The sequence below is a fragment of the Humulus lupulus genome, chromosome 1 (genome assembly GCF_963169125.1).
Source record: "Humulus lupulus chromosome 1, drHumLupu1.1, whole genome shotgun sequence".
Taxonomy (NCBI): domain Eukaryota; kingdom Viridiplantae; phylum Streptophyta; class Magnoliopsida; order Rosales; family Cannabaceae; genus Humulus; species Humulus lupulus.
This window is the reverse complement of record NC_084793.1, coordinates 77,016,856-77,088,944: the sequence shown is the minus strand read 5'-3', so window position 1 is coordinate 77,088,944 and position 72,089 is coordinate 77,016,856.

Sequence of the window (72,089 nt, the reverse complement as noted above, 5' to 3'; positions counted from 1 at the left end):
GATCTGTACAAATGAATGGTTGGCACTAATTAAACTTCAAAGGATTCCTGATGATCACCATTCATGAAGTATGCATTTCCCTATCTCATAAATAAAGAAGCGCACTTATACATTGCATGCCATAAAGATTTCACAAAAAGAGTCTACAAGAATGCCTAAAGGCCACTTTATGGACTAAGGGGCAAGTGTGGATGCCAAAAATCAGTCAAGGAAAAAAGGTATGATCCCTTATTGAAATAAATTGCTAAGCATCACTAAGCAACTTCATTGGGCTCACGCCTAGAGGTCTCACGAGACCATAATCTAGGTAGCAGTCCCAAGTGCCTTGTGAGGTCCCTGCCTCAGTGAAGACCCAAGTGCCTCGTGTCTAAGAGAGGCATGTCTCGTGTGCTTGGTGTCTCGCATGTCTGGAGCCTCATGTGCCCAACACCTCACAAGCCTCGTGCTTCGTGCTCCCATGTCTCGTGTACCAAGAGCCTCACGTGCCTCACGGACCCAGCGTCTTGCCACCTCGCATCGTGTCATCACGAGGCCCTCTGTAGAGTCCAAGAACCTTACTTAGCTAGTTATATAGTAGTATAATAGTAATAGTAGTAGTATTTTTATGACTGTGGACTTTGGTTCAGACCGGGATTTATTTGGACACTCATAGTAACACTTGCAGATTTCCTAAGTTTAACCTATAGTTTAAGAATATTAATTTTAACCTAAGGTCTGATTAATATGACTGATATTGGTGATGAAAAATATTATATTATAAGGTTTAGATAGACCCAATAAGAAAGTAACACTTGTCATGTGTATGTTTAACGATAATTAAGTATTTTTGAGGAATAAGTTTATTAAGAGTACTATTTGAATATCCTAGGGTCTATCAGCAGCTTTGAAAACGTTAGGGGAATTAGTCAAGGTTGTTTACTCAATTAAAATTAAGCTAAAATTGTGTAATTTCGTGTTTAAATATTCAGCGTATGCCGATATATAGCAGCTATAGGGGGCGATATATCGCAGTACGGGGATACGAAAATCACGAAACTTCGCACAATTGCCTCGGGCATGCTAGCCCAGGCGATATATCATCTACAGGGGGCGATATATCGCCTCCTTCAGTGCATTTTGAAAGTTTTTGAAATGTTCTCAATTCAAATCTTTAACCTCTTGATAAGTCCAGCATCTTTCAGAACGAGTCTTCAGCCTCTACTGAACGATAATTCAAATATTTTTCACTTAAAAAGCCATTATTTTTATTCAAGTTAAATGAAGATCTTTTCATTCATAAAATCTATAAATAGGACCTAGTACCCAGCCATTTATTCATTCATCAAACTAAGTTCAGAGGCTGCAAGTTGCTAGGTTATTGTGAGAGTGTAAACACTTGGGTTGGGGATTATAAGCTTGATCATTATAAGCTTACCAAACACTTAGGAAGTAAGGATTATAGCACATTTCAGTTCAAGGTTTAGATTGGTCATAGAAGCATTCAAGGTATTCCAAACTCTAGCTCGTTTGGTATTATTTCTCTTTAAGTTCTTGTAGTTTTCTATTCAGCACGCTAACTTTATTCTTTATTCTTGGATAGGAAATCTAAAATCTTGAAAATAAGGTTTTTGGTAAGTATATTCTTAATGGTATAGTTCTTCCATTCTTTTCATCTCATTCTCTTTAGTATACTCACCCTTCCATTTATGGTTTTTAGGAGTGTTCCAAAGTCCCAAAACTGTTCTCATATCCCGGTATTTTTGGTAAGGAAAATAGGATAGGATTTATGTGTTATATGATTTATATGTTATGATAAATTTTATCTTATGAATATGTGTTATGTAATATGCTATAATATGTATAATTGTAGACTTGGGCATATGACCCGTACAACTAACAAGCCCCAATAAATGATGGGCATATGACTTGCTTAGCTAGCAAGCCCCACTAATCTAATGGGCATATGACTTGTTTAGTTTATGGGACCCCAAGTAATAATGGCCATTATAGTATGTATGTGACATATGTGTTATGATATGTTTTATGTTACATTATGAAATTTATGTATATGGTTTATGTGTTAAATTTTCCTTGCTGGGCATTAGGCTCACTCCTTTTATGTTTATATGTGTAGGAAATAGCTTTGATGGCGGGAAAGGTTCTTGGTAGTTTGGGCATGTGTATTGAAGCGGAATGGAATCGAAGGGCCGAGAGTTCGATTCGAGGATGAAGTTTCTTTACTTATGGTTTTATGTGTATTTTTCCGCACTTTATTATGTAATCCCTTTTAATTACAATTATGTTATGTTTTGATTTTAAAACAATGGGATCCCATATCCTATTTTAAATTTTATGTAAGTTTAACATTTATTTTTACAAGTTTTTAATAAAGTTATGATCATTTCACTTGTAAGTTTTATTAAGGATTAGTGTCTATGGATAGTTTTCGTTAATGGTCCAAAGTCTAGAGTAGTTGGGTCATTACACCCTCTCACCTTGCATCACTCATGGCACTTGCAAGGCCATCACATGACTATGACAAGCGTCTCATTGATGAGGCACTGAATTATCCTTCGAGGTAGGTGCCACCAACGAAACACATCAAAATACTTCATTTAATCATATGTGAGCACAACGTGGTAACTTATCGTGAAGTTTACTAGAAAGCCTGAAGACCCTCTCATAGACTGGCAGGCAAGTGTGAAAGCCAGAAACTTCCTACTCTTAAATGACCTTAATTATGTTTCCCCTAAGGCATCAGATAAGCGTAGGGAGTAGAAGAATACCACCTGCCACCAAGCGTACCTCACCCGTCGCCATGCCATGCGCCCCGTACCTCTGCGAGACCATTCATCCATGAGGCCCTCCTACCTCTACAAGACCATTCCTCAGTGAGACCGAACCTCCGCTAGACCATGCCTCTACAAGGCCCTCCTGCCTTCGTGAGACCACGCCTCCGAGAAGCCCACCTACCTCCACGAGACCATGCCTTTGTGAGACCACACATCTATGTGACCATGGCTCTGCGACACCATGCCTCAGTGCCACTGCAAGACCGTCTTGCCTCCGCAATACAATGCCTCTGCGAGACCACGCCTCCATGAGACCTCGCTACCGTGAGCCCTCTCGCCTCATGAGGTCGTCTCGTCTCGCACGTAGCCACATGCTTCACACACCACCTCCGCACCTAGCACCTCGCTCAGGGATAATCTTTACAAAAGGCACTCATGCCTAGACGTGAGCCTCGCATGCATCAATAACTTCTCACATGAAAGTTTCATAGGAACATCCTACCAGGCCCCCTAAAGCCTCTTGGAAGCAAGTATCTTGTTGAGGAGGCACTATACCATTTTGAGGTAGGTGTCGCCAGCAAAATGCACCCCATGTATATGTCACAATGGAAACCCCAAGTACGCATACTTAGCTAAATATTGAGAAGCTCGTGACATAGATGCGTCCAAGAAGAGTGATAGCGTAAATGGAATTCATGTACAAGTACGGAAGGTACAAACAAGACAAATAGAACCAAGGTATGCGTATGACACCCTTACCCAACAAGTAGTGGAAATAATGGAATGGTATTTAGCAAGGACTCCCCCAGCATGCCTCTGATGTCCATACGAGACAAGTGGCGGAGTCAGGCATGATACAAGACCATTAGTGATTTTCCAGGCCTTTTACCATGTACCAGAGCCAACCTCACGACCTTCTACACAACTACTACTTGTGCCACCACACTAACGATGTACCCATGTACTATACGTCCCCTGGGACCATAATGTATCAGGAGCCATTAGAGCTCCACTATAAATAGATAGTCAGCCCTAAAACAAAGGGGTTGGAAAATTTATTGTATACTCAGGCTATTAAGCAATATACTCAGGAAAATTCATTGTATGGGTTAGTTAATATCTCAAGAAAATTGGGGTGTTACACGAAGCATTGCTGGTGTAGATTTTTCAGAGATTGGCGACGCTTCGCCTCCTAGAGGGGACACAACGCAAGTCTCTCTGACTTGGCAGCCCAAAACTTGTCTCAAAACATCCCCAAATGCCTCCAAACGTTTTGGGCACTCTTATATATTACAAAGAAACGATGTGGACCAAAAAAATATTATTTATTGATGCCTATACAAAAAGTGAACTCACACATATTGACTTTAGTGGAACCGTTATGGTTTTTGTACCTCTTCGTGCCTAACAAATTTCACTATGTATTTAACCAATCATAACAATCCCCCACTTGGTTAAATACATCCTCTTCCTCTATCCTGAACGATATTAGTGCATAAAATAAAGTACATTTTGGGTTTGAACTTTATCTTAGTGAATACACTGCAAAGCTTCTATCAAAATACTAAGGTATTCTTAAAAGATTGAACCCAACATTCCTAGTGATAAAAATCGTTAATGTCTCACACTCCGCTACCTGATTACTCATGTATTTCCCACTTTTTGTGCTTAGAACTTTTATGGTCATGTGCTTATCCATTCATGAAGCATCTAGAGAGAAAACTCCTACTTTCTTGAGAGGTAACGTTGTAACGCCCTGGTTAGCCAATATCGTCACACTGTGTACTTTAAATAGTGCTTAACTCACTAAACGAGTCATTAGGTCATAAACGTGCATCTAATTGTTATTAATGGACCAGGCTGAAAATCTCAGTCAAAAGGAATGGATATATTTTATTTAAAACATTAAATTGTACATGGGATCCCATAAAAGTATTTACAATCCAAAAAGGTCATTATAGTTCAAAATTTACAATCCGTCGACAAGTGGAAAAAATAGGATTAAACCCTATTTCCCCTGAGAAACACCTTGGCCGTGGCGGTCAAGCGACCGCATATGTGCTCAGCTATGAGCAGCTGAGTATAGACCCTCAACTTTGTTGTGAAGAGAAGACGGTAACGATTCTAGACTGGAAATACGAGACAGTTAGGAATAAGACAATTCCTTTAGTAAATGTGTGGTGTTGTAATCATGGTGTCGAAGAAGAAACTTGGGAGACAGAGGCTAAGATGAAGTAGTTGTACCCTCATCTGTTTTAAGTTTCAGGACAAAACTTTTATAAATTGTAGGTATTGTAATGTACCAAATTTTTGGGAAATTATAATTGTTACTAATGAAGTATGCATGACCAAAATATTGTATGTTTTAGGTATGTCGAATCAAAATGAGAAAACTGAGTCATCTTAGCCAAAATTGAGAAAAACTTGGTTTGGAACCGAGCAAAAATCCTTTATTGGGGAAAATCTCAGAGATATAAAATTATAGATGATAATTAATCTCATGAAAAATAAGTATTTTGGGCATAGGAGTATTAATAAAAGTATGAGAGGATTTTTATTTTAATGGAATTCTTGGGAAAGGAATTGAAATCGCTAATTTGAAGGGAAATGTCTAATAAGCATAATTGTAGAATTTAACTAGTTAATAATTCCACAATTAAAGTGTGGTAACTAAATAAATGTGAAACATTTAAATAAGATTGACACACTTGGTTTTAGATTTAATTTTACCCTAAATTATCAGTTTAATTAGAGGAGGAAGTGTTTTTGAGAATTTTTACACTTAATATGCATAATGTGACATTCCACTATTCTACTAAATGCTACAAATATTTAGTTAGAAACTTAAATGTACTAAGTTACATTTAATTTATATATCATGTCACATATACATTGACCAATTGATAAAGGTTATTGGTAGTGGTAGGAACTTAGTGGAGAAAGTTATTGGTTTTGATTGTTTAAAGAATAATTTTTTACTAGAATCAAATAAATGAGGGTGTTGGGAGTTCCCTCACCATACCTTGAATGAAATTAAAGAGGAATTATGGGGGTAATTGAGTGTTAAACAACTCAGAAAAGTTAGGTGTGGGTCATTATGGTGGTGTTCTTCCCAAGCAACTCAATTTCCCACCAACTCTCCCTTCTTCCTTTCTCTCTTGTTGACTGAGCCCACTACCACTCTTCCACTTCCATTTCTCTTTTCATTTACTCAACAGAAAAGAAAAGGTTAGATGCTCTCTCTCTCCCGTCCCTAACAATTTCAAGTCTCTTTATCAAGAAAAGCTCCATTGAAGCCCCATCCAAGCTAGGGTTGTGAACAACAAAAACTAAGGTAAGCAAGCTTGTGTTCTAGAGTTCCTTTCTCATTTTCTTCTTAAGGTCAAACCCCTCTCTCTCTTCATTGTTCTAAGTTTCACACTCATCCTACTCATTTTCTTGCAAGGTTGAGTTGATAAAGAGGTTCTTAGAAGCTTAGAGAAAAGGAAGAAGTCGTGCATGCAATAGTTTGAGGAACATGAGGTAATCATAAATGGGTTATATATTTTAGTTTTTGGTTATTTTTTCTTATTAAAAACTAAGTTTTGATCTGGTTTCTGAAATATTTTGAGGTTTTCGAAGTGGTATAAGGGTGCTAGAGGGTTCGAGATTAGAACAACACAACCCAAAACTTGAACTAGAATGGTAAGGATCTGAGGATAAAGTTAGAACTTTTTAAGTTCTGTGTTAAATATGAGTTCTTGTAAGTTTTAAATCACAATTGGTTGTTTTAATATGTATTGATGGAGGATAGTGGATAATATGAAGCATGCATGAGATTAGAGCCCTTTGAGGGTAGGCAAAATCAAATTCCAAAGGGTTAGGGAAAAGTTAGAATCTGGAAGTTTTTGCTTAGTTTCCAACGGGTTAAGGAGAACCTAAAAAACATGTTAATTACCAATATGTTAATTAAGAAGCGTAGATAATTTTAGGCCTTGCAAACGTTCTAAAAGGTTAAGTTTTCATTATGTTATGGCTCTTACAAGTCTACGGGGTAAAGAGTGTTAATAACATGGTAAACTTAAAATCTAGATGGTTTCATAGTGAAATTATTTATATATTGATAATTATGATTTTTAGAATATGGGTGTAAAACTTAAGAGGGTGTTTGACTCCTTAACTAAAAAAAGTTAGTTATTTTTTTTAAAACCTAAATACTGTTTTCTGAAAACAAGTAGGAGTGTTTTGCATTGTTTTCAAAAAATAATTTTTAAAAACAAAGTTACAAAAAACTGAAAATTTTGAGAACAACCAAAAGTTGTTTTCAGTTGTTCTCAAAAATTTTTCTCATATAATATTTTAAATTATTATTATTCTACATGACTTTTACTCTCATTAATCTATCTCACTTTCTCTCTCATCACTTTTCATCTCCTTATTTTCTCTCTCATAACTTATTATCTTATTATTTTATCTCTCATCACTTCTTATATCATCATTTTTTATGTCCTCATTTTTTATATCTCACAATTTTCTCTCTTTTTTTTTTCTTGCATCAATTTATCTCTTCTCAAATTTTCTTCCTCAAAATTTTTCTCCTTACTTTCTCTCTACTTATTTTTCACCACTTTTTCATTCACATTACTTTATCTAATTTTTTATTACAAACTTTTAAATAATTTTTTTTTTGTAAATATATTTATTAATTTTTTTTAAGATTATTTTTTAAAAAAATAAAACTAAAAAATTATTTTTAGAAAACATTAACCAAACACTTGTTGTTTTTTGAAAACTACAAAAATTGTTTTCTGTTCTCATTTCTGAAAACACAATTTTGAAAACAAAAAATAGAAAACAATGCCAAACATGCTCTGTAGAGTCCAAGAACTTTACATAGCTAGTTAGATAGAAGTATTATAGTATTTATAGTATTATCTTTGTAACTGTGGATTTTTGGTTCAGACCGGGAATTATTTGGACACTCATAGTAGTACTTATAGATTTTCTGATTTAACCTATAGTTTAAGAATATTGATGTTAACCTAAGGTTTGATTAATATGATTGATATTAAGGATAATATTTATTATACTATAAGGTTTAGATAAGAACCAATAGGATTTTCAGCACATGTTATGTATGGATGATTAAGGAATAAGTATTTTGAGGAATAAATTTAATAAGGGGTAAAGTTTGAATGCTATAAGGTCAGTCAGCAGCTTTGAATACGTTGAGGGCTTAGTGAAGGCTGTTTACTCCATTCAAACTTAGCTAAAAATGTGTAATTTCGTATTTAAATAATCAGCGTGTGCCGATATATCGCAGCTATACGGGGCGATATATCGCAGCACGTAGATACGGAAAACACGAGACGATGCACGACAGCCTCGGGCATACTGGCCCAGGCGATATATCGCCTCCTTCAGTATATTTCAAAAGTTTTTGAATTCTTTTTCCTTTCAGCCATTCAACCTCTTGATAAGTCCAGCATCTTTTTGAACGAGTCTTCAGCCTCTGCTGAACGATAATTCAAATTATTTTCACCTAAAAAACTATTATTTTTATTCAAGTATAATTTAGATCCTTTCATTCCTAAACTCTATAAATAGGACCTAGTACCCAACCATTATTCATCTTTTGCTCTAAGTTCAGAGGTTGCAAGTGCTAAGTGAGTGTGAGAGTGTAAACACCCGGGTTGGGGAATCATAAGCTTGATCATTATAAGCTTATCAAACACTTGGGGAAGTAAGGTTTCATAGTATTTCGGTTCGAGGTTTAGATTGGCCTACAAGTCTTCAAGGTATTTCTATACCCTAGTTCATTGGTATTATGTTATTTTCTTTCTCATAGTCTTCTACTCAGTCTTCTAACCTTATTCTTATTTTGGTTAGGAAATCTAAGAACTTACACATAAGTTTTTGGTAAGTATGTTTCTCAAAGGTTTAGTCATTCCATTCCTTCCATTCTTTTCATTACATTTTCTTCAATCTACTCACCCTGTTATATATGGTTTTATGAGTGTTCCAAAAGTCCCAACGCTGTCCTCTTATCTCGGTAACTTTGGTAAGGAAAATAGGATAGAAATGCATATGTTATATGTCTTATATGTTATCTTATGTCTCTTATGTTATGATATGTATGTTTGTAGGCTTAGGCATATGACCCATATGACTAACAAGACCCCAAATAGATTATGGGCATAAGACCTACTTAGCTAGTAGGACCCCACTAATCTCATTGGCATAGGACTTGTTTAGTCTATGGGACCCCAAGTAATAATGGCCATTATAGTATGTGTATGTAATAAGTGTTATGTTATGTCTTTATGTTTATTATGAAATTTATGTATATGAAGTATGTGTTAGATTTTCCTTGCTGGGCATTAGGCTCATTCCTTTTTGTTTAAATGTGCAGGAAAATAGCTATTAGTGGCGGTAAGGTTCGTGGATGCTTGGAGATTGTGTATCGGTGGTGAATGGAGTCAAGGAGTCGAGAGTTCGATTTCGAGGATGTAGTCTTTTATTTATGGGTTTATGTGTAATTTTTCCGCACTTTCTATGTTACTCCTTTATTTTAAATTATGTTTTGTTTTTAAGACAATGGGATCCCATATCCTTCTTGATATTTTTGTAAGAAACTCTTATTTTTACAAGTTACCTAATAAAATTATGGTATTTTTGCAATGTAAGCTTTATTAAGGATTTGTATGCATAGTTTCATTAATGGTCCAAAAGTCTAGAGTAGTTGGGTCATTACAGTTGGTATCAAAGCCACGATTCCTTTGCATGAAGTTCTCCTCGATACACACACTCAAAAGCTCCGAATCTGACCGCCATGTAAGTATTTAAGTTATAAGTTATTTTGCTTATGTGTATAGCTAACAACTTTAGTGTTTATGTTTTTAGTTAAGAATGAACGGAGCATTAAGCAATGAGGATATCCGAGCCATTAAGGCTTTAAAAATAATAAGGGAACCAAGGAACACCGTAGGAACACTAGAGAAAATCACTCTGAGATTGATCTTGTTCCACAAAGAGATAGGTCACCTTCAAGAGTCTAAGCAAATCATGATGAGAGCTGCAGAACAATATGTCCTAGTAATTAGGCTTTTAAAAGATTTTCCTTCAGTAATTTCAACTTTAGAAGAAATATGGGAGACTATAAATAATGATGATGACTTACAAGTAGCCCTAAGATATTATTCTCTTGTACTTAAGTTCACCTATGATTTAGAGTTTCAATTCACTAATGAACAACAACATAGGATCTTCTTGAATCTTCCCCGAGGAAATTTTGAGGCTCAAGACAATGATGATTATGAGGAGATAGATGAAGATATGCTAGATGAAGGATCGGATGTAGAAGATCCCGAATTTTAGAATAGTAGTTTTCATTTGTTTGTTTGTTTGTTTTATTTATTTCCTTATTTTATGATTGTAATAAGTGAAAATCTTTTTCCAAATGAATAACATGCTATTTTATTATCATGTATGAGTTTGATTTTTATTTTCGCAATCATAATAAGTAATAAATAAAATGAATAATGACTAAGTTCGGTGAGGGTGGATACAAATCAATGAACCAAGTTTCCTTATTGAGAGTTAGGGGGCCATAGTAGTGGGAACGATTTTACTGATCCCAGCCCTCCCTCAATATGGTTAACTTTGGAACAAAGATAAGTTTCGAGCCTGAGAATTAAGTCATATAGGATGATTAGAAACACACTTAGAAAATAAAGATGGCTTGTTTTTCTAAGTATAGAAACCCACTCTAAATAATAAATAAAGACTTATATTTCTTTTCATAAAAATTCATAAATAAATAGGTCCGAGATATGTTTGTTTTAGAATAAGCTTTTGCCTTAGAGCCTATTAGGGTAAGTTCTAACATGTTCTCGACTGTTAGAACTTTGTTAAAGATGTCGCTCCGAATATTTGCACGCACCAACGGAAACGCCTCCAACGCTGTTCCAGCGACCAATGAAGTCCCTCCAGTTCGCCGAAGAGGAGTGCGTGCTACTACTAGCCGCAACGCGCCGGCACCACAAGCTGACAACACTGCGGAGATTGCCAGACTACGACAACAAGTCGAGGAAATTTTGCAGCAACAACGTCAACAGGCGCAGACTCAGCCTCCGCCGCAGCCGCAGACGCAGCCACAGCAAATGGCCCGATCACTCCAACAAGTTGGTCCATATGGGGGATGGCCAGTGATGAACTACGTGCCACATTCAGTACCGAATATGGAGTCAGTGTATGAAAGGTTCCGCAAACAGCACGCTCCAAACATCGAAGGGACTACAGACCCCTTTGAGGCAGAAGAGTGGCTAAGGAACGTGGAGCCGATTCTGACGCACATGATTCTCAGTAATGCGGACCGCATATCCTGCGTCTCGTCATTACTCAGGAAGGATGCCAGCATATGGTGGGACTTAGTTCAGCAGACTAACGATGTCGCCACCATGATATGGACAAGATTTGTGGAGCTATTCCACAAGAAGTATTACACCTCGGGAGTCATCGCTGATGGTAGAAAAATATGCTCGTCAGTTCGACAGCGATAAGAAGGCACATACGAATAATGGAGGAAATAGGCCGGGCTACGTAGAATACTCGCCATGTGCTAAGTGTCTGAAGAAACATCCTGGAGAATGCCGCGCAAACACCAAGGAGTGTTTTAACTGTGGTCAAGAAGGGCATCGTAAAAGAGACTGTCCTCAGCAAAAGCCAGAAGGGAAGAAGGATGAAAAGATGGTTCTTGCTAGGGTTTTTGCTTTAACCCAAGGAGAGGCTGATGCTAGCAACAAGGTGGTCACAGGTCAGGTTTCTATCCTCAATAACTTATGTCATGTATTATTTGATTCAGGAGCCACTCATTCGTATATCTCGTTAGGAATGATAGAAAAACAAGACAAACCTAGTGAAAGATTTAGAACTAGGTTTGTAACCGAGTTGCCTTCGGGCAAAGTAGTTCTATCATCACGAATAGTACGAGGCGTACCAATCAAGATTGAGGACATAGAACTAGAAGGAGACCTGATAGAGCTAGTGATCATGGACTTCGACGTAATACTAGGCATGGATTGGCTAGCACAGCATGGCGCAACGATCGATTGCAAACGCAAGAAGGTGATGTTCGAGACTCCTGACGGCCAGAATCTATGCTTCATGGGACAAGCTTCAGGATTGCGCACCCCATTAGTGTCATCTCTCAAAGCTTAGAGAATGATGGAGAAAGGATGTCAAGCATTCTTAGCCAGCATCACGAACGTGGAAAGGCAGACGCCGCTTAAGGTTGGAGATGTCCGAGTTATACAAGAATTTCCAGAGGTATTTCCCGATGACTTGCCAGGATTGCCACCAACTCAAGAAATAGACTTCACGATAGAATTAGTACCAGGCACCGAGCCTATCTCTAAGGCACCATATCGGATGGCACCTACGGAACTCAAGGAGTTAAAGACGCAGCTACAAGAACTCCTAGACTTGGGTTTTATTAGGCCAAGCCATTCACCATGGGGAGCTCCGGTACTATTCGTGAAGAAGAAGGACAGAAGTATGCGGATGTGCATAGACTATCGTGAGCTGAACAAAGAACAAGTACCCGCTACCTCGGATCGACGATTTGTTTGATCAACTCCAAGGCGCGACGGTATTTTCAAAGATCGATTTACGGTCAAGATATCATCAGCTCAAGGTAAAGGGAGAAGATATTCCTAAGACAGCCTTTAGGACTCGTTATGGACATTACGAGTTCTTGGTGATGTCTTTTGGTCTTACTAACGCACCAGCCGCGTTTATGGACTTAATGAATAGGGTCTTCAAAGACTACTTGGATAAATTCGTCGTTGTGTTTATCGACGACATTTTAATATACTCCAAGGATGAAGTAGAGCACGAGGAACATTTGAGGATAATTTTGACGCGATTGAAGGAGCATCAACTCTACGCAAAGTTCAAGAAATGCGAGTTTTGGCTTTCCCAAGTGGCGTTCCTCGAGCACATTATATCGAAAGATGGAGTTGCAGTAGATCTATCAAAGGTAGAGGCCGTGAAGGATTGGCCCACACCAAAGAACGCATCAGAAGTAAGAAGCTTCTTAGGGCTAGCAGGTTATTATAGGAAGTTTGTAGAGGGCTTTTCAAAGATAGCCACTCCGCTCACCAACCTGACCCGGAAGCAACAAAAGTTTAACTAGAACGATAAGTGTGAAGAAAGCTTCCAGTTGCTTAAGGATAAGCTTTTCTCAACACCAGTACTCAGCGTACCGACACCCAACGATAAGTTCGTTGTCTACTGCGATGCATCGAAGCAAGGATTGGGTTGCGTACTGATGCAAAATGACAAGGTGATAGCCTATGCCTCACGACAGTTAAAGGAATACGAACAGCGCTATCCAACTCACGATATGGAGTTGGCAGTGGTGGTCTTTGCGTTAAAAATCTGGCGCCATTATCTTTACGGAGAACGGTGCGAGATTTATACGGACCACAAAATTTTAAAGTACTTCTTTACTCAGAAGGAGCTTAACATGAGGCAGCGCCAGTGGTTGGAGTTAGTAAAGGATTGCGACTGCGAAATCCTATACCACCCGGGGAAGGCGAACGTAGTTGCCGATGCACTTAGTAGGAAAAGTTATGGAAATTTAGCAGCTTTAGCCGGAATAGAAAAGTCGCTACAACAGGAGCTTATCAGTGCCGGAATAGAAGTGGTTGTAGGCAAGCTGGCTAACTTGTCTATCCAATCGAATCTGCTAGAGGACATACGGATTGGTCAGAGACATGACGACATGCTAGCAGCACATATGGATGAAGTCAGAGAAGGCAAGACTACAGATTTCTCAATATCTAGCCAAGGCTTATTGAGATATAAGGATCGGGTATGCGTGCCAAATGATCAAAGTATTAAGAAGACGATCCTAGAAGATGCGCACAGTACCCCGTACTCAGTTCACCCAGGGTCTACCAAGATGACTCACGACATCAAGGAAATCTATTGGTGGCCAGGGATGAAGAAGGACATAGCAGAGTTTGTGTCTAAGTATCTTGTATGCCAACAAGTAAAAGCAGAGCACCAGGGGCCTGCAGGTCTATTGCAACCACTTAGCGTGCCAGAATGGAAGTGGGACGATATAGCCATGGACTTCGTGATGGGTCTGCCAAAGACGAATAAGCAGCGTGATTCCGCTTGGATAGTGATAGATAGACTAACCAAGTCGGCTCATTTTCTGCCTGTTAGAACTTCATACACGACAGACCAATATGCAGACATCTACATCCAAGAGATTGTACGGTTGCATGGAGTCCCCAAGACGATAGTGTCAGATAGAGGATCGGTGTTTACATCGAGATTTTGGGGAAGTTTACAGCAGGCTAAGGGTATTAAGTTAAGTCTTAGTACAGCTTTCCATCCTCAAACAGATGGGCAGTCCAAGCGTACGATTCAGATTTTAGAGGATATGCTACGCGCGTGTGTACTTGATTAAAGAGGATCATGGCATAAGTACCTGCCGCTGATCGAATTCTCGTACAACAACAGCTACCAGTCGACGATCGGGATGGCACCTTATGAGTTGCTGTATGGAAGAAGGTGCCGATCACCGTTGCACTGGGACGAGGTAGGAGAAAGGCAGCTTCTAGGGCCCGAAGCTGTTAGATAAGCTCAAGAAGCAATAGCGCTTATTAGACAGCGTATGCTTGCTGCTCAAAGCCGTCAAAAAATCTATGCGGATATCAAGCGACACGATGTGGAGTTCCAAGTTGGCGATCAAGTCTTCCTAAAGATATCTCCTATGAAAGGTGTCAAGCGGTTCGGGAAGAAAGGCAAGCTTAGTTGAAGAACTTTACTTAGCTAGTTAGATAGTAGAATTATAGTATTTATAGTATTATCTTTGTAACTGTGGATTTTTGGTTCAGACCGGGAATTATTTGGACACTCATAGTAGTACTTATAGATTTTCTGATTTAACCTATAGTTTAAGAATATTGATGTTAACCTAAGGTTTGATTAATATGATTGATATTAAGGATAATATTTATTATACTATAAGGTTTAGATAAGAACCAATAGAATTTTAAGCACATGTTATGTATGGATGATTAAGGATTAAGTATTTTGAGGAATAAATTTAATAAGGGGTAAAGTTTGAATGCTATAAGGTCAGTCAGCAGCTTTGAATACGTTGAGGGCTTAGTCAAGGCTGTTTAGTCCATTCAAACGTAGATAAAAATGTGTAATTTTGTGTTTAAATAATCAGTGTGTGCCTATATATCGCAGCTATAGGGGGCGATATATCGCAGCACGTAGATACGGAAAACACGAGACGATGCACGACAGCCTCGGGCATACTGGCCCAGGCGATATATCGCCTACAGGGGGCGATATATCGCCTCCTTCAGTATATTTCAAAAGTTTTTGAATTCTTTTTCCTTTCAGCCATTCAACCTCTTGATAAGTCCAGCATCTTTTTGAACGAGTCTTCAGCCTCTGCTGAACGATAATTCAAATTATTTTCACCTAAAAAGCTATTATTTTTATTCAAGTATAATTTAGATCCTTTCATTCCTAAACTCTATAAATAGGACCTAGTACCCAACCATTATTCATCTTTTGCTCTAAGTTCAGAGGCTGCAAGTGCTAAGTGAGTGTGAGAGTGTAAACACCCGGGTTGGGGAATCATAAGCTTGATCATTATAAGCTTATCAAACACTTGGGGAAGTAAGGTTTCATAGTATTTCAGTTCGAGGTTTAGATTGGTCTACAAGTCTTCAAGGTATTTCTATACCCTAGTTCATTGGTATTATGTTATTTTCTTTCTCATAGTCTTCTACTCAGTCTTCTAACCTTATTCTTATTTTGGTTAGGAAATCTAAGTACTTACACATAATTTTTTGGTAAGTATGTTTCTCAAAGGTTTAGTCATTCCATTCCTTCCATTATTTTCATTACTTTTTCTTCAATCTACTCACCCTGTTATATATGGTTTTAGGAGTGTTCCAAAAGTCCCAATGCTGTCCTCTTATCCCGGTAACTTTGGTAAGGAAAATAGGATAGAAATGCATATGTTATATGTCTTATATGTTATCTTATGTTTCTTATGTTATGATATGTATGTTTGTAGGCTTGGGCATATGACCCATATGACTAACAAGACCCCAAATAGATTATGGGCATATGACCTACTTAGCTAGTAGGACCCCACTAATCTCATGGGCATATGACTTGTTTAGTCTATGGGACCCCAAGTAATAATGGCCATTATAGTATGTGTATGTAATAAGTGTTATGTTATGTCTTTATGTTTATTATGAAATTTATGTATATGAAGTATGTGTTAGATTTTCCTTGCTGGGCATTAGGCTCATTCCTTTTTGTTTAAATGTGCAGGAAAATAGCTATTAGTGACGGTAAGGTTCGTGGATGCTTGGAGATTGTGTATCGGTGGTGAATGGAGTCAAGGAGTCGAGAGTTCGATTTCGAGGATGTAGTCTTTTATTTATGGGTTTATGTGTAATTTTTCCGCACTTTCTATGTAACTCCTTTATTTTAAATTATGTTTTGTTTTTAAGACAATGGGATCCCATATCCTTCTTGATATTTTTGTAAGAAACTCTTATTTTTACAAGTTACCTAATAAAATTATGGTATTTTCGCAATGTAAGCTTTATTAAGGATTTGTATGCATCGTTTCATTAATGGTCCAAAAGTCTAGAGTAGTTGGGTCATTACATGCCCACTTTTTTGGCAGTTTTGAACCATGTCCTTAACAAGTCTAACTTTCCAAAACTACCATATTTTATATATTTTATTTCACCAAACTATTATTTAGGATCCTTATATATTTATAATAGGTTTAAGTATTAAAAAATGTTTAGAATTATACAAGTTATGTTTGTTTAAAAGTTGTGTATAAAAACTGGCTGTTCATTGGCAGATTGGAGCAATGTTTTAAGAAACATTATTTCCATAGTTAAAATTTATTATTTTGACTTGAAATTTTATAGAGATATTCTTATGACAAAAAATAAAATTTTTTAATGAGCTGGAATGTTAGAGGGTTAAATAAGAGGAATAATCAGTTATCCATTTTAGATATCTGCAAGTTGAATAAAATTGGTATTGGGGCTCTTCTAGAAACTAAAATTAAAGGAGAGAGGATTAAGGAGGTTATGAGTACTAGTTTTATGGCTTGGGTCTTCTATAGTAGTTCGAGTTTGGAGGGTAGAATTCTTTTGATTTGGAAGGCCTGTTGGGTTAACATAGAAGTAATAAAGGATCATGTTCAATTTCTCCACTGTAAGGTTCGGCTATATGCTACAGTCCAAACTTTTTGCCTTACAGTTGTTTATGGCTCTAACCAGCTGGAGGTCAGGAGATTTCTTTGGTCTGAGCTATCCAATTTAACTTTCCCAGTTAAACCTTGGCTAGTTGTAGGTGATTTCAATGTTGTCTTTGATTCAGCAGATCGAATGGGAGGTAAGGCTATATCAATAAAAGAGCTAGAAGATGCAAGACAATGGCTTAATCTTGGCATAGTGGAAGAAATGAAGATTATGGGTTCGTTTTATAAATGGTCGAACAATCAAGAAGGGAGAAACCGTATATTTTCCAAGTTAGACAGAGTGTTCTTCAATGAGGATTGGCTAGATTCATTTCCTAACGTCAGTGCAACAGCGAATTGGGAGGTAGTTTCAGATCACTGTGCTATAATTTTGAAGCATCTTTCAGTCTAGAAAGAGGGTATGCGACCATTTCAATTCTAAAATATGTGGATTGGCCATCCTAATTTCAAGCCAACAGTATTGGCTATCTGGTATAAGCTTTTAAAGGCTGAGGGCCGAGGATTGGAGCAGATAACTTGGACGCTTTCTCGGCTTAAGTATGAGCTGAAGAGGTTTAATTCGAGGGTTATAGGAGATATTGTCAAGAAGTATGAGGAAAGGAAAAGAGTTTATCAACAAGCTAAATCTACTTTTTTCTCTGACCTGAATAATCAAAGCTTGAGTTCAGCTGAAAGATCCTCTTTTCTGGAATTTAAGAAGCAGGAGAAAGCCTATGCTAGTTTTGTTCATCGGAAGAGTAAGATAGATTGGCTCCGGTTTGGTGATGAAAACTCCTCCATGTTTTATGCTAGTATGAAGAAAAGGAAAGCCAGTAACAGGATAGTGCCTTTTGTAACTAAAGAAGGCAGAGTAGAAGATAATTACCCAAAGGTGATTAACCTCTTTGTTCAACATTTTCAATCTTTCTTGGGTTGCTCAAGTAAAGCTTCAGGTCATATAGATTCTTCAATAATAGACTTGGGTCCGATTATGAACCTTGAAGACCAAGTAGAGCTGATTCAACCTTTCTCTTATCAAGATGTCAAAACTGCCATGTTTAGTATAAATGCTATTAAAAGTCCTAGTCCAGATGGGTTTGGAGCTGGTTTCATCAAAAGTTTATGGACAGACATAGGGAAAGAGGTGTCTAAGGCAGTACTTGAGTTCTTTAACACAGGATATATTCCTAAGTCTTTGAATAGTACTATTTTAACTCTCATTCCCAAGGTTAGTCATCCCACAAATGCCACAGAGTATAGACCAATCGCTTGCTGTACTACTATGTACAAGTGCATCTCAAAAATGCTTTGTAACAGATTGGCTAGTATTCTTCCTAAGCTGGTCAATCAAAATCAAGGGGCTTTTGTTAAGAATAGATCTCTTGCCCATAATGTCCTTATTCTTCAAGATCTAATTAAGGGTTATAATCGAAGACAAAGTTCTCCTCGTTTTTTGATGAAGATAGATATCAGTAAAGCCTATGATTCCATTGACTGGGATTTTTTAGAGAACTTGTTGAAAACATTCAGATTCCCTGGCAGGTTCATTTGGTGGGTTATGATCTTTCTTAGAGGCTCTTCCTATTGCTTACTCATGAATGGTCGGATCCAAGATAGTTTTAAAGGAGGTAAAGGGCTTCAACAAGGTAATCCTATCTCTCCATTACTCTTTGTTTTAGTGATGGAACATCTTACTCAAGTCCTTCATGAGGCTTCTAAGGATAAAAAATTCAGATTCCACCCTTTATGCAAATCTTTGAATATTATTAACCTTTGCTTTGCTGATGACTTACTTTCTTGTTTGGAAAGAAAATGCTAATTCTATTCAGATTATTCAAAAGTCTTTTGAAGCCTTCTCTGCTGCATCTGGTCAGTTCATTAATAATCTCAAGTCCCGAATATATTTTTGAGGCATTTCATAAAGCTTCTCTGCTGAATCTATCTAAAATGACAGAAGGGTCTTTTCCATTGGTTTATCTTGGCATGCCGTTGAGACCTACCAAATGGAAGGCTATGGACTGTGATATCATACTTACAGAAATAAGTCAAAGATTACATGGTTGGGCCAGTAGAAATTTGTCCTATGCTAGTCGCGTGCAGCTTATTCATTCTGTCTTGTTGGGGATAAGGAATTACTGGATGAGCATTTTTCTTTTGCCTCAAAGTGTCATTAAGGAGATAGATTGTCTCTGGAGGAACTTTTTGTGGGGAGTTAAAGGCACCAGAAGCAAGTTTCATTTAACCTCCTGGGATTAAGTTTGCCGGCCTAAACGTCATGGTGGTTTAGGCTTTAAAGAGGGGCCTCTCTGGAACAAAATCAATCTTGCAAGATACATTTGGGTTATCTCTTCTAAGCAGGACCTCTTATGGGTTAAATGGGTGAATTGTATCTATTTGAAAGGGGACCAGATTTGGGATTATGTTCTGCATCAAGATTCTAACTGGTACTGGAAAAAGTTGATCAAGATGAGTAAAGCTCTTTCTAGCTCGACCTTGAATGCAACTGTCATACAGGGGAAAATCCAACTGAATAAATTGTATTTGTTATCTATTCCTGGTACTCCCATTAACAGTATGAAGGCTGTTTGGTGCAAGCTTTCAATGCCCAAACATAGGTTCATTTTATGGCAAGTGATCAACCAGAAATTACTCACTAGGGACTTGCTGCATTACTGTCACATACCAGTTTCTTGTCTAACTTGTCCGGTTTGTGAGTCTAAATTGGAAAGCCACTCTCACCTCTTTTTTGCTTGTATATTGTCCAAGAGAGTGCTTCAAGCTATTACTGGCTGGCTGGGAGATTTAAACTAGCCTGAGAAGTTTAAAGATTGGTGCATCTGGCTGAATGATACCAGGAAAGGCTGCATGGCTCAGGTAGTTTCAGCTACTTTGGTTGTTTCTGTTTACTACCTCTGGCTTAATAGAAATAAGTGTTGTTTTGAAAGTAGTTGTTATTCTGCTTATCACTTAGACTCCCTGATTAAAGAATTAGTAAAAGCTAGAGTTTCTAACCTTAGTATTAGAACTAAAAAGCTGACTTTCAGAGAGAAATTGATGATCCATTTTATCTCTAGTTTGTAATTGAGGGGGAGTTTTTTGCTCCAGCCTTTAGGTTGTTTTAGTTTGTTTGATCAATAAAATATCCTTTCTTGATAAAAAAAAAATTCAAAATTCTTAAAAGTTTTATCTAAATCTAACATATACAATGGAGGTTATGAAATTTGTTTATATAGGCAATAAAACTGAAATTTTGGACAATGGGATTTAAATTATGAATTTGTAGTTTTTAGACACACTAAAAGTTTCATAAATTAAGTAGGCAACCCATTATATTAATAGACCTAAAATGAAACTATTTTATGGTGGTTAGACTTTCAAAGTTTGAATTTGGTCTATCATGAAAAGTATTGGACTAAAGGAAGAGAGTAAGGGTCCAAAGTCCTATGTTTTAAATAAAAGTTAATGAATGCAATTTTCGCTAAATAATAATTGAATTATTTATTCTTATTATGGTCATAATAGACATACTTTTACTATTTTTTGGAAATATTCAAGTAAATGGTATTTATGCTCATTTTATGATGATTACCTTATGGAAAATATAGTTCCAAGGCTATTCTTACAAACTCATATTTTACGATAAGCGATTATAATTTTCATTTATTTTCACAACTAATCACAAACTTAGAGAATAAAGATTTGAAAGAAGTAGTCTTATTTCTTTACATGGGATTGTTAATTATGTGCCAACCACTCTACCCACTAGCATAGTTTTTGAAGAAAGGAAAGTCAAGGATTTTACTAGTGCCAAACGAGTGATGATCTCTTGCAATATTTGAAACCAATGTTGCCACACCCTTGACAGTAGTTGATAATTGATATAAATACTGCTTAATTGAATATTGATATCATGCATTCTCTCTCTAATTGATGTTAGGATTGGTTAATCCGATTAAATATAAAATGAAATAAAGAGATTATTGATGTGATGCATGTACTCTATAAACTATATTAGGATGTGATGATCTGAATTGCATAGGAATATAAGTTGTAGAGAGCTTATTTGGGGTCAAAAGTATAAGTTGCCTCTAGAATGGTATTTGTTGGTGCTATTTCTAATAAGATTTCTCAGTTATTTTATTACTACTCTAGCATTACAGAGATTGTTCTATATATTTGTTTTGCTCTTGGATATTCTGCGTGGAAGTTTGATTTTGAATTTCGGTTATTAGGAAAGACCACAAGTTTGCCAGGACGCTTATGCGTTCTTGAATTTTATGTTTAGGGCCTGGTCATACCGGAACCTTAATTTTGGTTAGATTTATGAATGTTGTTGTAAAAAAACATGGTTTTCTTTATTGATGTTATTTGTGTTGGGTTGATCTTACTAAACATTGTCGCTTACCTAGTTGTTTTATGTTGTAGGTAAGTTGAAAGGCAAGGCAAAGTAGTGAGCGCTGGAGTCTGCATTGTGGAAATGTACATTTTTTGGGCTATGTATTTTGAATGTTTAGAAATTTATAATGTTGTAATAAATTTTAAGTATGCACATATTTCCAAACTAAAGCTTTATCCCTTTCTGAAAGTTTTTTATGTGGATTTTACCGTCCCTTTAAGGTTAAAACTATTATTAATCTGCATTATTAGTCTTGTAAATTATTTGGGTCGTTACAATTTCAGTCATTTTTCACTTAAAACTCTAATCATACTACTAACCCCCGATTTATAAACTAATACTCATCAATCATAATTATTCCACTAATTAATTTTATTTTATCACTTATCCCAAATTACTGAAATTCTCAGAATACCCCTAGGCTTAGGCATTTTTCCCTTTATGACTTTTCCTCCAAAATTGTTCGAAAGGATCCACTCATGTCGAAAATCACATATATCCAAATAATAATGTGGTCTCAAGCACATAACATATAAAAATTATAAATATACCCTGAACGGATCAATAATTATGAAAATGCTCAATTTTAACAAAAGTGTGTCTTTAAATACATTTAATACACATAATATTTCTTACTCAATTATATAATAATAATATAATTCACATATTTATCCCATGTGTCCTCTCGGCACACTAATCAGGGTACTAAACCTTATTAGGAGTTTTGGGATGCTACAACTATCCCCTCCTAATAGAAATTTCATCCTCAAAATTTACCTGAACATCTCGGGATACTGGTCCCGCATATGCAATTCTAACTCCCAAGTCGCGTCATCTACCTTGTTGTTCCTCCAAAATATTTTCACTAAGGCGATAGTCTTGTTCTGCAAGACTTTATCCTTTCTGCCGAGGATCTGTACTGGTCACTCCTTATACGATAGGTCCTGTTGTAACTCCAAGGTCTCCGAACTCAATACATGCGTCGTATCTGATACATACTTCTAAAGCATCGATACATGAAACGCGTTATGGACTCCTAATAAATTCGGAGGCATAACCAACCTATAAGTTACCTGCCCAACCCTCTCCAAGATCTCAAAAGGTCCAACAAACCTAGAGCTCAACTTTCATTTCTTCCCAAGCGGTGTTACTCCTTTCATCGGCAAAACTCAGAGAAAAAGTAGTCCCTGACTTGGAACTCCACGTTCCTACTCGATCCAATTATCTTTTCTTTCTATTCTGTGAAGCAAGCATCCGAGCTCCAATCGACTCAGTGGCTTCACTGGTCCTCTGAACTGCCTCAGGACCAACGTACTTCCTCTCACCTATTTCATCCCAATGGATGGGTCATCTACACTTCCTTCTATACATCATTTCATACAGAGTTACCCCGATAGTTGACTGGAAACTGTTGTTGTAGGAAAACTTAATCTAGGGAAAATACTTACTCCAACATCCCTCGAAATCCAATACACACGCTCGAAACATATCCACCAATATATAAATCATCCTCTCATATTGTTCATCTATCTAAGGATGATAAGCCATACTGAACTTCAACCTATTACCATTTCATTCTATAAGCCTCCCTAGAACATAGAAGTAAAGGTAGGATCCCGATCTGAAACTATAGACTTCAGTGCACCATGGAGACGTACAATCTCTCTCACAAATAGTATAGCATACTGACCCACACTATAATTCATCGTCGCAGGATAAAAGTGAGTTGACTTGGTATATCGATCTGCGATCACCCAAACTGAGTCGTATTGTCCCACTGTTCTAGGCAATCCAACCACAAAATCCATGTGTTTATCCTCAAATTTCCATTTAAGTATACACAAGGGATATAGTAATCTTGTTGGCCTCTGGTGTTCAGCCTTCACTTACTGACAAGTTAGGCACCTAGCCACATACTCAGTCGCATCTGTCTTCATCCTTGGCCACCAATACAAGATTTTTAGATCCAGATTCGTCTTCGTGATGCCTGGGTGTAACGATTATGGAGTGGTATGAGATTCTTCCAAAATCTCTCTCTTCATACGAACATCCATCGGAACACATATTTGATCATTGTACCCTAGCATATCAGTCTTAGAGAATATAAAGTCCTTAGCCACTCTAGGTAGGACGTCCTCCCGATGCTTCACTAGTTGAGGATCGTTCATCTAAGCCTCCTTTATCCTCTCGAGAAGTGTACACTACAAGGTAATATTTGCCAACTGGCGCACCACAAATTCTGTCTCCGCTCTAGTCATATCATCTGCCAACCTCCCTTATATCTGCTTCAAGCTAAACAACTGTCTCGAACCTCTCCAACTTAAGGCGTTTACCACCACGTTGGCCTTCACTGGATGGTAAAGGATTTCATAGTCATAATCCTTTACAAACCCAAACTAGCATCTCTGTCTCATATTCAGATCCTTCTACATGGAAAAATACTTCAAACTCTTATGATCGGTGTATATCTCGCACTTATTCTCATACAAGTAATGTCGTCACACCTTCAGTGTGAATACCACTGTTGCCAGTTCTGAATCATGAGGAGGGTACCGCTGCTCATATTCCTTCAGCTGTCTCGAGCCATAGGCAATTACCTTCCCAATCTGCGTTAGAACTCAACCTAACTCCTATCTCAAAGCATCGCAGTAGACCACAAACTTTTCCTGATCTGAAGCAAGACAAAGTATTGGTACAATAATCATCCGACGCTTCAATGAATAGTAGTCTTTGGAACATCCTCCTCTTGGATCCTCAGCTGGTAACTCTTACAACTGAACCTTCAATTCCTTTAATTATTTTGATGCCATTCTATAAGGTGCCTTGGATGTCGGTTGCCAGCTCAATAACAAACTCAATCTCTGGATGCGGTGGCAGTCTTGGCAGGTCTTCTGGGAACACATCAAGGAACTCAAATACCAATCTAGTCTCTTCTGGTCTAACTAGTAAAACCTTAGTGGTATCCACAACACTAGCTAGGAATCCTATGCAACCTCATTGAAATTAGTCTTTAGCCTTCAATGATGAAACCATCAGAATGCGAGCTCGTTGACCACGCCCACAACACACCAACGAGTCCTCTCCCTTGGGCTAAAAATTCACCATTCTCCTTTTACAATCTACAGTCAATCATACTTGGCCAACCAATCCATACCCAGTATCATATCAAAATCCTCCATTGCTAGCTCAAACAGGTCCAAAAAGTTCTCTACTATCAACCACTATGGGCAAGGACGTAATCCATCTCCTAGAAACTACCAACTTCCCAGTAGGCAACAAAGTCCCAAACCCATAGCATACACATCACAAGGTCTACTAAGTCTATCTATCACCTTACTAGAAATAAATGAGTGTGTGGCACCAGAATCAATCAACATTGTATAAGAAGAGCTAGCGCTAGAAATCTGACCAGTCATTATGGAGGGACTAGCCTTAGCCTCAATCTGAGTCAGTGTAAATACTCGAGCCGAAACCAAATTATCACTCTTCTTGGTTCCTTTTTCATCAACTGTGGGTAATCTTTCTTGAGATGGCCCACCACTCCGCATGTGAAACATGCCTTAGCAATGCATTCTTCTAAATGGCGTCTCATGCATCGAGCACACTGTAGATAGGTCATCCAGCTTTCCCTCCCACCCTGCCAGTTACCTTGAGTACCCTAAAATATTTTGTCTGAACCGGGGGTACTAAAAGTGTCTGATGTCTTCATCTTTTAGACACTGGGGCCACCACCACTACTAGACCTAGTAAACAAAGGTACCACCCGCTGGGCATCACGTTTGGCGACGCTCTCTCTCCATATCTTATCCTTTGTGCCCTCAGCAGTAAGGGCCTTCTCAACCACCTAAGCATATGTGGTAACCCCATGTACTGAAGTAATCCTGACATCCCATTATATCATAGAGTTTAGCCCCTGAACAAACCAATCTTTTTGAGTCATATCGATTGGCACCAATTCAGAGGCAAACTTGGCCAACCTATGAAACTTCATAACATATTCAATCACTAACATATTTCCTTGAATCGAATTCATAAATTTGTCCATCTTCGTTGTTTGGAATACGTCATTATAGTACTTCTCATTAAAAAATTCTCGGACTTCCAATCCATCGTAGCGACATTCTAAGTCTAGGATACCACCTCCCACAAAATATGGGCATCATCTAGTAACATATAAGTGGCATAAGCCACTCATTCGTTGCCCGCCACCCTAAAAAAATCTAGAATGGAACTAATCATGCCCATCCACTACTCATCTCCAAATGGATCTGGGCCCCGTAAAGGTTTGAGGGTGTTGCTCTAGAAACCTTTCATACAGTGGTTCCCACCTGTTCTCAATCTCTTGTTGTACCAATACCGATACTACTGCAGGTAGCACCTTCGATGCAATGTTTCCTGGCGGAACTTGTTGTCTCAACCATATGATCTCGTCTTCTTGCCTCTGAAGCCTCGCTTTCATTTCTACAAACATCTGCTACCAATTCTGAGGGGCAGGTGGAGGGTTCTGGCCCTGGTTATCATCCCTAGCCTCGATATTAGTGCCTCCTAACCTAATTGGCCGCCTTGGAGGCATAACTTCCAAGTATGTCTGTAATCAATGACTTAACCTGTCAAACATAATAACAGTATCCAAAAGGTGTCACACGGTCAAAACTTAACAAACAAAGAATCCACGTGCAACATTAATGCTAATAAACACCTCTATCTTATTCACGTACCAATAAAAAAGGCCATGCCCTAACAGTATATATCCTGCTACCTATTCTAGCATGCAGATAAGACAGATATTTAAACTAAGCACTTAAACACGTATTCAACCCATTACCCACCAGACCATGAGTCAAGATTGTCTTTAGCAGCAAGCAAACATGTTCGGTCGATCTTCAGGAACCATAAAGCCTTGGCAGCTCTGATACCATGTAGTTATGCACTACTAATCCCGTATTGTTACACTGTTTGTTTAAAATAGTGCCTAACTCATTAAGAGGGTCATTTGGACTCAAAAGTTTTGTTTAAATTAAATAAAGGTTCAGGTGCAAAAAAATTTGGTCGAAAGCGACAAAATGGACTTTCGATCTTTGTAACACCCTAATAATCCAAGACTGTTACCTTGTGTGTGTTAAAATAATGCTTATCATGTTAGGCAATATACTTTGACCTAAAAGTATCATTTAAAGGTAATGCAGTAAACTAAAACTCCAAAATTTGATAAAAAATTTCAATTCATTTCACTAGGTTCATAAAAGATACATGGGATCCCTTTTAGTTTAAACTAAACAAGATTACAACTTTAGTTCACTAAATAAGTCGACCTAAGCGACAAAATCGGACTTTTGACTCAATTCAATCAGATTACTCAACCCCAAAGGTTAAGTAGGACAAACATGTACACACCCTTGCCAAGCCATCCAACTCATTGCTAGACTAGTTTTTCTTTAACCTTACCTGCACCATAGAGCATCCGTGAGCCAAGGCTCGAGAAGAAAAGTCCCACAAGGCATAAATAACATCCCATATAACACATGTAAAACAATTCACATAATTCATAATCCATAACCACATATATATTCAATAACAAACCTTATGATTCATAAATCATAATTACATATATTCAATAACAATATTTATGATTCATAAATCATAATCACATATATTTTAATCATATAAATATTCAACACCAACTATGCCAAATAAGATACATCACCAAGTACCATGTGTATGGTCAATGCCTAATACGGTCTATCATCAAGCACCAAGTATACGGCCCGTGCCGAGAAAAGTGCGTCTCTCGGCACCAAGGTTACTGTAATAAGTGTGTGCTCGTAATCAATTAGTTGCTAATAAAGATAACAAACAAAATGTGCAATAAGGATACTCAATAATAGATCAATATTATTCATATACTCATAACTACTTACTCATAGTCAATTCAGTTACAAATAAGCATAATAAAAAAGTATGGAACTAGGGTAGATAACCCAAGTTCAATTTCAATGTTACGGTAATAATCGTTTCCTCATACTAGTGTTATAGTTATAAATGTTTACTCATACAATAGGGCCAATGCCCACTTTATGTGCAAATGCCAACTTTACTTATATGGATTCCAAGAACGAAATAAGTACCGACCCAAGTGTGACCTCCTTCAATCGTCCTTAAATATCCCTAAGCCACAATCAATATAACATAGGTTTGATTCTTCCATTAAACAAAAACCCAACATCACTTTTCATAAACCTCATAGGCTCTAAATACACTTTAAACATCATCAATTATGTCCTAGGAACCTTAGATTTTGTTCCCCTAAGATTACCCATCAAAAGCCATCCAAATCAGACTTGAAACCAAGCCAATAGTGTGGGTCAGTCAACCGGTTGCCCAAGGCCGATTGACCGGCTGCCAAAAAATATGCAGCCTACCAACATACAGCAGTCCAGTCGACTAGCTTGCACAAGTCGATTGACTGGTTTGGACAAGTCAGTCGACCGACTCTACACATAGCCCAGTTTTCTACGTTTTTCAATTTTCTCAATCCTAACCAATTTGACCCCAAACTTGTTTCCAGCCAATTCTAAGTACAGTAATGACTCTAAAAAAAGTATACAAGCTAGTATACATCATATAACATCAACCAAACATCAAATTCCAATTACCAAATCATAAATTCAAGATTTAAGGATAAATTCCTCAATTTTCCCCAAATTTCATAATTGTAATGCCCTGGTTAGCCAAGACCGTTACACTGTGTGTTTGAATTGGCGCTTAACCCGCTAAGCTAGTCATTTAGACTTAAATGTGTAATTAAAACTAAACAAAGGATAGATATTAAAAATTTTGTCAACAAAGTAATCATTTTCCATTAAAAATTTTTAGTTTATACACGGGATCCCAAAAAGTGTTTACAAACTCATAAAATACAAACTAGTTGTCCTAAGCGGCAAAGCAAGGTTCAACCCTAGTTCCTCCCAAGAAATCATGGTCATGGCGGTCGAGCAGGCTACATATGTACACACCGCCCCTGGAGCTCTCCAACTCATGGCTGGTCCAGCTTACTCTTTCCCTTACTTGCACCATAGAGCACCCGTGAGCCAAGGCTCAACAAGAAAACTGCACAGAGTATAACAATAATACAAATATTCAAAGCAGTAAGAACATGTTTCACATATAACAGATGCAATCATTCCAATCATATAACTTGTAAACACATTCTACAATTTACAAAAGAATACTCATCTTATTCATATTATCAATAAAGCGTCCTGAGAAAATCAGCTCGGCCGAGCGGCTTAACTGAGCGAGATGCATACGCAAGCACTCAGCTCATGGTTCATGCCGGGAAAGTAGGGGCCACAACCTCAATTTTAACTTACCTAACGACCAGTGTTCCACACACTTTGCCGATCAGTTCGAGGTCATTTATTTAATTAAAAAATCATTAAAATAATAGTCAATTAACAGTCCTAAGTCGAAATTATCATGGCCTTTAGGCCTGTGAAATTTCCCATTTGATTATAAGCGTGTTGGACTTAAAATCAAGGCCTGTATTATTTTCTATTAATTTAATTAATTAAATAATTATTTTAATCCTTTATCAAATTAATTATTTATAATTTGAACCTGGATTTAATCTTATTTATTAATTTAGACATTGTTTACCCAAAAAACGGCTGCTGATGACGTGGTAGGGATTTCTTACACGTGGTTGACACGTGGCAGAAGTGTTGTTCGACTATCGACCAGAGGCACATCGCTTCGCTAGGGCTTAACTTTTAGATACGACCAGGCTGGTCATATAATTTGATTTGTTTCCTTCTAAGATTGTAGTCTTATAATAATTGCATTGAATATTTCCTCATTATGACCTTAATACGCAATTATTAAGGAAAGATATGGCTCGTTGGCCCATGTAACCCTCCTTGAGCCTATAAATATACATGAAATAGCTCAAGGAATGGACTTTTAATCCGTGAATTTCTTTGCGAAGATATAGAGAAAGATAGCTATAGTGCAATTATCCATCGTTTCATTGTATTTCTTCCAAGGTTTGTGAAACTCAAGAACCCTAGTTCTTTGATCACGACTTTGAGATTCTGTATTAATAATAGCACTAAGTGGACATAGGTCATTACCATTCTTTGGGGCCGAACCACTATAAATCCTTGGTGTTTTCTTCTTTTCCATTGGATTATCTTTCCTAATTGTCATTTTATCTTTTGTCGTACATTTGACTCCGTGTCGTTGGCCAAATCAAGGGTCAACATTCTGGTGCTTTCATGGAGAGTTTGACAAAAAACTGTGAGAAAATCTAATGGCGAAAACATTCAAGAAGACTGGACATGCTACTGCCGCTGCACCATCCCAACCTCCTCCCCAAAATGTGGCTGAGAATGAACCACATTTGGAGTTTGATGAGGAGGAGTTAGATTCTGAAACACTGAGGGCAACACTAGGACTGTTGCAAGATGAGTTGGCTAATCTGAGGGCCAATCAGGAGAGTGCTGCGGAGACAATGTCGCTGCAGCAAAGAGAAATAGAACGCCAGTCCCAGGAGTTGAGTGAGTGACAGGCGGAAATGGATCGTCAGTAGAGGGATGCCATGGCCGCCCTTGAAGCAGCTATTCAACTGGCTAGGAGTCAGGCCGTGCCAACCTCCCAGCTAGATCAGCCACCGAATGCGCCACCTGAAAGAGGTCCCAATCCAAGCCCTCCACTCCAGCCAACAAGCCCTCAAAGGCCGGAGAAGCCGCCTGTGGCTCAGGATGATGTCCCACCTAGGGATCCTGAGCAGCAGCATCCATCTCAGGCTGGTCGAGGCAATCCCCAGCACCTGAGGCAGAATAGGGTAGGGCAACTGCCCCATAGCACTAGACGCCCCGGGGATGAAGAGCCAAATTTATCGAGCAGTGGGAAGCGTCCTTCTGCCAATAGGAGGAACAATGAGTCAGCCTCTACGGTCAGGGGCCCCCCATGGCATAACAATGCACAGGGACCCAACGAATAGCATAGGCCTCCCCCTGACACTTAGAAAATGCCAGCCCGAGGAGGAAATAGCGTGAACAGCCGGTCACGCCATCGTCAGCCACAATTCAGAGATGGCCACGACTATAATGAAGCTGATTTTGGCAGAAGAAATGCTGGTAGGAGAAATGAGGAAAGAGGTGGAGACAGAAGCCCCCCGCCTAGAGAAAATAGGCCAGCTAGCAACAACGTTGGGGGGCAACCCAGGCAGCAGAACGTCTTTAGTCGGCTAGGAGCTAGCGAGCAGAGGCGTAGAGATGATGATTTAAGGGACGTACTTAACGACCACCGTGAGAGGCACGACGAGTGCGCTCCCCTGGCACAGGTGGCCCCAGTAGTCTCAGAAGTTGTTCAGGCTCAGATTGATGCCCTGTACAAGGCGGTACAACAGGTGGTCGGGGGACGAATGTCCCATATTGAGTACGATAGAAGGAAGGGCACCCCCTTTGTACAGAGGATTGTTGCGGCCGAAACCCCCAGTAAGTTCAAGATGCCAACATTGCCAAACTTTGACGGGTACGGAGACTCGATATCTCATGATAATAAATTTGAGATACAAATGGATATACAAAAAGTGCAGAAGATGCCCGCTGCCGGATCTTCCCTGCGACACTGTCTGGCACCACCTAGGAGTAGTTTTTCAAGTTCCCTCCTGCTAGTATAGTATCTTGGGAAATGTTCATGAAGGAATTTTACGGAAAGTTCTACGCGGGTCGCGTACACCCCACAGAGGCCAACCAGCTGGTCGAGATACGCCAGAAAGAGGGAGAGCCCTTGAAAGAATATGTCCAATTCTTCATGCGAGCAGCAGCTGGAGCCAAGGCAGTGGGCAATGAGGGTAAGATGATGGCTCTAACTGCTGTGGTTAGGTGCCATTCACCCCTCTGGAGTAGCCTCAGAAAGAATGGGGTAAGAAGTACCCAAGAGTTTTTGGATCGGGTTGATCGATATATCAAGCTCGAAGACGCGATTGCCAACGAAGGGAAATTGCCAACAAAAGACAAGGGACCCATGGAAGAACCCGCCAAAGCCGTAAAGGGGTCAGAAATGCCCAATGGCAACGACAAGGGCAACGGGAATGGCAATGGTAGGAACTGTGGAAAACGGGCGAACAATGAACCCTCAGCTTCTGAGAGTAAACGCCCCAAAGGCAATCGATACAAGCCGAGATTCACCAACTACACGGCCCTTGTCGAAAGCCGAGCTGAAGTCTACCAGGCGACCAGTTCAAGCGTGCCTTACAAACGACCCGCAGCTATAAGGAAAGATATCTCCAAGAGAGATACGACAAAGTTCTGTCATTTTCACAACGACTACGGGCATGACACTAATGAATGTAACCAGTTGAAATATGAGATTGAGTTCCTGATCAGGCAGGGACATTTAAGAAGATATGTGCGAGCTGCAGGAGGGTCTCAGCGAGAGGCTCAAGGTGGCAACGAGCAGGTGCCTGCATGCCAACGCTCGCCACCTCTACAGGCAGCTCCTGTGGAAGGCACTTTACTCACCATCTGCGGAGACAGTGGGAAGGCAAGGGAATGATATGCTCGGACCCTACGCCACGACCAGGACATCGAGATGATGAGTGTGGAGGATCGAGCACCAAAAAAGGCTTAAACGGAGTAGGAATTGATAACCTTCTCTGAAGACGATGCCCAACATGTGCGATTCCCACACTCTGATCCGCTTGTCATAGATGTACAAATTTCCAACATGATGGTGAAGAGGGTGTTGGTCGACACAGGAAGTTCGGTCAACATCTTGTACAAGTCTTCGCTGGAAAGAATGAAGTTGTCCGTCAAAGACCTGGAGCCATGCAACCAAACCATTTATGGTTTTTCTGGTGAAGGGCTCAGTACTTTAGGGTCGATCAGGCTTCCAGTTACAGCAGGTACTACATCTGCTAATAGGACATTACTCACTACTTTCATAGTAGTTGATTGTCCTTCAACATACAATGCTGTAATTGGGAGACCAATTCTAGTAGACCTACAGGCCGTCACTTTAATATGGCACCTTGCCATGAAATTCCCGACAGACGCAAGGGTAGGATGCGTATTGGGAAATCAGCGGAAAGCAAGGGAGTGCTACAACGCCTCGATCACCAAGGCAAAGAAGGGTGTATCAAGAGATGTTCCCAGAAAAGAGTTGCAAGTGGCAATTGATTCACAGGCCTCACTTTGGGGATTTTGAGGAAGAAATTGGACCCATCGAGAACCTTGAAGATTTCCAACTCAATGAACAAAATCCAACCAGGGTTATGAAAGTCGGTAAAAACTTAGAGACAACATCAAAACAAGCACTGGTGGAGCTTTTATGGAGGAACCAAGAAGTCTTTTCCTAGTAGCACAAAGACATGGTCGAAATAGACCCTGCAGTCATCAGCCATATCTTGAAAATCGACAAAAGTTTTCCACCAGTGCAACAAAAAAGAAGGCTACTCGACAAAGATAGATCAAAGGCCTTAAAAGAAGAAGTCGAAAAGCTGAAGAAGAATGGATTCATCAGGGTGGAATTTTATCCATCGTGGGTCTCTAATCCCGTGCTAGTTCCCAAGCCAAATGGCAAGTGGCGCACGTGCATGGATTTCACAGACTTTAATAAAGCCTGCCCCAAAGATTGTTTCCCACTCCCAAGAATCAACCAACTGGTCGATGCCATCGCAGGGCATGAGATTCTCTCTTTTATGGATGCATACTCCGGATATAATCAGATTAGTATGCATCCCCATGATGAGGATCACACTAGCTTACGGACTTATACAGGGCTTTACTGTTACAAAGTAATGCCTTTCGGTTTGAAAAATGCTAGTGCGACTTACGAGCGACTAGTCAACCACATGTTTAGAGAATTGATAGGCACAAACATGAAGGTCTACGTCGACGACATGCTGTTCAAGTCGAAGAAGGCAAAAGGGCATATAAAGGATTTGCAGGAGTGCTTCAACGTCTGGAACAAATATCAGATGAAGTTGAATCCCCTTAAATGCTCCTTCGGAGTAGGATCAGGGAAGTTCTTGGGATTTATAGTTAACTCGAGAGGAGTTGAAGCCAATCCCGAGAAAATTAAAGCCCTGATCCATATGAAATCACCAGCAAAGATTAAGGATGTTCAAAGTTTAACCGAAAGAATTCCCACTCTCAGTAGATTCATTTCGAAGTCAACAGATAAGTATGTTCCATTTTTTAATCTACTTAGAGGCAACAAAAAGTTTGAATGGACGGAGGAGTGCGAGCAGGCTTTTCAAGCATTGAAAACTCATATGGCACAACCACTGGTTCCATCGAAACTGGTTGATAAGGAAACTTTGTTCATCTACTTGGCAATCACGGAATATGCTGCTAATGTCGTTTTTGTAAGGGAGGAAGAAGGCGTTCAGAAGGCTGTTTACTCTGTAAGCAAAAGGCTAATTGGAGCAGAACAGCGGTACCCGCCCATCGAGAAGCTAGCCTATTGCTTCATTTTGGCCTTCAGGAAGCTGCAACCTTACTTTCAAGCTCACCCAATCGCAGTTTTGACCGACCAGCCTCTACGGCAAGTCTTGCAAAACCCAGAGGCTGCGGGTAGATTGTTAAAATGGGCAGTCAAACTTGGGCAGTTCGATACATCTTACTTGCCGTGAGCAGTGATAAAAGGGCAAGCCCTGGCTGACTTCATTATAGAGTTCACTGAACTTACAGATAGCGAGCAGACTGAAGAGCCTAATGAGCCTGAGTCTCAAAACCAAGCTCCCTGGTGGAAATTATTTACAAATGGTTCTTCTAATGAGTGCCACGCCGGAGCAGGAGTGATATTGATAACACCGTAAGGGCATCAATTTCACTGCACAATCAGGTTTGACTTCACTACCTCTAACAACGAAGCTGAGTATGAAGCATTACTCGATGGGTTGTGGTTAGCCAGGGACATGAATATAAAGGTGCTTGACATCTACAGTGATTCTCAGCTGGTGGTGAATCAAGTCATGGGAGAATACCAGGCACGAGGTTTAAAAATGGTTGCCTATTTAAACAAAACAAAAGATCTATTGGCTCAGTTCGACAAATACACCCTCCAGAAAGTACCTCGCGACCAGAATTCCAATGTTGATGCTTTGGCCAAGTTATCAAGTGCGAAGGATGTTGATACTCTGAATATAGTATCGGTTAAGCAGCTGTCTATGCCAAGAATGTAAGAAGAGGAGACCACTATGGTGATCCATATGGCGGATACATGGATGGCACCATATATAGAGTATCTGACGCAAGGCGTGTTACCAACGGATAGAAACAAAGCTAGGACCCTTCAGCGGCAAGCTGCTAGGTATATCCTGGTCGATGGAATCTTGTACTGAAGGGGATACTCAATGCCACTCCTCAGATGTATTTGAAAAGAGAAGGCCAAAGAATTGATGAAAGAGGTACACGAAGGCTTTTGTGGAGACCACGCTGGGGGCCAAAGCTTGTCAAAAAAGATCCTGAGGCAAGGATACTTCTAGCGCCCATGATGAATGAAGACTCGATGGGGTTTGTACGGACGTGTGACAAGTGCCAAAGGTTATCCAAAATCCCACGAGCAGCCCTTAACGAGCTTAAACAGATGCAAAGTCTGTGGCCGTTTGCAGTTTGGGGCATAGATCTAATTGCCCACAGGAAAGGGCGGCCTCAAGTATGTTGTGGTTGCCGTCGACTACTTCACTAAATGGGCCGAAGTCGAGCCGCTCGTAACCATAATGACCAAGAAGGTGCTGGATTTCATGATTAAAAATATCATTTGTCGGTATGGATTGCCAAGGAAAATCATCTCGGATAACGGCACCCAGTTTGATAGTGATTTATTCACGAACTTTGATAACTCTACAAAATAGAGTTATTTTATCACTTTTTATGTGCTAATTGTTGCTTAATATTTGAGTTTTTAATTGATTTATTAAGTTTTAAAGTAATTTTGAATTTATTAGTCTTATTTTGATTTTATATATTTTTGTGTGTTTTTATAGTTATTTTGTTGTAAAAAATTGTAGTTAATTATTTGAGTTATTGTTGTTTAGTTTGTGGTAAAAAAAATGGTGTATCATTGAAATTAAATGTTAAATATAAATTAAGTTATAATTCATATTTTCAAAAAATTAAATTGATTTATTTTATAGTTGAAAATATTTTATTATGATTTATTTTATGTTGCTTTTGTAGGGAATTTATTGTATTTTTGGGCTTTGAAAAGAAAAGAAAAGAAATGATATAAAGCTGAAAAAAGAAAAGCAATCTATGGCATTTTTGAAGAGATTATAAGTAACTTGGCATTTTTTTCAAGCTCCAGGGCCCAAGCCCAATTTCTCCTTTCCAGCAGAAGCTACCTTCATCTTCACCATCACATGCTGCCACTCCAAACATCACTCCAAGCATCAACAGTCAGCTCCCAACTCCACTTGCGCCAACCAAGCTCACCATTCAGCCTTCACATGTGACCTTGCTTCTCCATACTCACGTGAAGCCCACCAGCTCCGACCTGCCACAAATCAAGAAGCCCCCATGCATGCCATTTTGTATCTTGAGCCCATAAATTGTCCAAAAGCACATTTGTCCCCTATGACAAAAATACCACTTTTTACCCCACTTTCTACACAGTTTACCCCAAAACATAATTATTATACCCTATAATTTACCCCTATTTGGCATATTATAATTAATTCAATTAATTTAATCAATTTAATTCATTTAAATTGATTATTTTAATACCTCATTTTTGGCTATAAATAAGGGATTTAGGGTGTCCATTTTTTGGGGGGGAGGTTACTATACCATAATTTCTACACATTCAAAACCTCTCAATTCTATTCTTCTTCTTCTTCTTCTTCTTTTTGGTTATTTTCTATGTATATTTAGAGGAAATTTTGGGGGTTTCTCCTCCAAATTTTCCTATTTATGTTTGTAATTTTTAGTTTGTATTTGCTATTCTAGTTATGTGTTTCTAATCTTTTTAAGATTATTAAGGTGATGATGAAACAATATGTAACTAGATATTATTTATTTTGTATGTTGATTTCCCATTTTGTGCAACAAAGTTTATGGAATTTTCTTCTTCAAATATCTTCTTTCATCTTAAATATCATGTATTTTGGATTGTTAGCACATATTTACACTTTGTTCTTCATTAGTGCATAAACATAATATTCTTTGTGTAAGATGTGTCATTAAATTATACACATCCATGCTTAGAACAAAAATATTATGTGTTGCCTTATAAATAATGTTCATTGATTTATTTGTTATTTCATTAGATTGATTTACACTAAATGCTTTGAAATTATAATTTTGAAAAATGAAGAAAAATCTTATCTTTTTAAGAAGTAATTTGTGCTTAAAATTATAAATCTATTTGGAAAATGATAGCTTGATTTATTTTAACTATCACTAAAACTTGGGAATCAATATACTTATAAATATTATTGAACTTATATTTTGTGGATTCTATTATCTTAATAATCTTATTTTACTATCTTGATTTTTACTTTTAATTTATATTTATATATATTGTCTTTCATTTTTTATTGTCTTTTATTGTATTTTCATTATTAAAAAGTCTATTCAATCTTTGGAACTAGGTTAGAATTTATTAATTTTGGTTTAAAATAGTTTTCTTTTCGATTTTAGACAACTCCTTTGGGTTTGACATCCTTGCTTACACGATCACTATTCTATATGAACGATTCGTGCGCTTGCGATTTATAAATTTTTAAACATACCAGTTTTGGGTCCATCAGACTTTTGCGAATAGCATGGTATTATCAAGAGCTTTTCTTCAGTCGCTCATCCCCAAGAAAATGGACAATTCGAAGTAGTCAACAAAACGCTAAAAGGATACTCTGAAGAAAAGACTGGAAGAAGCTAAGGGGGCATGGCCAGAGCAATTGCCTGAAGTCCTTTGGTCGTACAGAACTTCCCACCGAACAGCAACAGGCGTATTCCATTCTCTTTAGCTTATGGGTATGAGGCTATGTTGCCTGTTGAGTTAGATCCGCCTTCGCATCACAGAATAATGTACGATCAAGGTTCGAACAACCGGCTATTGATGGAATCCCTAGACTCGATCGATGAGAAACGTGAACATGCCCAACTCCAAGTAGCTGTGTACCAGCAAAAAGTCGCCCAATATTTCAATTCTGAAGTGCGAGAAAGGAAATTTAATGTCTGAGATCTAGTACTTCGAAGATTTTTCCTAAACACCCACGACTAAGCTACTGGAGTACTCAGACCTAATTGGCAAGGGCCTTACCAGATTGAAGAAGCCCTCCATCCAGGCACCTACAAACTTGCTTGCCTAAATGGAGATCGCATTCCTTGCTATTGGAATGGAGAACACCTGCGGAAGTACTATCAATGAATAATCCTTCTTTAAGGATTGGCTTGTATTAAATTTACTTTTTACAAGTTATGAAAAAGGGTTGGTCATTTTATGTGACTAATCGCTTATAAGTGTAAGATCTTTTTGATCACTCGTACAGACACGTTTTGTCCATTTATTATGAGAAATATAAAGGACGGGCCCCGTGTTTTCCTGGTTGGGGTTATATTTTCGGTCGAACAAGTGGCTGACCTCCTGTGGCGTGGGGACAGACCATTTCTTATGGATATAGAGGATAGAGTGTGCAGCAAGCATTCTATATCCGTTGGGAGTTATTTGAAAAGGGGTGACCACGAAGTAATTGGCCACCTCCTTGAAAAAATGATGAAGAGGCAGGATCGCTCCTGCCTCGATGTGGTACCTCGACCAGGCGCTGAAAGCGCCTCCAGGCAAGTTCGCACGTTGGTCTTGAGTGGGTTGGACTAGTGTCACCCCAGGAAGTCCATATTTTTTAATATAATTAACGATCATTCTGATCGTTACTCGACTAGAAGGGGCGACGTACCATTCAACGTCTGGTTGAACAGCGTTTCGAGGCTGAGCACGAGTTTGGATGTTGGGGTTAGGGATATTTCTTTCCTGACCACTAGTCGAGGGAATTCCAGCCTGAGGAGCAGGCTGATTTGAAGGGTTAGAAGGTTTCCTTTTCTGGGCAGTGGATTTTACTCTACACACGGCTGGAAGGTTGACTGAGTTTTATTGGGTGGGGTTCGAGAAAAAGGAATTTCCAGTATCAACAACTACAATTGCTCCTCGTCTTCAAGTAATTGGGCAAGCAAGTCATTGTCAATAGGCCTTTCACCTCCCCATGGATCTTTCATGAAAAGCTGCGAACAGAGAAAGGGGAGGTGAGAACGTAAAGCCTAAAAATCTGTGTTGAGAGTTAGAATAAGGTTGCTCGCGTATAAAAGTTAAGCTTTTATACGGCCAGCAGCATTCTAACCAAAACACTATGTTTTATACGAGCAGTTTGAAAAATAGATTGAAAAGCGGAAGTAAAAAGTTTTTATGTAAAAAAGCTTTTTCGACTCCAAAGGGGCGGGAAAAACCCAGTTTTTCAACTAGCCTAAAAATCGAATTTTACGCCCTTAAATATACAATCTCGACTACCAAACTGGCTCTTAACTCCTACGAAACGTTACTTCACTACCCTATCAAGCATCCATTGATATGCACACAATTGCCATAACAGTTTCAGCCAAGAGCATGGAAAGGTTCAGAGATAAAAATAAGTATGAAACAGTTTTGCATGGCAACTCAAACGTCTAAGAAATTCATGAAACTTACTTAGATGAAGAACAGAGTCTGAACACAAAGTCTGAAGATGAAAACTTTCAAGCGTCCAGATGTCAGTTCTTGGGAATTTCTGGGCTCTAAAGACGGAAGTTCTTCGAAGTTCTTGGAGAGGAGATGGCAAGTGATAAGTGAAAAGTAAAAATGTGGAATTGGGGTATTACTTATAGTGATTGCGACACAGTATAAGAAGTAATCATGAATTACCTTTTTCAAAGCATGGGGAAGTGTAATGGCCGTCAGACAAGTTATTGGGAAACCGAAAAGACTTGATTGGACATGATTGATCACTTTTTTCAAGAAAGCACGGGCGACTCTGACAGATTTCGTGGGGTATTCGAAGGGTCAGCTTCCTAAGTTTACATATTGCTGGTCGCAATAAATAAACTTGGGGGGGGGGGGGGGGCAAATATTTACCCAAAAAACAGCTGCTGATGATGTGGCAGGGATTTCTCACACGTGGTTGACACGTGGCAGAAGTGTTGTTCAACTATCGACCAGAGGCACATCGCTTCGTATAATTTGATTTGTTTCCTTCTAAGATTGTAATCTCATAATAATTGCATTGAATATTTCCTCATTATTACCTTAATACGCGATTATTAAGGAAAGATATGGCTCGTTGGCCCATGTAACCCTCCTTGAGCCTATAAATATACATGAAATAGCTCAAGGAAGGGAATTTTGATCCTTGAATTTCTTTGCGAAGATAGAGAGAGAAAGAGAGCTATAGTGCAATTATCCATCGTTTCATTGTATTTCTTCCAAGGTTTGTGAAACTCGAGAACCCTAGTTCTTTGATCACGGCTTTGAGATTCAATATTAATAATAGCACTAAGTGGATGTAGGTCATTACCATTCTTTGGGGCCGAACCACTATAAATCCTTGGTGTTTTCTTTTTTTCCATTGGATTATCTTTCTTAATTGTCGTTTTAACTTTTGTCGTACATTTGACTCCGTGTCATTGGCCAAATCAAGGGTCAACAGATACCAATTTATCTTAATTGATAAATCTGCCCTAATTTCTCTTTTCTTCTCTAAATTATATAACTCTGTGAAACTGTCCAAAATTGACCTGGTCAACTTTGATAATTCTAATTGATAATTAAATCAATTAATTGAGACTATCTAGATGATTTTATCTAAGGTACAATGGGGACCATGGGCCTATGAAATCAAACTCCAATAAGTTATCATAAATCTAACAAATAAATTTACGAACTTATCAATTCCTCGTGACTCCACTAAAGACTCGGAATTGCACTCTTGAATTCATAGAACGCTCTAAAATAAATATAGATACGTTGTTGATTATCCATTGTTACAACCATAATTGTCACTCAATCCTGTATAGACATTCTACAATGAAATGAGACTAAAATACTATTTTACCCCTTGTAACGCCATCCTAATCAAGGACCGTTACACTGTGTACTTAAAATTGTGTCAGATATGCTAATCAAGTCATTTTGTTTAAAATGTGTAACTAAGGTTAGTGACAAGGGTTAGGGTAAAACTTTCGTTCAATGAAATGTTGGCTTTTATTTTAAAGGTTTCACATAAACATGGGATCCCAAAATATTACAACTAAACTTTTAAAAACATAATTATACACATAAAATATTACATTAGCCAGCCTAAGCGGAGAAATAGAGCTATAACCCTAGTTCCTCTGAGAAAATCTCAGTCGTGATGATCGAGCAGCCGCATATGTACACACCACCACCGAAGCTCTCCAACTCATGGCTGGTCAAGCTTTCCCTTGCCCTTACCTGCACCACAAAGCACCCGTGAGCCGAGACTGAGCAAGAAAACTCAATATATGCATAAACAAAGAATATAAACATCCAGACATCCCTATTACAAACTCATCAACATTAATCCAAAAATACTATTATTCAATACAAACAAGTGTTCATTGGACCAATTACGAGGTCCCTGCCCTAAATAGATGGCCTTAGAGCTAATCCCGAGGCCTATGCCCTAGCTACGTGACCATAGAGTCAACTGGGGCCCTCGCCCTTAGCTCTGTCTCACTAGCCATAGAGCTATCCCAACCCCATTGGTTTAATATCAACCTTAAAGGCAACCAACGTAATAGTACGTTATTTGTTTAGGCTTAAGCCTTCCGACCAACGCGCGACGCGTTATTGCTATTCTTCACTCATAAGTCAAGCCCTGATTCAGGATTACATACCTCAATACAGAAAACAGATGTGGATAGGCACACCCCAACAACTACGCACACATGCACGTTAATCGTCTAATACCACTGAATAACCATTTTCCACAACACTAAACATATCCATATCACGGGGCCACATGCCCTAACCATAGAGTTCATGCAACGATCATAACAATTAAGCATTTATCAGCAAACATGTGAAACAATAGCCTAGCATAAAAATCTTGGGGCCCAAGCCCTATTCATAATAACATATAACAGCCGGGCCAAGCCCTAATCACATCTAACACGTATTGGGTGCAGTTTTCTAGCCTCAGGTCCAAGTAAGCGTACACAAGAACAACCCTCGAGGACGATCCTATTTTGAGCCCTAGCGAACAACTAGTCACAAACCATAAATGGTACTTCGATGAGTTTTAAAATCCAAAGCCTAATCTTTGGACCAATCTCATGCCCTCGGGACCTCTAATTCCACCAAATGGGGTGGTGAAATCGTCCCATGAGCTCTTGAGCAAAAACCCTAAAAAGTACCCAAAAATCATGTTTTAAAAGCTGAGTAGCGCTACAGTGCTAGAGTTAGAGACTCTAGCCCCCAAATTCGCAGCCTAGTGATGTAGCGGTCCCAACCTAGCGCTACAGTGCTCATCGAATTTCCCCTAGCCAAAGCTCGAAATATTCATCCCTCAAGACCTACAAACCCAGAATTAACCATAGAAATCCACTCTACTCGTCAAAGGCAACAAAACCTACCCAAGTGTATCCCAAAAACTCCAAAAAATCCCAAAAATCCTTAATCAAACCCTCACACTTAAGAATACACCAAGAACACAGAAAAATCAAAGATTCAAAGGAGTAAATTGTTACATCTATTGTTATGAACGACCTTAGGTTTTTCCTACACCAATTCCTAGTCCCAAGCTTCCAAACTCCAAGCTTTCCTCTTTCAAAATGGCAACATCCCAAGGTAGTAGAGAGAGATACAGGCATGAGAAGGAAAGGGGAAGTGTTTGCTCTGTTTTCCTTTGTTTCTTCTGTTTCCTATTTTGGCTAAGTATAGAAAAATTCCATAAAATACTTAAATGCCCTTAAGTCCAAAGCTTTCCCTCTAATGCCCATAGGGGCAGAATAGTCATTTGCCACCATTTCTCAATATTTCCTTAAATAAATATGAGCTATCTTAAATAACACCAAATAAATATCCACTACCCAATAATCTCTGGTAATGTACTAATTTACCAAAATACCCCTAGGCTCACCCTGCGGCGGGTATTTATTTCGGTTGTGACCTTTTTCGCTAATTTCTCACTAGGATCCCCTCGTGCACATAAAATAACAAAACAATATTCTATCAAACTACTTGTCTTCTTGTAAATGGATCTCCAAGTTTTTGGAATGCTCCAAATTCTACTTTAGCATCCAAATCTAGGTCAATACCAGCAAAAAATCCCTGAACAAAGTTCTAGCACCATGTCAAATGTGCCCGAAGAAGAAGAGCAGCGCAAACGAAGCATGTCGAGTAACCCAAATAAACCCACATAATAATGTGGTCTCTCACATATATCACATAATTCACATAATAACAATTAATATAACCATTAAACACATAATTACATTTATTGCCATCCTGGCCTCCTAATCAAGGTCCTAAGCCTTATTAGGAAATTCTGGGACGTTACAGCTATCCCCTCCCTACAGAAATTTCGTCCTCAAAATTTTACCTGAACAACTTGGAAAACTGAGCTCGCATATCTGCCTCTAGCTCCCAGGTCGCTTCCACGACCTTGTTTTTCCTCAATAATACCTTACCTAAAGGTATAGTCTTGTTCCTTAGGACCTTGTTCTTCCTATAAAGAATTTGAACTGGTTGTTCTTCATAAGACAAGTCAGCCTCCAATTCTAGATCCCCATAACTCATTACATGCGTTCTATCTAACACATACTTCCTCAACATGGAAATATGGAATACATTATGAACACTAGACAGTGCAGGAGGTAAGGCCAACCTGTAGGCCACCTGCCCGATCCTGTCCAAGATCTCAAACGGTCCCACAAACCTGGGGCATGGCTTGTTCTTCTTTTCGAACCTCATCACCCTTCTCAGAGGTGAAACCCTAAGGTAGACGTAGTATCCCACCTAGAACTCCACATTCCTCCACCTCGGGTCGGAATAGCTCTTCTGCCTACTCTGAGAAGCGAGCATTTGAGCTCTAATCTTCTCGTTAGCCTCAGTGGTCCTCTGAACTGCATCAGGACCTAAATATTTTCTCTCAACCATCTTATCCTAGTGTATGGGCCATCTTCACTTCCTACTATATAGCATCTCATAAGGTTCTACCCCAATGGTAGACTGGTAACTGTTCTTATAAGAAAATTCTATCAGAGGCAAATATTTACTCCAGGACCCTTCAAAGTCCAACACACATGCTCTCAGCATGTGATCCAATATTTGGATAGTCCTCTCAGACTGACCATCGGTCTGAGGATGATAAGTTGTGCTGAACTTCAACTGTGTACCCATTGCCCTCTCCAAACTTCCCCAAAACATGGAAGTAAAGATAGGGTCTCTGTCAGACATGATAGACTTTGGAGTCCCGTGAAGGCGAACTATCTCTCTCACATAGAGATTTGCATATTGGTCAAATGTGTAATTCGTCCTCACTGGCAAAAAATGAGTTGATTTCGTGTATCGATCCACAATGACCCAAATAGAATAATGCTGGCCTACTATCTTGGGCAAGCCTACCACAAAATCCATCGTGATATCTTCCCACTTCCACTCTAGAATATCCAGAGGCTGTAACAGTCCCGCTGGCCTCTGATGCTCATCCTTGACCTGCTGACAAGTCAAGCACCTTGCTACATACTTAGTCACATTGCTCTTCATCTCAGGCCAACATTATAACACCCTCAGGTCCTTGTACATCTTTGTGGTGCTTGGATGTAGAGAAAAAGGGGTGGTGTGAGATTCATCCAGAATCTCTCATCTAATCCCGGTGTCCATCGGAACGTAAATCCGACCCTTATACCTCAACAAACCCATACTCGACACTATTTAGTCCTTAATTACTCTAGCTAGGATGTCCTTCCTAACCTGCCCCAACTATGGATCATCTAACTAACTTTGCTTGATTCTCTCCAAGAGAGTAGACTGTAAAGTGATGTTGGCCAACCGGCCCACCAACTCAATCCCCGCCCGAGTCATCTCATCAGCCCACTTCCTCAATATTTTTCTGGCACTATACAACTGTCCTGGACCCTTCCGGCTTAAGGCATCTCCTACCAAGTTGGCTTTCCCAGGGTGATAAAGAATCTCACAATCATAATCTTTTATCAGTTCCAACCAACGTCTCTGCCTCATGTTCAGATCCTTCTGAGTGAAATAGTACTTCAGGCATTTGTGATCAGTGTGTATTTCGCACTACTCACCATACAAGTAATGCCGCCACACCTTCAGCACAAAAACAACCGCTGCCAGCTCTAAATCAAGTGTGAGGTATCTCTGCTCATAGTCCTTCAACTGACGTGATGCATAGCCAATCACCTTTCCTGTCTACATAAGTACACAACCCAGACCCTGCCTTGAAGCGTCACAGTAAACCACAAACTTACCTTGATCTGTAGGAAGGCTCAAAACTGGTGCGGTGATCAAACTCTCATTGAGCTTCTAAAAACTGTCTTCACACTTGTTCGACAAAATAAATTTATTATTCTTGCATGTCAACTCTGTCAATGATGATGCAACCTTGGAGAACCCTTCCACAAAGCACCTATAATACCCCACTAAACCCAATAAAATCCTAATTGAAGCGTTCTTAGGTCTTGTCAATCTCTGATCGCCTAAATCTTCACTGGATCCACCTTAATACCATCTTTACTGACTATGTGACCCAAGAAAGTAACATGTGGCAACCAGAACTCGCATTTCTTGACCTTCGCATACAACCTGTGCTTTCTCAACCTCTGTAATACCAATTTGAGGTGATGCTCGTGCTCTGTCTTCGTCCGAGAGTATATCAATATATCGTCAATAAAGACGATCACAAACTGGTCCAGGTAATCCTTGAACACTCTGTTCATTAAATCCATAAATGTTGTCGGGCTATTAGTCAACCTAAATCCATAAATCCTCCTCTCTGATCCTCAGCTGGTGATAACCAGATCGAAGATCTATCATAGAGAATACTGTTCTACCCTGCAACTGGTCAAACATATCATTAATCCTTGGCAGAGGATATTTGATCTTGATAGTCAACTTATTCAGTTCTCTGTAATCGATGCACATCCTTAGAGAATCGTCTTTCTTTTTCACAAAGAGAACGGTGCGCCCCATGTTGAGAAACTGGGACTGATAAAACCCAAGTCCAGTAACTCATGTAGTTGAGCCTTTAATTCCTCCAGCTCTACTGGAGCCATCCTGTAAGGTGCCTTAGACACTGGCTCTGTCCCTAGCGCCAATTCAATCATAAACTCAATCTCCCTGCCATCCACCATAACTGGTAGTGACCTAATCCATCTACTGGATATCACTAAATTCCAGTAGGCAATATCGTACAAAACCCCACATAATAGAAATCACAAGGTCTACACAACCCATATATAATCCTACTAGCAACAAAGGAATGCGTAGCACCCGAATCAATAAGAATAGTATAAAAGTTTCCAGCACTAGAAAGCCAACCTATAACCACCGAGGGACTAGCCTTGGCCTCTGTCTAGGTCAAAGTGAACACCCGAGCTGGCCTCAGGCTGTCCACTTTCTTCGGTTCCTCCTTCCTAGCTCTCAAGCAAACTTTCTTCATGTGCCCCGTACTGCCACAAACAAAATAGGCCTTCGCCCGACATTCCCCAACATGGCCCCTCCTACACCTAGGACACTCTAAGAATGCACTCCATGTCTCACCACCACTCTAGCAACCTATCTGTATACCCCATGGCCTCCTATCTGGCCCTAAAGCTAAAATTGTGTCTGGGGTTTTCCTTTACTTATCATTGGGGCTTGCGCCCCTACCAAAACATGAAAATGGAGGTCTCGACCTCCTACAATCCCTTATGGTTGCATTATCACACCAGATCTTATTCTCAACACTCTCAGTTGTAAGCGCCTTCTCCACAGCCTGTGCATAGGTAGTTACTCCTGGCACAGAAGTAATACGAACATCCCGAGCTATCATAGGTTGTAGCTCCTAAAGAAACCCCTCTCTTCTAGTCCCTTTATTGGGCACCAGATCCTCGGCAAACTTTGCTAATCTACCAAACTTCAAGGCATACTCGGTCACTATCATGTTACCTTGAAGTAACCTACTAAACTCATCAACCTTCGTAGCTTTAACTGCGTCATTGTAGTATTTCTCGTTGAATAAGGTTCTAAAGTCCCCCCACTCCATGGTGGTAACTGCTCTAGTCTGGGACACCACCCCCACCATATTCGGGTGTCCTCCTAAAACATATAAGTTCCACAGGCCACTCTCTCATTACCACCTACCCTCATAAAGTCTAGGATAGTGGTTAACATGGTCATCCACTACTCAGCCTTCAGTGGATCAGAACTACCCTCAAAAACTAGAGGGTGTTGCTTCCTGGACCTCTCATACAGGGGTTCCCACCTATCTCCCCCTGCCTGGGGCTGTACAACTACCGGTACCTCTGGCTGTGACACTGTAGGTACCGCAACCTATAGGTTCCCTGCTAGAACCTTTTGCTATCTCAAGAGGCGTATCTCTTCTTCCTGCCTCTCTAACCTCACGTGCATGTCAGCAAGCCCTTGTTGCCAGTTCTCTGGAGTTGGCAGTGGGGCTTAGCCATGGTCATTCCCTTCACTTGCCTGCAACTCTTGGCCAACCAATCTCTCTGACCTACAAGGATTCATGCTAACACTCAAATCACCCTACAGAGATCAAATCGGTCGTTAAGTAAGTAATAACTATACCACTTGCTCCCTGACAGTCCAAGATCATCAGATAAAAAACATATGCAATGCTAATAAGCATGCCATCACAATATATGTTCATTCATAGTGCTACTAAGCACCTCCTAATATCCATCAGCAAGTAACCACATATAGACATATCCAAGTATTTTCACAAGTCCAACATAGCTAATAAGCATGTTCTTTTAATTCCTGCCAGTAATAACAATGCTAATAAACATTTTCACATGGCCTAAAGATAAATAATAGCGCTAATAAATGGTTCTCTTACATCCACAAACAGTAACGAAGCTAATAAGAACACTCTTTAATATTCATGCAGCAGTTAAGGGCCAGGCCCTATCAGATTATCTCATGCTTCCTAAACAGGCATGCCGATAAGGCATTCATATCATGTTTAAGCACATAAATATATAAACACATAACAGTTACCAAACCCTGGGTCGAGCTTGTCTTTAGTGGCGAGTGTACATGCCCGGCTAGTCTTCAGGAACCCTTAAACCTTGGCAGCTCTGATACCAAGTTGTAACGCCCTCCTAATCAAGGACTGTTACACTGTGTAGTTAAAATTATGTCTGATCTGCTAATCAGGTCATTTGGTTTAAAATGTGTAACTAAGGTTAGTGACATGGGTTAGGGTTAAAATTTTGGTCAAAGAACCGTTGACTTTTATTTAAAAAGTTTCACATAAACATGGGATCCCAAAATATTACAACTATACTTTTAAAAAGGTAATAATACACATAAAAAATTACATCAGCTGGCCTAAGTGGAAAAAAAGGGCTATAACCCTAGTTCCTCTAAGATAACCCAGGCCGTGGTGGTCGAGCAGCCGCATATGTACACGCCGCCACCGAAGCTCTCCAACTCATGGCTGGTCAAGCTTTCCCTTGCCCTTACCTGCACCACAAAGCACCCATGAGCCGAGGCTCAACAAGAAAACTCAACATATGCATAAACAAAGAATATAAACATCTAGACAACCCTTTTACAAATTCAGCAACATTAATCCACAAATATTATTATTCAATACAATCAAGTGGTCTTTGGATCAATTATGGGGCCGCTGCCCTCAATAGATGGCCTTAGAGCCAATCCTGGAGCCTATGCCCTAGTTACGTGACCATAGAGTCACCTGGGCCCTCGCCCTTAGCTCTGTCTCACTAGCCATAGAGCTATCCCAACCCCATTGGTTCAATATCAACCTTAAAGGCAACCAAGGTAATAGTACGTTATTTGTTTAGGCTTTAGCCTTTCGACTAGCGTGCGACGCGCTATTGCTGTTCTTGACTCATAAGTCAAGCCCTGATCCAGGATTACATACCTCAATATAGAAAATAGATGTGGATAGGCCCATCCCAACAACTAAGAACACATGCACATTAATCATCTAATACCAATGAATAACCATTTTCCACAACACTAAACATATCCATATAACGGGGCCACATGCCCTAACCATAGAGTACATGCAACGATCATAACACTTAAGCATTTATCAGCAAACATATGAAACAATACCCCAGCATAAACATCCTTGGGCCCAAGCCCTATTCATAATAACATATAACAGTCGGGGCCAAGCCCTAATCACATATAACACATATTGGGTGCCATTTTCTTACCTCAGGTCCAAGTAAGCGTACACAAGTTCGACCCTCGAGCACGATCTAGTTCTGAGCCCTAGCGAACACCTAGTCATAAACCATAAATGGTACTTGGATGAGTTTTAAAATCCAAAGCCCAATCTTGGGACCAATCCCATGCCCTCGGGACCTCTAATTCCACCAAACGGGGTGGTGAAATCGTCCCTGGAGCCCCTGAGCAAAAACCCTGAAAAGTACCCAAAAATCAAATCTTGAAAGCTGAGTAGCGCTACAGCGCTACCTGTAGGGCGCTATAGCGCTAGAGTTAGAGGCTTTAGCCCCCAAATTCACAGCCTAGTGATGTAGCGCTCCCAACCTAGTGCTACAGAGCTGATACTAGAAATGCGATTTTCTAGTTTTCTCTCATCAAATTTCCCCGAGCTAAAGCTTCAAAAATCCACCCCTAAAGACCTCCAAACCCAGAATTAACCATAGAAATCCACTCTACTCATCATTGGCAACAAAACCTACCCAATTTTATTCCAAAATCTCCAACAAATCCCCAAAATCCTTAATCAAACCCTCACACTTAAGAACACACCAAGAACACAGAAAACTCAAAGATTCAAAGGTTTAAACTGTTACCTCTGTTATTATGAACGACCTTAGGTTGTTGCTACACCAATTCCTTGTCCCAAGCTTCCAAACTCCAAGCTTTTCTCTTTCAAAATGGCAAAATCCCAGGATAGTAGAGAGAGATACGGGTATGAGAGGGAAAGGGGAAGTGTTTGCTCTGTTTTCCTTTGTTTCTTCTGTTTCCTATTTTGGCTAAGTATAGACAAATTCCACAAAAGACTTAAGTGTTTTTAAGTCCAAAGCTTTCCCTCTAATGCCCATAGGGGCAGAATAGTCATTTGCCACCATTTCTCAACATTTCCTTAAATATATCTCAGCTATCTTAAATAACACCACATAAATATCCAGTACCCAATAATCTCCGGTAATGTACTAATTTACCAAAATACCCCTAAGCTCACCCCGAGCCGGGTATTTATTCTTGTTGTGACCTTTTTCGCTAATTTCTCACTTGGATCCCTTCGTGCAGAGTAGCCCAAATAAACCCACATAATAATGTGGTCTCTCACATATATCACATAATTTACATAATAACAATTAATATAACCATTGAACACATAATTACATATATTGCCATCCTGGTCTCCTAATCAAGGCCCTAAGACTTATTAGGAAATTCTAGGACGTTACTCCCCTCATTGTATTTTATCCTTAAAACACTTAGTTAATTGTAAATGATATTTCAGTAAACTAATATTAATTACTGAAATGAGATCTCTATCATTTAGCACCTTGAACCAAACCAAAAGGAAATAATCATTTCAATTCTTCATCAGAAACTATAGATGTTCATATCTATGATTAACACTCCCACTCAATTATTCTACCGAGTTCCCAAGATGTAAGTATGGGCTAGTCCGTAGGGTAAGCTGGTAACGAACAAGTCAAAGAACTAAAATAATACAATTAGTTAGAATACTAACCACTCAGAATTGAGATTGAATTGACTTATGGTCAACTATATGATATGACTAGAATAGATAATAACAATATGTTTACGTATCCTATCAATTGTCAATATCGGTCATGTTCGATGTAACAAATACATCCGATCTTATCTACTTTGCTAATGTTCTGGAAAGAACATAACACTGCAATGTGTAAGTAGATCATATTGTAGATTGGAAAGTCAATGTAAGTCCTATGCACTTACTAATCTTAGGACTAACTTATTTTGAACATATAATCATATTTATATTCCACTGTGATTACGCCACTATAAATACGATTAGCTATATGCTCGGGATTTAATAGAATTTTATATTAAATAAATAATCATGAAAATAAAACATGTGAGCAAAGTTATTGACCAAGTCAAAAAATGGTTTCTATTATTTTATTGATAAAAGATGAGATTACAAAGAAATTGTAGGGCATAAAACCCCAACAAACTCCCACTCGCACTAATTGAAACTAATGCCTTAATTCTACTAATCTCATTTCCTTGATATACTTATCAAATGTAGCTTCTGGTAGTGTCTTTCTAAATGGATCTGCAAGATTATCTTCATATGCAATCTTCATAACCTTCACATCTCCCCTGGCCACATATTCTCAAATAATGTGATACTTCCTTTCTATATGCTTACTCCTCCTGTGACTACGAGGTTCTTTTGAGTTGGCTATCGCTCATGTATTGTCACAAAACAACACAAGTGGTTTATCCATTTCTGGAATAACATCAAGATCCAAATAGAACTTCTTTAGCCAGACTATTTCCTTAGCTGCTTCTAACGTGGCTTTGTACTTAGCCTCCATGGTGAAATATGAGATTGCACACTACTTTACGCTTCTCCATGTCACAGCTCCACCCCCAAGAGTAAACATCATTCCAGAAGTAGACTTCCTGTCATTGACATCAATCTAAAATTCTGAATCGGTGTAGCCTGCAGGGTTCAGAACACCACCCTTGTAGTCTAACATATAATCCCTAGTCTTCCTTAAATACTCCAGGATATGCTTAACAGCTATCCAATGTTCTGGTCCTGGGTTTGACTGATACCTGCTCACTACTCCCACTGCAGAGCAGATATCTGGTCTAGTACACAACATGGCATACATCAAACTTCCAACTGCACATGCATAAGGAACTTTTCTCATTGCATCTTCCTCTTCAGGAGTCTGGGGAGACTGCTTCTTTGAAAGATGAATTCCATGGCGGGATGCTGAACGTCCTTTCTTGGAATTTGTCATTGAGAAATGTTCAAGCACTTTATCTATATAACTGCTTGAGATAGAGCTAAGAGTCTATTCTTTCTATCCCTAATGATCTGGATACCTAGAACATAACTTGCTTCACCCAAATCCTTCATCTAGAATTGAGTACTCAGCCAATTCTTCACATCTGAAAATTTTCTTAACATTGTTTCCAATGAGTAAGATATCATCTACATAAAGAACCACGAATACCACTATTTGATTTACCTTCAGTTGGTAAACATAAGGCTCATCAATATTTTGTTCAAAGCCATAGTTTTTATTATTTCATCAAGCCTAAGGTTCCAGGAACGAGAAGCTTGCTTAAGTCCATAGATGGACCCATTCAACTTGCAAACTTTTCCTTCTTGTCCAGCTACTTTAAATCCTTCTGGCTAATCCATATAAATGACTTTGTCAAGCTTTTTATTAAGAAAAGTTGTCTTGACGTCCATTTGCCAGTTCTCATAGTCGAGAGCGGTTGCTATGGATAGGAGGATGCGAATGGACTTGAGCATGGCTACCAGACTAAAAGTTTCCTCATAGTCCATGCCTTCTCTTTGGGTATAACCCTTTGCCACTAATCGAGATTTATAAGTCTTGATATTTCCATCAACACCTCGTTTCTTCTTGTTGATCCACTTGCACCCAATGGCCCTAAAGTCACTAGGTGCTTCCACAAGATCCCAGACAGAATTTGAATATATGGACTCCATTTCCTGTTTCATGGCTTCGAGCCATAGTTCCTTTTCAGGGCTTGCCATTGCCTGTTTGAAAGACAACGAATCATCATCACTAGTGTCACCAACAACCATATTGGTTTCACCATCCAAACCATAGTGAACGTGGTTCCTAGAAACCCTCCAACTACGACGAGGCTCTATGACTGTTTGCTCGGAAACAGTGGCACTATCTTCATTTAAATCGACTTGCGTCAGTTGGACATGAAGAGTGGGAATTTCATCATCAACTTGGTTGGAGTCAATTCTTTAACCATCTCCTCAAAAACTACTTTGCTGCGTGGTTTGAAGTTTTGGACATAGTCATTTTTCATAAAAGTAGCATTCGTAGAAGTAAACACTTTCTTTTTTGAATGACTATAGAAAATTCCACCCCATGTACCTTTAGGATAGTCAACAAACATGCAAACTTCAGTTCATGATTCTAGCTTTCCTTCCTTTTTCCTCGGGATGTGAGCAGGACACCCCCAGATTCTATAATGGCGTAAACTAGGTTCACGACCATTCCAGTGTTCTAAAGGTGTTTTTGTTAGGAGTGTGTCCTAAAAGCATGTAAAGACATTTGTTTTTTCTGTGAATAAATAAATACAATGGTTTATTATTATTGTCATATTTAGATTGTTAAATTATTGTTTGAATAATTTTGTAAATATCAGAAAAATTCCATATTCATTATTGAGGATGTGATCTTGTATTAGTACGAGAGAATTAAGATCACATGAATGAATAAAAATGGTCAACAACGACAAATTAAAGTTATGGAATTCTTTAATTGGAGTTGTAAGTACGGTTTACTGAGTATCATAATGATACAAATAATCTAGATTCGGATTATTGATGTGGTAAGACATCTCGGTAAAGGTGCTTTATATAATATGATTATATATGACATGGATCGATGTGAATTAAAGTCTTTATCCAAAAACCATTTAACAATAAAGACTTGTAATTCATATCATAACAGATGATCATTTATAAATCAACCTAAATCCTGAGTGTTCATGAACTCCTGTTCATGTTTATTAAATCTTTTGATTCACTCGTTAAGGTCTCTTCAAAGAATGAGGCTAATGACTTTTGTTTTGGAGATTTAATATCATGGATGGCTGGGAACATGTATCAACAACACGGAATCTAATCTTTCCTAACGGATCGTATATTAGTTCCCTTAAGGGTTAATTCTGGAACTGAATGATTTTGAGCTCAAATCTATAATTAGATTATAGATTAATTATTCACTAGTGAATTAATGGTACTTAAGGAATAAGAAATAAATTAGAAAGGTTAAATGGTAATTCTTCCATTCTAATTTATGAACTAATTAATTAGAGGGTTGAACTATTGTAAGATGTTTATATCAATGGACGACTTAAGAAAAATATTTCTGTAAAAGTATATCTATAACATAAAGAGTGCAATTCTAAATTTATAGTGGAGTTATATCAGAATTAATAAATTAACTATTATAATTAAAGAGTTTAATTATTTAGTTTCAATTTATTGGAGCTTAATGTTATAGGTCCATGGTCCCCAGAATGGCACAAACAATCACTGTCAAAGGCAAATACAAAAATGGGTAAAAAGGACTTATGTGATAAGTAAAATATTTTTCTATGTATCAAACATAATTATTGTTTAATTATGTGTAATTAATTAATTAAGAATTAATTAATTATTTGATTTAACAAAAATATAATTAATTTTGAATTAATTTATTTTTGGGATTTTTGGTATTTAAATAATAATAAAAATTGGGAAAAATCACATGCATGCACATGCACTGTGCTACACGCATAAGAGATAGACTTGGTCTCTTGATTCCACAATTTTAGTTATTTAAATATTAAATAAATAATGAGATATTTTGATTTGATTTAAATATTATTATTTAAACAAAAATCTGATAACTGATCAGTTATTTTGAATTTGTTTAAAATAACAAATATTTTAATATATTGGATATTATTAAATATTGGATATCAGTTTTCACAGAACGTAAGTTTTCAGGGATAGAAAAATATCTAGGATTCTCGCAGAGAAAAAGATCAGTGACAAAACAAAGGTCATTGTTCTTCACAAAACCTAGGTCCAAACTTTATCAGATCTCATGTGTTAAGAATATCTGATAAATAGTTATTGCCTATTATTTGTATAGCGAGCCCACACTCGTTCTTTGGGTGACTGAGAACATTTTGGAAGATCTTGGTGTGAGATCTCAAGGATTCAGCCATACGAAAAGATAACAGCAAGGAAGGACCTGAGGTAATGTTTCTATTCTTGTCCTTGATTCAATATATATATGAGTGTGAAGAAGTAGATCTAGAAATCTTATGGGATTAATCTGACAATTTGATTGTTGTTCCGCTGCGCATAATCTCTGATTTGATCAATAAAAACCAACAGTTTTGGGGATTGATTTAGACAACCCAATATTGAGAATGTTGTCTACGGTTTCAATTGCATGTCCCCAGAACGAAGTTGGTAGAGTTGAGCAACTAAGCATGCATCAAACCATTTCCAATAAAGTTTTGTTCTGGCATTCTGCTACACCATTTTGTTGCGGAGTACTTGGGGCAATAAGTTATGATAAAATCCCATGTTCAGTTAATTGATCTTGGAATTGGATATCCAAATATTATGCACCCCTATCAGATTGCAAGATCTTTAACGGTTTACCTAATTGGTTCTGAGCCATCGCTAGGAATTCCTGAAACTATGAAAATGTTTCTAATTTCCTATGCATTAGGTAAAGACATGAGTCTCTAGATTAATCGTCAATGAAAGTGATGAAATACTCAAAACCACCCATGGCTTGTACATTCAAAGGTCCATAAACAACTTAATGCACAAGTCCAAGTGGTTCTTTGGCCCAGTCACCCTTTGTAGAGAATGGACTCTTGGTCAGTTTGCCTTCTAGACAAGATTCACAGACAGGTGATTCACCTAAGGTGAGTTCCCTCAAAGGCCCATCCTTTTTAAGTCTTTGAATCCTATCATAGGCAATGTGACCTGGATTACTCTGGTCGGGTCGCTATCGCTGATGCATACCTCTTCTATCTCTTCCATGGGTTCTAGTGCCCTGTCCGCTCCTAGTTGCGGATCTAATTCATCTTCGTCATGGGCCATCCTCTACACCTTGGGAGGGGGGTAAACTGAATTAGCAATCTCCTCCTCAAGAGGCTCTTCATGGACCATGTAAATTGGTTGGGTAGATATGTGATAACACTTTCGGCCGCTCTTCTAGTCTCCCCGGAGAGTTCCCACCACTCCATTGTCATAAGGGAATTTCATACAGAGGTGGCAGATGGAGGTGATGGCACCGAAATCGACCCGCGCGGGATGACCAAAAATAACATTGTAAGCGCTGGGGGAGTCCACTACTACGAACGTACGAAATTTGAACGAGCCTTGAATCTTATTCCACAACGTTATGGGAAATTGGATCTTCCCCATCAGGAGTAGTGAGTCCCCATTGAAACCATAAATCTGCGTTGAGAATGAGGCCAAATATGCCTCAATGAAGCAAATGGTAGTGAAGGCCAGCTTGAACAGCACATTGACGGAGCTTCCGTCATCTACCAATACCCTGGAGACCATTTTGTTGGCAATTTGGGCATCGATGACCAAAGGATCGTGATGTGGGAAGTGGACGTTCCGGGCGTCCTCTTCCATGAACGTGATGAGTAAGTTCATCAACTTAGGGCGGTGCGCCGGAGTCTGAACCAAGGCACATACCTCGTCTTCGTGGTCAAGTTCAGTGAGGTAGCGTTTCTGAACATTCCGGGACGATCCTCCCAGATGCAGCCCTCCTGATTTGGTGACCACATGGCAATCTATCCGTGGAGGCACAGTTCCGGAGGGGTATGGCATTCTGAGTCTGGGTGCCTGCACAATTGGGGCCCCTTGAGGGGCCTGTTCTCCCGGACCTATAGCGTACCCTCCCTAGGGAGGTCGTTACGATCCAGGTGCACCCGGGGCCGCAGGTTGCCCGGGGGTTGCTGGGCAGTCCAAGAAATCGTACTGGCATTCTGACCCATTGATGGAGATGCCCTAGCTTGATCATATTTTCAATTTTTTCCTTCACTTGATGACATTCCTCAGTCATATGACCCACGTCTTTGTGATAGGCACACATTTTGCTTGTGTCCCTTGAGTGTTTTCCCCCTTTAAACATGGGGGTGGGTTTCGGCTAATGGACCATACTCCCTTTGCCAGGTATATGTTCTCCCTGGTGTCCACTAGGTTTGTATATTCTATATATTGGGTCTCATAACCCCTCTTGCTCTTTTTGGAGGGCTCGGATTGGTTCTATCCTTTGCTCGATCTCTTCCCCTGGGAGGGGTTTACGCTTGCTTCTATCCCCCCGACCTGGGACGATTGGGCTCCGCTAGGGGCAGTGCTGTATTCAATTAGCGCCATACCGTACTTGGAGAATGGGGCAGATTTTGCTGGTGCATACCCCGATGAAGTGGGACCATAGATTGTCGGGTTCATGAAGGTCATTCCATGAGTGCCAGTTGATCTTGGTGCCACTGGGGGTGTCGGATAATGGTTTGTGGGATATTGCATCTCATATCCAGGAAATGTCTGGGCACTCGATTGGGATGTCGACTGCCACCCGAAGGCTTGGATTCGGGCCTCCTCCCAGTTAATAAAACCTTGTTCCCTCCTTATGAATTCTTCGAGGGTGGCCGCCTTGTTGTGCTGAATATCGTCCCAGATAGAGGACCCAGCTCGGATCCCGGATTGGAGAGCCACCAAATGTTGTCCATTGTCCACCTTGTTTTTTGAGGCCTCCTCCGTGAAGTGCCAATATAGGCCATGAGGGTCTCCGTGGGGAGCTGCTTGATATTGGCGAGGGCACTGATCTGCATATCCATTCTCATGTCAGCCACAAACTGTTTCACAAATGCCGACTGCAATTTGGACCAGGACTGGATTGACCCTGGCTTGAGTCTTTTCCACTACTCCTCCGCAAGTTCGTACAGAGTGATTTAGAAGCACATGCACTTGCCGTTGTCGCAAACGTGAGCTACAGTCATCAGGCGATTGTAGCGAGAAAAGTGGTCTCTGGAATCTGTGTTCCCAATGTAGGCAGGTAAGTTCGACATTTTGAAGCCTTTTGGTAGCACCACATCTAGGATGTGTTTGGCGCATGGTTCTCTTTCCTCCTCTTTTGAATCAGAACCTCCTCCTTCTTACTTTCGAACTAGGTGGTCCGTGACTTTCTTTAATGCGGCCAACTATTCCATGAACTGTTTTCCATTCTGTTGTCCAAGGGGACTCTTTCGTTCCTTCTATCATTGAAGTTATTGCTCAGATCCCCCCCTTGGAGGCAGATCTTTTCCTTGCGGGCCTGTTCCTTTCAGGCGTTGAGGTCGTTGCACAAATCTATCAAGAATTATCATCTCCCGAACTGACGGTTTCTTCATCGTGTGCATGCTGGTTTCCTCTGTGATCCTTGTTCACGAAGCCACTAGGATGGAACAACTATTCCCGTTCGGTCTGTCTAGGAACAGCCCGGGGCTTGGCACCCTGCAGGCGCTTCCCTTGCGGATCAATCGGATGATTCCATCCTGGGATGGGATGCATCCGTTTTTTCCTAGGGAGTTGCCTTGGGTTGGCCCCAATTTTTTGGACGGAATGAGTTTTACTCTGGGGGTTTGCTATTCCCACAAGGTCAACCATCTTGGCTTTCCCTTTTTCTTGAGCTGGGTTTGATGGGCCATCTCTGGGATCTGGTCCCAGAGGAGGTATCGAGCTCATGTTCTCAGATGCATCGGTCCTAACCAGTGGGTTGGCGATCATGTTCCTGGAGGCGGAATGATCAGAGGATTGGCTGCAAATCCTTGGGCAGCAATGAAGGCCTGAAGAGCTAGGAGGGATTCTTGCATCTAGCGGGTGGCCTCCTTTTGTTCAGCTATCCTTGCTTCTTGATCCAGGAATTGTTGTTTTAGATGGACCACCTCTAGATCCTCTTGTTCAGGAATCATCTCTTCTTCATGGATTGCAAGATCCTCAGTCTTGCAATCCTGGTATCCCCCTTCATTTTCTTCTTCTTCCTCATAACAACCCTCCTCGTAGTCTGCCCCGTCCTCAAAGTTCTGGGAATGATCAGGTTGAGGCACTTGACATGGCATATCCTCGGGTTGGTCCTGAGGGAATGGTGTATTGGGCAATGGATCCCCATTGCCTTACTGTTGTTGTTGTTGGGAAGGATCAAATACGGTGTGTCTGGTGTTCACCATTGTTGCAGACGTTCAAGGTCCTTTCAAGCTTTCTTCGACTCTCATTGAAAGCGCCAAAATGTTTACCGATTTTTTCGAAAACTGGAATTATGAAAGATAAGAGAGAAAATAGAAAGGATTTAAAGATAATCACACAAGGGTTTTTTACGTGGTTGGGGCGTTAAAGAGCCTTAGTCCACGAGTCTATTGTATTAGAGCTTAGAGAGCTTTATCAATGGGTTTTTCTGCAAGTTTGAGCAGAGTAATTGCTTACATGAGAAAATGTGGCGATCCCTTCTACAGTGCCGAACTGGTCCTATTTATAGGCACTTGGGTGCAATGGGTTTAGACAGGACTAATCCAGGCCCAATAGGGATATAATCACGGTTCATTCGCTAATGGAGGCTTAATACAAAGAACTTTTCTAAACAATATACACTAATAAGGGCCCATTAGTCCAACTTGAGCATAGCCACGCTGTACAACTGAACACAGTACACGGCTTCAGTCTGGTCCGCGTGGGCTTCTAAGGAGATCCTAGGGACAAGATCTGTCAGAGTAGTGGCAGTACTGTTTCCAGTATCAGTATACATTCCATATGTAACCTCTTCTATAGGTTTGTTAGGGGAGACCAAACTCTGTGTTTCTCGAGAATGTATCAGAGTCGGGGAAGTTCAATCCTGCTAGCTTGGATACCAAGTTCGGGTTCATTTACTAATGTCCCGGGTCATTTACTAGGACCCCAGTTCATTTTCCAGATCTCGGGTTTATTTACCGATGTCTCAGTCCATTCAGACGGTTGAGCCTCACCCTTACTCGCGTCCCGGATGATGCCGTTGAATCGGGACCAGGAAGAGGAGCTCGACGTGGACCTTCATCCCGATTCCCTCGTTATGGTGGTGCTCATTGAATATTCTTGGGCTCGCTGACGTTCGGGCCACTAGGCCCCTCGTCCTCCCTGTCCATTAGGCTTGGACTGGACCTTTGATCTTTATGAAAGATCCCCCAGACCCAATATGTCGTGCCATGTGTTCCGGGACAAAACGGGGATAACATTAGTATAGAGGTAACTTGGGGACCATGGTCCTATAATACTAAACTCCAATAAACTAGATTATTAGTTAAACTCTTTAATTGAATAATCTTATTTATCAATTTCATTATTACTCCGCTATTAATATGGAACTATACTCTTATTATTAGTAATTATAGAGTTATGTTTACAGAATTATCTTGTGTTCTCCATTGATATAATCACTTCATGTAGGTTTGTCCTCCAATTTATTGGTTCACTGATTAGAGCTGGTCAAAATTATTGTTCTACCTTTCTAATTACCTCTTGTTCCTTAAGTACCATTAATTCACTAGTGAAAATTAATTTATAATCATATTATAAATTTGAGCTCAATAACTATTCAGTTCTATAATTAACCCTTAAGAGAACCAATATTTGATCTGTTAGGAAGCTTTGATTCCATTATTGTAAGATCATATTCCCAGCCATTCATACTATTGAATCTCCAAAATAAAAGTTATTAGCCTCGTTATACTAAAAGACAATATCGAGTGAATCAAAAGACCCAATAAACATGAATAGTAATTCATGACTACTCAGAATTCAGACTGATCTACATATGATCATCTTTTTTTATATGAATTAAATCTCTATGGTAAACGATATGTTTATAAAGAAATTTATTCATATCGATCTAGTCATATATAATCTAATTATATAAAATACATTTACTAAGATGCTTATCCATAAAAGTATTCCGGATCTAAATCACATGCATTATCACAAAATGCTTAGTAAACCGTACTAGCAACCATAGATTAAAGATTTCATACTTTAATATGTTGCTGACAATTTTATTCTTTATCTATGATCTTAATCCTCTAATACTCATACAAGATCATACTTTCATTAATGAATATGAAAGTTTTTTATATTTATAATTATTCAACAATAATTTAAACATTCAATTATAAAGAAAATGTATTTTTGTTTAATTCCAAACAAAAATGTCTTATTACATGGTTTTAGGGCACCAACCCTAACATATATATATATAATTTCCCTATATATAAATGGCCTCCCAATATAGCTTCTTCAAGCAAATGATACAATACATGAATCATTATGTTGAAGCATGTTGGAGAAAAATTTAACTCCATCGTGCATAAGAATTTAATTAGATCACCTTGGACGTACTCCATATCAGCCACATTCAACATTATGGCACACTGTTGTTTTAAGAAGTTGCATTGTTTAATGAGAAACTCCAAGAAGTTTCCCTCATAACACCCTAATAATAAACATTTACCCCTTTGAATATTTCTCACAAAAATATCCACAAATCCACCTAAAATGACAATACCTCAACTTAACTTGTCACAAAAGAACAAAAAAAAAAAAAGACATGACTTTCAAATATCCTCTCAAATCATCTTTCCACTCTATCTTCTCTCAAATCATTATATTAAGATTCTAAATTAGAGTAAGATCCTAAGAAAAAAATTTAATCAAAAAGAGAAACTCACACTCAATGTCATTCACATCATCCTTTTCCAAAGTTCACAAACTTCAAGGAGGAAGCAGTAATTGAAGCAATTAATAATGAGAAAGTAATACTATTATTTATAAGTTACAGGTGTGTTTGCAAAATAGCCTGTATGTATTTTTCGAGAGAGGGGGGAAATCAATTTATTGAGAAAGACAGACATAGACAAAGAGAAAAGAAATGAGCTACCTAGGGTGGCTAGTATAGGGGCACAATCTCTACAGCTTGGTCGTGGAGGCGAGCGGTGGAGGGTGTGGAGAAATGGTCAGGCGTATGGTGCATACATTTAGAGAGAAAGTGAAAGAGATAGAGAAAGAGAAGGATAAAGTGAGAAAGAGGAGAAGCAAATTGAAGAAAAGAGGGTTGTTGTGTATTTATCGTGGCCCATGACACATGTCACCACAATAAAGTGCCCCATTTTTCATAAATAGGTCGAATTTTGTCTACCTACTCTTTTAACCGTGGGTAACTTGTTGCTAAAATGGTGTGTGTGCCTTTGTCGCCACAAAAATGCTTACCCTAAATTCACTAAGGAGTTTCACCAACAAAATTTTGTAGTAAAATTTCAAGCACACATTTTGCAGTGACAATGGCTACCACAAAAGAATGTCTAAATATAAAAATAAAAATAAAATATTTATTCTACATTAATGTTGCCGCAATATAGTCAATCCAAAAAGAAAAAATTATTTATTTTACTTTAATGTTGCTGCAATAACTCTTTTTCCTTATAGTGTATCTTGAGCTTGAATACCACCTACTAAATCACTACAAAAAAAAAAACCTCGCCTCTACTTACAACATTTATACTGATGACATCCACAAAGTCGTCAGTAGAGAAATTTTGGGAAAGGCTTGACAGATGCACGCTCCCGAAATTTTTAAGTGGCTCTATCGATTATTTTGTTGGGAGGCCATTAAAACACGAGCATACCATTTTCTTCTCCCCCATTCTCTCTCTTCAAACCCTCTCTTTAGAAAATTGGCCCCATCTTGAAGCTCCAACAACCATAGCTCCAACCACATCCTCCCCAAGCTTCATTCTCCAATGTCCTCCCATTCTCTATTAAGGTAAGTTTTCATTTTTCCCCATTTTTTTCTCTATTTTTTCCATTCTTTCACTTAGGGTGTTTATTGGATCACATCCAATGTTTTTAGGCCTATCCGCTCCGATCCAATTAACTTGTCTCAACCGATCCATTCCGATCCAATTATCCATTGGATTGGATCGGTTTTATCCATTGGATGTGTCCCCTTGCTTATCTATTTGATCGGATTTGATCCATCCAATATTTTTGCTCATTTATTTAGCTTAATTTGTTTAAATAATTCATAATATTATAAATAGAAAGACCAATTTATTCAAAATGATACAACATCATACAAATACAACATAAATTATAAGCATAACCTAAATAAATATATATTTTTTAAAAACATATATACAATTGGATTAGTTAGATTTTATTGGATTTTTCCATATATCATCCAACAACCGATCCGATCCAATTTGGATCTTCAAAATCTGATTCGATCCAATCATAATTTGTAACGACCCAAAATTGCTAATAAGGCTTAAGGGCCTTGATTAGTGTGTCGGGAGGGCATAATTGGTATTTATGTGAATTAATGATAAAATGCATGATTATGTGGCATGCTTGATTTTATGATTATGTGAAAATGATTAAATTCATGTGTTATGAGTATTAAATATGCATGTGGGCCCCGTTTAGCTTTTAAGGGCATATTTGTAATTTTGTCTCGTTGAGGGCACAAATGTAATTGTGTGTGATAAATTGTTGAGATCACACTATTATGTAGATATATTAGCAGTATATGGCTTGAGATGGTCCTAGCGAGCAGATTAGCGAAATAGTCACAGCGGGATTTAATGCCTGGCTCGGGGAAGCCGAGGGGTATTTTGGAAATTTGGAGAATACTTTGGGATTTATTGAGTACTGAATAAGTGATTGGTAATTAATTGGAAGAGATATTAGGAGAAATTGAGGAGCTAGTGGGAACTGGGAGTAAAATGACTAAATTACCCTTCTTGAAAGATTTAAAGGGTTAGAGGGGCAAGTGAGCCATTTGGCTGTTAGAGGATATATTCTGATTTAATTAGAAATAAAACAGAAAGTGGTAGAAGCATCTCAGTCTTTTCCCTCATCTCTCTCTCACGGTTTGCCCTTCTCTCTCTTTGGATGATTGAATTCTTGAGCTGAAGAAGGAAGTGAGAGCTTGAGGATTAAGGTGAACAAAAATGGGGCATAAGCTTGGGCAAAGCTGAAGGGAAGGCTTGTGAATTTAAGGCTATCCAACCAAAGAATCCAGTTGAGGAATTTGGGAGAACTCAGCCATTTTTGAGGTAAGGAGGCAGGCCTTTAAGCTTGTTGAGTTTTAGTGAAGTTTAATTTCTGAGTTCTTATCCTGTTGTTATGGTGTTTTGAGCTTGAGAGCTTGAGTTTGGGTTTTAGGGAAAAGAGGTTTGATTTTTTGTGGTTGTTTGATGGAAAGGAAAAATTGGTGGCTATTAGGAACCATCTAGAGGCTAGGGTCAGAATCATGCAACTGAGGTAACCATTTTTGGCCCTTATTTGTCTTGAGTTTTCTAGTTTTAGGCAGAGTTCTTGAGCTTCAAAGCTCAGTTTTGATTTCCATGTTTGGTGAGGGTTTTAGTCAAGATTTTGATGTTATTAAGTTGTTTTGAATGAGATATAGGGAATTATGGACTCAATTTAGGGTTTGATTGATGATTGGAGTGAGTTCTTGGAGCTTTGGCTTGGGAAAGTTCGAAGGGAGAAAACCAGAAATTTTCATTTCTGGTGCTAGCGTTGTAGCGCTAGGTTGAGAGCGCTACAATGCTAGGTTGCATTTTTAGGGGGCTTAGCTTTCTCACTGTAGCAATGTAGTGCCCCTCTAGTAGCGTTGTAGCGCTACCCTGCCTCCAGAACCTGATTTTTGGGTACTTTGTTGAGTTGTTGTCCAGGGGCTCGGGGGTCGATTCCACCACCCCGTTTGGTGGAATTGGACTCTGCGAGAGCTTTGGATTGATCCCAAAGTTGGTCTACGGAATCAAATTATAAGGAGGGTTCTATTTATGGTTTGTGACTATGTTTATCACCAAGTCTTGGAGCTTAGGACCATGTTCGGAACCATTTCACCTTCTTCGTTCGGAAAATAAAGGTAAGAAAACTGCACCCTTTTGTGTGGCTGTGATGGGACTAAGGGCTCCCTATATCCGATTACAATTGTTGTATGATTATGATATGTCATGTGAGCGTGAAATAAATGGCCTAACAATGCAGGAATTGATATTTGCGCACAGGACGCGGCTCAGCCACTTGTAGCTGAGGTTAATTACATAATCACTGAGCTTGGCCTAAGTGAGCCAGAGTTAATGGGTTAAACGCTGGGCTCGACCTAAGTGAGCCATAGATAGTGGGTTAAATAGATGGTGCAGCCTAAGGGCATCGACCCTGAATATTGTATGATATATTTACTATTGTTAATCTGATGATTAAAGCATGTTGAATACATGAATGATAGGTTGTTGATTTGTCAATTGTTATCACTGATAATGTGAATGCTATGGACTGTTGAATACCTGATTAATGTTTTATGAATTATTTGGTTATCGATATTGATTATGCTATTATGTTATGGTTTTCTTGCTGGGCCTCAGCTCACGGGTGCTACGTGGTGCAGGTAAAGACAAGGGTAAGATGGATCAACCATGGTTGGAGAGCTCTAGGGGCGAGGTGTACATTGTCAGCTGCTCGGCCGCCACGGTCAAGGGATTGTACAGGGACGGAAACCTAAAATGTGTATTTTGCCATTAAATTGGCCTTGATTATTTATAACTTTTGGAAATTTTGTAAATATGTACTTTAAACCATGTTTTGAAATCTCATGTACTAAATATTTATTTTAATGAAAAATGCCTATTTATGACCAAAATCTTTTAATCCTAACCCGTTTATGACTTTAGATTCACATTTTTTTATTTAAATGACTTGATTAGCAAGTCTTGCACTATTTTAAACACATAGTGTAGCGGTCTTGGTTATCTATGATGTTACATAATTGGATATCCAATTTTTGGCTGTTGGTTCTAATTGGATTGGATGATTTTTGCACATCCCTACTCTCACTATCCTCTCTTTTTCTCTGTTCTCGTCGGCAATGGCCACCCTCCGACTTCCTCAGCGCCTCCTCCCACCACTAGTGCTCACCTTTAGCCACTGGTATGTATGGGTATAAGTATATGTATATATATATATATTTTTCCTTAAATGAATATAAATATAAATATGTTTATTTGACTGTTGGATTAAGTCTTAGTTAGTATTTTTCTTTTATCAAAATTGATTTGTTTTGTTAGTTTTAGAAAAATGGTGTGAAAATAGTGAGGAAAGTATAAATATATATATATTATTTTTATCTTTTTTTTTATAGAAAATTGTAGCTCTTTCAAAGATCAACCATCTATGACTCTATCTTAAGATCTCTTATATATATATATATATGGAAGACTTCTCAATGGTTACTACCTATAGATGGGTACTAACAATTATGATGATGTGGCAATATAGTGACTTGGTATATCAAGTCACCAACATTTAAATATATTTTTTTCTACATTAATTTCGAATTTTTTTTTTGTCATAATTAATGTTGTTTCCAACCAATGAGAGGCACTAGCTATATTTAGAAATTGACATGCATTTGAAAAATGAAAAATTTACAATATTATATTTTCATAATAAATACACGTTTTTCATCACGTAACTCTCCCAAAAATTTGAAAAAATTAAAATTTATTTTTAGAAATATTAATTAACAAATATATAATGGATCATTGATCTTAATCAAATAGTTAACATTAAAGTAATCATTCATGGATAGTAACTATTTTATATATATATATAGGTATTTATTTATGTTTTCATTAAATATGTTTTATTTATATTTGATATTATTTTTTTTCAAAATGTTGAATACGTACGCTGAAAAAACATATTAATGTAAAATATTTTTGAAACTATTTTATTTTGTTATAATATTTTTATTAAAAATTTTTGGGTGTTATAAAATAAATAAAAAATTAGGTTAGTTATCAAATAAAAAACATTAGGTGTTATAAAGTGAAAATGATATTAGATTGCTTCATTGTTAGGTAAGTTAGTATTTATTTTTCATTAAAATTGATTTTTAGTTGTTTTTAGTAAAAATTATTCATGTAAATTGGTTAAATGTTAGTATTTAGGTAATGTTTTTATTTAGTTAGTGTTAAACGTTTTAGTTATAAAATATGTTTTAGAAAATAGATTTAATTATTGTTACTTTTTTTTTACTAAAGAATTTTTTTTTTTTTGGTGAATAAGAATCATTGTATTGCTCAAAAACAAGTCATGTACAATAAAGATCTTCCCTACTTCTATAGTACTTACAATCCACAACTAACTTTACAAATTTTGGTACCATTCCTTATCCCTATTTGGTTTCTCTTTATACATTACAGAAAATCTCAGCTTTAATTATGTCCTAATGACTTCCATTGTATGATTAACATGCCACAACTTTGAGGACCATAGAACCTGATTCCTGACTCTCCAAATATGATACACTAAAGCTGATACAGCAGCTATATAGCAACCTCTCCTAAATTTGGTGATGTGTTTGGCTTTGGATATCCAACTCAGTAATGCAATAAAATCCCCTGTTTGAGCTCTGCAACAGATCCATTCTTTTAGTTTCACTAGACAGATTTTGCTGTAATCACATTGGAAAAATAAATGTGAGATCTCTTCATTATGCATTCCACACAGTAGGCATAGTTTATCCACTACCTGACCATGACTACTAAGAAAAGTTCTGGTTTTCAACTTCTGATGCATCGCCAACCATAAGATGAACCTGTGTTTTGGTATATTGCATCTCTCCCAAACAAATTTACTCCATTGAACCTTAGCTTGTTGATCATACTTAGAATTAATTACTTAGATATATTATTTGTTAGCGTAAATCCTATAATTGGCATTTTTATAGAAATATCTTTTTTCTTAAAAGAGAAATTGGTTGATTTAATTGTTTCCTTTTATTATAATTTTCGGAAATATTTGTTTTCCTTTTATTATAATTTTCGGAAATAGTTGTTTTCCTTTATTATATTTTTCGGATTTGTTTGGAAATATTTGGTTTCCTTTATTCCAATTTTCGGAAACCCTCTTTCCTTTTGTGTGATTTTTGGTCAATAATATGCTTCCTTATTTAGCATATATTGTCTCATTTTGTTTATAAAGGAAACAAAGTTTATTGCAAATATTCGGTACTTACCCAAAGTTATTTTTGGATTATTTGCTGATATATTTTCGTGCAGCTCAAGGATTGCAATCAGGAAACTGGTTCTTAATGTCATTAATTATTGTTTCCTTTTTGAGCTTGTTTTGATCCGACACAGGTCTGAGCTGTCCCCACCGATATCGCATCTGTCGGATCAGCATCTTCTAAATAAGGCAACTCTTCGACAATCAAAAATAACTTCTGTGATTCTTGCTTTTATTAGAAGAATTCTTTCTCTGCCTTTGTGAGCACGAAAAAGACTCTATAAATAGGGCTCTAAAGGCAGTGAGAAAAGTGAACTCTTTGGTACATTATTCGTGAGCTTTATTGTAATATTTGTGAGAGTTCCTCTTTGTATTCAAGATCATAAGTATTCATGTGATCTTGTAGAATTATGTGTGTTTAGTTTTTAGTGGTGAGTTTATACCATGTTCATGAGTGAATACACATTGTAATTTGAACACAACGTTTATAGTCTTCGGGAGAAGATTTTTACAAGCCTTGCGTCGGGAGGATGCAAGCATTCGCTGGCCATTGAAGGGAGTTCAAGTGGTTGAGCGTTTCAATCAAGATCAGATTAGTGAAGAGAAGTACAACAAGTTTCGGCAAATCTCAAGAGGGAGTCTTGTTTTGTTTAAGTCAATGTTTTTGTATTTGTGATTCTTTATTAATTGGTTTTATTCTCTGGATGTGGCCCCAAGGAGTAGGTTATCCGAAAGGGTTTCTGAACCTTGTAAAAATTCGTTGTGTTCTTTATTGTTTTGCACTGTCTTTTTATTGTGTTCAGTTTCTGTCGTGACAAGTTTGGTTTCTATCCCGACAGAACTGTATTCTGTGTAAACAGTTAATTACCATTCCGCAGTTTAATTAATTCACTTGGTTTAATTAATTTGGTAATTACTAAAAACGAAATTTCAATTGGTATCAGAGCGGGTCACTCATTTCTGAGTGTGATCTTGGTTTATTCCATTTGTTGTTCTTGTTCTTGCAATGTTTTTTTTCACAGAAGGAGGTTCCGTAACTCGCCCCCCTTTACTCAACGATTCAAACTATCCATATTGGAAAGTTCGAATGAGATCCTTTATCAAATCTCAAGATGAAAAGGCTTGGAGAGCTGTTTTAAGTGGTTGGACTCCTCCAGCAGAAAGCGATGATATAACTATGGTAAAATCTGAACTTGAATGGACTGATGCTGAAGATAAATTGTCCAGTTACAACAATAAAGCATTACATGCTACTTTTAATGGTGTTGGTGAAGGCTCCATTAAATTGATTTCTTCATGTGTTTCGGCCAAAGATGCTTGGCGAATTCTTCAAACTCAATTTGAAGGAACTGCTGATGTTAAGCGTTTTAGGCTTGTTATGCTCACAACAAAATTTGAAAATTTGAAAATGAAACCCTCACTGAATTTTATGAGAAATTGTCAGATATTGCTAACGAATATTTTGCTCTTGGTGAAAAACTTGAAGAGAATGTTTTGGTTCGAAAAATTGTTAGAGTTCTCCCTGACAGGTTTCAGACAAAGCTAACTGCAATTGAAGAAGCAAAAGATCTGGACAAAATAAAAGTAGAGGAACTGATGGGTTCACTTCGAACTTTTGAACTAAACCAACAAATTAGACAAAAAGGTAAGACAGAGGAAATCAAGGAAAAATCTATTGCCTTGAAATCCTCTAAAGAAAAGAAGGAAAGTTCAGATGATGAGGATGATGAGATGGCTCTGTTGACAAAAAATTTCCAAAAATACATAAAGAAATTGGGAAACAAAAAGGCCATATCCAAAAACCCAAAAGGTAATTTTTCTAAACCCTTTGAGACTAATAAAAAGGGTATTCAGTGCAGGGAATGTGAAGGATTTGGACACATTCAATCTGAGTGTGCAAATACCTTAAAGAAAAAGAAAGTCATGACAGCCACATGGAGTGATCAAGACTCTGAACAGAGTGATGAGGAGGAAAATAGTGTTGCATTAACCTCTGTTCACAAAGGTATTGTTTTTTCTTCAGTCGATTACAAGGATGTATTATGCCTTAATAATTCTGTTCAGAATAATGAGAATTCAGACAGTGATTCTGATGATTCTGACTTAGATGAGAAGTCATTGAAAGAGTCTTATAAAATAATGTATGATCAATGGCTGAAAGTATGTTCTGAGAATCGTCTAATGGCTGGCAATAATAAAAATTTTGTTAAAAAAATTGAAAAACTTGAGATGATTATTGCTTCCAAAAATGATGAAATTATTTCTCTGAATAAAGAAATTGAGTTTTTGCAAAAAGGTGTCAAAATGCTTAATCCTAGATCTGGAATTTTGGATGATATTCTTTCTGTAGGAAAAAAGGTTGGTGACTATAGTGGATTAGGATCTAATGGATCTAAGTCCTCAAGAAAAATGGTTTTTGTAAAATCTATGAATTATCCGTCTGTTGTGTCAATTAACCGTGTTGCAGGAACAAGTCACGCTGCTGAGAGGACAAAGTTGTCATCTGTTGCAACAGATCTACAACTAAAGAAAATTTCTCCAAAAAGAAACATTGAGAATTTTGTACCAGTTTGTCATTTTTGTGGGATGAAAGGTCACATAAGACCTAAGTGTTTTTCTCTGTTAAACTTGTTCAAAAAGAATTATGATAAACACTTTGGTGGTATGAATCAATTCTTGACTAAAAGAAATTCAAAATCAAAAACAGTATGGGTCAAGAAAGTTAACTCTGTTTTCTTGGCTACTTTTACCTGTCACAAACTGCATGCTTCTAGTTCATGGTACTTTGATAGCGGTTGTTCGAGACATATGACAGGTAATGCCAACATTCTTACCAACTTCAAATCCTTGAAGTGTGGAGTAGTAACTTTTAGGGATGGAATGACAGGAAATATTTTGGGTAAAGGTATTCTAAACATTGAAGGGTTACCGAAACTAAAAAATGTGCTTCTTGTTGATGGGCTGAAAGCCAACTTAATTAGCATAAGTCAAATTTGTGACCAAGGTTTTTATGTTAATTTTTCACATGATGAGTGTAATGTTTTAAATCAAAATGGTGATATTATTCTCAAAGGCTCTCGTTCTTTGGATAATTGTTACACTCTCACACAAAAATTCACATGTCATGCATCTTCATCAAGTTTTAATATTACTGACTTGTGGCATGAAAAACTTGGTCATATAAATTTCAAAAACTTGAAAAAGATTGCTAATGCAGGTCTCATCCGTGGTATACCCAAGTTGGGTAAAGAATCGCTTGGTAAGTGTGAATCATGCCAATTGGGAAAACAGTTGAAAATTTCCCATAAAGCATTATCTGATGTTAATACTTCAAATGTGTTAGAATTATTGCATATGGATCTCATGGGTCCTATACAAGTTGACAGTATTAATGGAAAGAGATACATTTTTGTTTGTGTGGATGATTTTTCTAGATATACTTGGGTAGATTTTTTAAGAGAGAAATCAGATACATTTGAAGCTTTTCAAACTCAATGCACAAGATTGAGAGTTGAAAAAAATTGTAACATTGGAAAGATTGTACGAATAAGGAGTGATCATGGTAAGGAGTTTGAAAATTCTGTTTATGATGAATATTGTAAATCGTTTGGAATTTTGCATGAATTTTCTGCTCCCAAAACCCCTGAACAAAACGGGGTAGTGGAACGAAAAAATCGTACCTTGCAGGAAATGGCCAGAGTTATGCTTAACAGCAAAAAACTCACAAAGAAATTGTGGGCATAAGCTATTAATACAGCTTGTTACACAATTAATCGTGTTTTTCTGCGTCCAGGTACAAACAAAAGTCCTTATGAAATATGGAAAGGTAGAAAACCCAATGTTAACTACTTTCATGTTTTTGGGTGTCTATGTTATATTCTTAGAGATCATGAGAATCTAGGCAAATTTGATGCTAAGAGTGATATGGGAGTTTTTTTTGGTTATTCCACTAATAGTAGGGCTTATCGTGTCTATAATATGAGAACCCAAACTATTATGGAATCAGCTAATGTGGTTGTAGATGATTTAAAAGATTTTTTGAGTACTCCCATGAGGAGGAAATTGACAGGCTCATAGATGTTCAACATCATAAAGAAATGGCGGATCCGACAGCACAGCCTTCGGAGGGGACAACAGCCACTGCTGACGTATCAAATGCCAATTCTATCGAAACAACAACTGGGCAAACAGAGAAGGAAAATCTAGTTACTTCCTCTAACTCCGTTCAAAAAGAACCATCAACCAGAGTAAAAAAGAATCACCCTTCTGACCTTATTCTGGGAAATCTTGAAGAAAGTATGGTCACTCGAAAGAGGTATGTAAATTTGGTCCAATTTGTTTGTTTTACTTCCACTTTGGAACCTAAAAATGTGAAGGAGGCCTTAAATGATGAATCATGGATCAATGCTATGCAAGAAGAGTTAGATGAATTCACAAGGAATGAGGTATGGATTCTTGTCCCTAGACCGAGTCATACCAATGTTATAGGTACAAAGTGGATATTTAAAAACAAAACTGATGAATTTGGGACCATAATAAGAAATAAAG